Source organism: Oncorhynchus clarkii, chromosome 2, assembly GCF_045791955.1.
Source record: "Oncorhynchus clarkii lewisi isolate Uvic-CL-2024 chromosome 2, UVic_Ocla_1.0, whole genome shotgun sequence".
Taxonomy (NCBI): Eukaryota; Metazoa; Chordata; class Actinopteri; order Salmoniformes; family Salmonidae; genus Oncorhynchus; species Oncorhynchus clarkii.
In genome coordinates, this window is record NC_092148.1 from 20206393 (window position 1) to 20278231 (window position 71839).

The window sequence follows — 71839 nt, forward strand, 5'->3', positions numbered from 1 at the left end:
ACAGGCAGAGGTTCGTAACCAGGTCAGAGTCAGGCAGGTACAGGACGGCAGGCAGGCTCAGGGTCAGGGTGGGCAGAAGTTCATAATCAGGTCAGAGTCAGGCAGGCACAGGCTCGGGGTTAGTTCAGGCTGAATGGTCAGAACCGGGAAAAAATAGGAAACAGAACAGAAGATATGCTGGTAAGACCTGTCAAGAAACTGGCAATAGACAAACAGAGAACACAGGTATAAATACACAGGGGATAATTGGGCAGATGGGCGACACCTGGAGGGGGTGGAAACAAGCACAAAGACATGTGAGACAGATCAGGGTGTGACATTTTGTCTTTCAGGAACTGAAAGCATGTTACCTTTAAGACAGTATGTTCCTTGCCAAAGGCATTTGCTAACATCACAGAGATAACTAAGTGGAAGTTGTGTTGATCTTCTTGAAAATATAGGCCTATTGTTTTAAAGCATTACTTATTACATTAGCTAAAGTTTCAATTCATATTCAATGTATGACTTGTAATTCTATAATTTGTATTTTGTGTTTAATTTTGGTGTGCTTTTGTACTTGTCTAATGACATGTTTTTACAGGTGTTTCCCAGCAGTTTGTCATATGTTACGGTATTCTTATAAGGGGTGGCCACCCAATCTCTCAGAGACCCACAGAGTGGGCAGGATTCATGTTCAAGCCCTGTTCTACCACACCCGATTCAACTAATCAGCTTATTAGTATAAACATGTAGAACTGGGCTTGAACAAAGGCTTGCACAAGGGCTTGCACACCATGTGGCTCCTTAAGAGCAGGTTGGATCATCCCTGATTAGTTCATATGTCTAATGATTGTAAGTTTGGCTGTAAATAGTTTATTTTGTGATAACTCACTTTTATACAGGTATTTTAAAGTACTGTAAATTTTAATGTAAATATTCTGAACAAAAATATAAACGCAACATGCAGCAATTTCAACAATTTTACCGAGTTACAGTTCATAGAAGGAAATTAGTCAATTGAAATACATTCAGAAGGCCCTAATCTATGGATTTCACATGACTGGGCAGGGGTGCAGGCAGGCCAAGCCAATCAGACCCCCACAAAAGGGCTTTATTACAGACAGAAATACTCCTCAGTTTCATCATCTGTCCGGGTGGCTGGCCTCAGATCATCCCATGTGGAGGTCCTGGCCTGACGTGGTTACACGTGGTCTGCGGTTGTGAGGCCGGTTGGATGTAATTGACAAATTCTCTAAAATGACATTGGAGGCGGCTTATGGTAGAGAAATTAACATTAAATTCTCTGGCAACAGCTTGGTGGACATTCCTGCAGCCAGCATGCCAATTGAGTGAATGAGTAGTGGATGTTGTCAACCTTTTGTGGTTGACAAAGTCGTCCGCAGAGAGGGTGGAATGCCAGTAGCACCGCCCTCGATCGCATGTCGCTTCAGCGGGTTGTGCGGACAGACAGGTACATCACTGAGGCCAAGCTCCCTGCCATCCAGGCCCGGAAAATCGTCAATGACCCCAACCACCCAAACCCTTGTGTCACGTTGGTATAAAGGGATCGGGAGACAGGCGCAGGAATGCGTAATAGGGTTTTTTATTTACCCAAATTACAGTGTGCCATGTAAAGGCACAGGGACGAAGACCAAACATGTGGTTAGCACGCACTGCGCCCGGCCCGCCACAGGAGTCGCTGGTGCGCGATGAGACAAGGATGTCTGTCCTACCAGCCAAACCCTCCCTAGCCCGGACGACGCTAGGCCAATTGTGGGTCGCCCCACGGACCTCCCAGTCACGGCCGGCTTTGACAGAGCCTGGGCACGAACCCAGAGTCTCTGGTGGCACAGCTGGCACTGCAGTACGGCGTCCTTAACCATTGCGCCACCCGGGAGGCCCAGGCAGCCCAATTCTAATATTCTTTTCCACTAATTGGTCTTTTGACCAATCACATTAGAACTTTCACATCAGATGTTTTTCAGACCTGAAAAAAGCATCATAATTGGGCTGCCTGTCTAAACGCAGCCTTAGAGGGCCACAATAATAGCAATGACGACCTTAGGGGTGTAAACTCCTGAGGGATATTGACTTTTTACTGTGACACAATGTACAGGAAATTGTGTTCAGTGAAATATGAATGACAGAACATTGTGTGCAGTGCATTGTACAACAGGTGGGTCTAATCCTGAACGCATTCCAGCCAGTGTCTATTCCACAAGTTATCATCGGCTAAATCTATGACATTAAAATGCCCATTTACTCTGTTCCATCTGACTGCTTAATCCACCGTCTCATCAGCCCAGCCAGCAATGTATAAACTTGATCTCCACTATAAAAAGCATCTAGACATTATCTCACATTTCTTTAAGACTAACATTTAGTTTTCAACAGTGGAGATTTGTATAAACCTTGCTGTCTGCCTCTCTGACATTTACAACATTGTTTCAATATTCAAATTCAATCTCCAGCTGTCCTATAGTAATGAGGGTGTTGGGATGAGACAGACAGGCATGCAGCTTTTCACAGTCGAAATCATGAATCAGCATAATTTCTTTTGAAATATACAAAGAAATATCAATAGAAAACAGGTCAAACTAAACAAAGTGCTGCTGGTTTTCTGTCTGTCCATCTTCAGTTTGAAGAGATTGTGTTAGTTGTGTTGTTGGCTAGCTCCTCTGAACAACAGTGTCCTGACGAAAGAGCACAGTTTCTTTGCCAGGCGAAATCATGCATCATTAGCTTATCATTATGGATGTATCCAAATAAAAATCACTAGAAACAGCTTAAACAAACGCAAATGCAGCTACTTTGCTGTTTTAAAATATATATTTTTTTACATGACAGTAAATTAGCTGTAGTTGACTAGCTAGCGAGCAAGGGATAAGACCGTTGCCAGCCAGTACGGCAAAGGAACATTTAGAATGAAAGACTGGGTCGCGTCCATAGATACAGACCAAAAATACTGAATGACTAGGTCGCTCTCTGGCAACCAAACAGATAGAACGAACGACCATCCGGCTTGGGTAGCAACCCTAGATTTGGTCAGGACTATATATTGTGGAAGGATGAAATCGTATGAATAAATTGTTATTTGAATATGTTGGTAAACCGTTGTATAAAAGTGATAATGCCTGGGAATAATGCCGGTGTTGGGAGGACATATTGGCACGGTTTTCTGGCACTTGACGAGCAACACCCGCTTCTCGGGCATTACCCCTAAAATAATAATGGACCAAATAACAATAGGATAAAAGATTGAACAAAAAGTTGATTATTATAATGATATTATTATTATTTGTTATTACTACTATTATTAGTAGAAGCATTATAAAGAATGTTCTGTTAAATGCTTAACTGTTTTTACCATAATCATTTTCTAGTAATCATTACTCTTAATGCTGTTAACAATATTGTCAATGCTATAATATTAGTTGTGCTATTAAGGCTATTCACAATTGTATTTTTAAGTCTGCTTCCTAATAACATTTTACGAATTTCGACCATTTGTGTTATTGCTTACGATCTTCATTCATCTTCATTCATCTTAATATTCTATTTAGAAGGGAAATCGCCGAGGTAACAGCTTTATTCTTGCCAGGTCTGGCTTATTCTTGCTGGTGTCTCAGTAGTGGGGGTGTGTGCGTGTCGTCCGTGGCATTTCAATTGTTTCATTATGTTTATTGGTTGTTGTGTCACCTCGCCTTATCAGGGGAACACAACCTCTGTCACGTAGCATAGCCGTGCAGTTCTGCAGCATCCCAAATGATGGTGAGGTTCACGTACACAGTTTCCAGAAGGTAAGACTGACAAGTTAGGGGTGATAGACAAATGTTTTCTACTGCCTATTATCACTCAGACTCGCACCACTATCGACATGAAAACACACAATAAGAGTTGGAATGATAACCTCTGCGTGAACCAGTGTTAGACAGTTTTTTTTTTTAATCAATGGGCTTCATTGATTCAAATTGGGGTTGCGTTGTACACAGTTTCTTAATTCCCACAGCAGTATGCTATCTTGCCCAAGTTGACAGCGTAGCCTAGCTAACTAGATGATCATCTAGCCTACATTAGTGATGATAAGTTGATATAGCCTCCTACCCACCCCAGGAGTGGTTCTAACAAAGAAGTATCCCCATCAAAGGTCTGTGCACTGCCCTCAGCTGAACATTTTACTTCAGTTATCTTCTCCTCTTCAACTCAATGTTTGGTATCGTCAAGTGAGCTCTCAGCTCCTTTCCTAATGAAATGTGTCCCCTAAAAGTTATTTTGTAATCTAGGTTAGGAATAGATTTATAAACCCCTTAACCCTCCAACAAAGTAAAGCTATTTTTACTACTTGTTCTTTACAGTCAGGTAATAACAAAAGTAATTTATATGTTTCAACAATTCACATACAGTGGGGTCTGGAATTATTGGATCCCTTGTCACGTTCTGACCTTAGTTCCTTTGTTTTTGTCTTTGTTTTAGTATGGTCAGGGCGTGAGTTGGGGTGGGCAGTCTATGTTTGTTTTTCTATGTTGGTTTCTGTGTTCGGCCTAGTATGGTTCTCAATCAGAGGCAGCTGTCAATTGTTGTCCCTGATTGAGTATCATACTTAGGTAGCCTGGGTTTCACTTTTGGTTTGTGGGTGTTTGTTTCCGTGTGAGTGTTTGAGCCACACGGTACTGTTTCGTTTTGTTCACATCGTTTATTGTTTTGTTCCAGTGTTCAGTTTGTTTATTAAAAAGACATGAACACTTACCGCGCTGCACCTTGGTCCTCCTCTCTATCTCCAGACAACATACGTTACATCCCTTGATAAAGATGAGCAAAAAATACTGTATAAAACAAACAGTACAAATACTGAGCTATATTGTCTGCTTTTATACTAATAACTTTTCTCAGAGAAAGATGTAATAAAATAATTAATAATAAAAAATAAAATAAAAAGAGGGGTCAAAATGATTGGATCCCCTGTTTTCAATACTCCAGCACCCTCCCCTTGTGAGGATGATGACACTTTTTCTAAATTATTTTATGAGATTGGTGAACACATTGGGAGGGACCATTCCTCCATACATAATTTGCCAGATCCTTGATATCCTTCGTCTGCGCTTATGGACTGCCCTTTACAATTAAAACTACAGGTTTTCAATGGGGTTCAAGTCCGAAGACTGAGATGGTCATTGCACTATGTTGATTTTATGGACAATTAACCATTCCTTTGTGGATTTTGATTAGTGCTTGGGGTTATTGTCTTGCTGGAAGATTAACGTGGGTGATGAATTACCACATGAAAGTCCCCTGACTCAGATTGCTACTCATTCCACTGCGACAGAAACCCCACCCACTGAGCAGCCACAGAGGTCGGGTTAGAACCAGCCTGGTTCCAGGACCACACTCTTATAGCTGTCCCCACACCTTTCTTGGAGTGAAGGGTAAAAGTGAAGCAAATAGAAAAACGTCAAGATTCTGTTTGGAAAGTGATGACGATGTTGCTGGTTAGTTTCCATGAAAGCCGGTTGATGCATTCTGAGTGAACCTGCCTTCCCATTTCTTTGCGATGTATTGAGTTGGGGGGGTCTGAGTCTCACAACTCTCTCTCCCTAGATTTAAATAGGTGGACAGAGCTGTCTACCCTACCTAATAATTATTTTATATAATGGCGGAAACAGCGTCCATAGTAATCTCATGCAATTTGGCAATATAAATACATATTTTAAATGTATTTTAATTTGGTTGTATTGCATGTTTTAGTTTTAATGCTAGAATCCTTACTTGCTACCTACATTTTGGGACTTCAATTCAATTATACAGTATATTCATTGATTCCTAAATAATATAGCTTAGAAATGCCTCATGAGTTAAGTTCAATGGTCATACCCCATCAGAACTAAAAGATAAGCTTGTTTTACTCCAGTGTTCTTAAACAGTGTAAATGTAAACAAACACTAAATAGCCGCAAAACATGGTTAAAACTATAATTGTTATATAATGGATGTCCCTGCATCCAAAGATCTTGAATTTGAATGTGCTTGAATTTCTTGAGGCCCATCCCTCAGCTTTTTACCAAAACACTGTTTCAATAAAGTCCCAGCTTTAATGTGACTGACATACAAGTGACAGAAAGTCACTGACTGTGGGTTGGCTGTGGTTCAGATTAATGCTAACCACCGAGCGGTGCAAATTTAAAGGGCTACGTGTTGAACTGAACGGCAGTGGGACACTGACTGCATTAGTGGGAATATCACAAGCTGGTTGACCCCCTAACTCAAAATCATTGTTTTACATTATAACAATGTTACAGGGTTCTTCACACACACTTTGACCCTTTACTTTGACATTTCTGTGGAAAAATGGAAGTTAAGGTTCTAAAAACCCAATCAAAAGACCACTCTGTGTATGAGGGCACTGAGGTTCCCTCTCAGCATGTCCCCTGCAGAGAAGGGGGCCTGATGGGGGGTCACCTTGGGGTCATGATAGGGGCTGCACCAAATGATTGATGTATTATAATAATAATTCTATGTTGTATTAATAGAAGGGGAAGGGTTATAAGACCCCTCCCTCACTACATCTATAGGGTCCTAGAGTACAGATTAACAATATATATATATATATACACAGTGCCTTGCGAAAGTATTCGGCCCCCTTGAACTTTGCGACCTTTTGCCACATTTCAGGCTTCAAACATAAAGATATAAAACTGTATTTTTTTGTGAAGAATCAACAACAAGTGGGACACAATCATGAAGTGGAACGACATTTATTGGATATTTCAAACGTTTTTTAACAAATCAAAAACTGAAAAATTGGGCGTGCAAAATTATTCAGCCCCTTTACATTCAGTGCAGCAAACTCTCTCCAGAAGTTCAGTGAGGATCTCTGAATGATCCAATGTTGACCTAAATGACTAATGATGATAAATATAATCCACCTGTGTGTAATCAAGTCTCCGTATAAATGCACCTGCACTGTGATAGTCTCAGAGGTCCGTCAAAAGCGCAGAGAGCATCATGAAGAACAAGGAACACACCAGGCAGGTCCGAGATACTGCTGTGAAGAAGTTTAAAGCCGGATTTGGATACAACAAGATTTCCCAAGCTTTAAACATCCCAAGGAGCACTGTGCAAGCGATAATATTGAAATGGAAGGAGTATCAGACCACTGCAAATCTACCAAGACCTGGCCGTCCCTCTAAACTTTCAGCTCATACAAGGAGAAGACTGATCAGAGATGCAGCCAAGAGGCCCATGATCACTCTGGATGAACTGCAGAGATCTACAGCTGAGGTGGGAGACTCTGTCCATAGGACAACAATCAGTCGTATATTGCACAAATCTGGCCTTTATGGAAGAGTGGCAAGAAGAAAGCCATTTCTTAAAGATATCCATAAAAAGTGTTGTTTAAAGTTTGCCACAAGCCACCTGGGAGACACACCAAACATGTGGAAGAAGGTGCTCTGGTCAGATGAAACCAAAATTGAACTTTTTGGCAACAATGCAAAACGTTATGTTTGGCGTAAAAGCAACACAGCTCATCACCCTGAACACACCATCCCCACTGTCAAACATGGTGGTGGCAGCATCATGGTTTGGGCCTGCATTTCTTCAGCAGGGACAGGGAAGATGGTTAAAATTGATGGGAAGATGGATGGAGCCAAATACAGGACCATTCTGGAAGAAAACCTGATGGAGTCTGCAAAAGACCTGAGACTGGGACGGAGATTTGTCTTCCAACAAGACAATGATCCAAAACATAAAGCAAAATCTACAATGGAATGGTTCAAAAATAAACATATCCAGGTGTTAGAATGGCCAAGTCAAAGTCCAGACCTGAATCCAATCGAGAATCTGTGGAAAGAACTGAAAACTGCTGTTCACAAATGCTCTCCATCCAACCTCACTGAGCTCGAGCTGTTCTGCAAGGAGGAATGGGAAAAAACGTCAGTCTCTCGATGTGCAAAACTGATAGAGACATACCCCAAGCGACTTACAGCTGTAATCGCAGCAAAAGGTGGCGCTACAAAGTATTAACTTAAGGGGGCTGAATAATTTTGCACGCCCAATCTTTCAGTTTTTGATTTGTTAAAGTTTGAAATATCCAATAAATGTCGTTCCACTTCATGATTGTGTCCCACTTGTTGTTGATTCTTCACAAAAAAATACAGTTTTATATCTTTATGTTTGAAGCGTGAAATGTGGCAAAAGGTCGCAAAGTTCAAGGGGGCCGAATACTTTCGCAAGGCACTGTATATATATATGTATATATGCATTATAAGGTTTAATATTGTTCAACAGTTCTTTTCTAGTCTCTGCTTCTTATAAGAAACAGTCTGAGAGATGTGTGAGTTGTTGCAGTCAAAACAGGGTGTCTGTGAGAAAGCGCCTCAAGGCTAAAAGAGATTCATAGACACAGAACCCTGCAGGGGAGTAAAGAGATAAGAGACAAGTCAGACATACCACTATAAAGTAACTTGGGGAGTTTAAAATTACTGCTGAGCCCTTAGAAAACACTGGAACTATTGTCTCTCCTGCAAGTTTGTATAACTGTATATGCATGGGCTTGGTCTCATGAGTAGAAGGTGTTGACTTAGGCAGTTACATCACCAGGGGTTGACGCAAGCATATTAAAGCAACTTGGATCCTTTCCTATTTTGCAGAACCTACTCGGAAACATGCGTGCTATGTTTCCGTTGTCAACTTCTGTCAGCAATTGTATTAATAAATGTTTTTGATTGATTTACTGAAAGATATCGTCTGATTGCTGATTTCACCAATAAGAAAATGATTGACAAGGAACAAGGAAACTAACCCAACAGGCCCCTCTTTTTCCATTAATTCCCACAGCACGATGCTGTCTTGCCCCCTTCATGTATCAATGCTGCACTCTATACTGCAGGCTGCTGAAACAAAATAGAATTGTGTTTTTATGGCAGAACGACCCATAAAATACATAAAAAGGTCTGCAGATGTACTGATATAAAATGTGATAGTTTTGATAGGTGATGGTGATCTCATGCTGATGCTAAGACATCACATGGTCCCGTGTGGCTCAGTTGGAATTACAAAAAAATATGAAAATGTATGCACTGACTACCGTGTCTCCCAAATTGCTAAATTGTAAATGAAGACGCTAACCAAGTGTCACGTTCTGACCCTAGTTATTGTGTTAATTGTTTGTTTTAGTTGGTCAGGACGTGAGTTGGGTGGGCATTCTATGTTTTGTGTTTCTAGGTTGGTTTTCTGTGTTCGGCCTAGTATGGTTCTCAATCAGAGGCAGGTGTCGTTAGTTGTCTCTGATTGAGAATCATACTTAGGTAGCCTAGGTTTCACTGTTGTTTTGTGGGTGATTGTTTCCGTGTCTGTGCTTTTCACCACACGGTACTGTTTCGGTTTTGTAATTCACGTCATAATTTATTGTTTTTGTTCTAGTGTTCATTTTGTCTTCATTAAATACATTATGGACATTTACCACGCTGCATCTTGGTCCGATCCTTGCTACACCTTGGTGTAAGGAAAACCCTTACACCAAGTCCAAAGGGCAGTAAGGTTGATGTATTCTGATGGACACTGATGCAAGTCACTATAGTCCACTAAGAGTGAGGATTTTTAGAATAGGAGTTAGCTAACAAAGAGTATACAAATTATTTATATTGGGCCTCCCGAGTGGCGCAGCGGTCTAAGGCATTGCATCGCAGTGCTAGAGGCGTCAGACCTGGGTTGGGGAGTTGCAGTGATGAGACAAGATCGAAATTACACAAAAAAAACATTTTATAATAATAATACAAAAAAAAAAAAAAAAAATACTGGAACAAAATTGTTAACCAAACTATTTCAAAGATTTTACTGAGTTACAGTACATTTAAAGAAATCAGTCAATTGCAATACATTCATTAAACTCTAATCTATGGATTTCACATGGCTGGGATTACAGATATGCATCTGTTGCTCACAGATACCTTAAAAATGGGTCTCAAAAATGGGTCACTGTATTTTTGTTCACTCAGATTACCATCGATAAAATGCAATTGTGTTCGTTGTCCATAGTTTATGCCATACCATAACCCCACCGTCACCATGGGTCACCCTGTTCAGCTTCTTGATAATCTTGGCAATGGGGAAATGCTCACTAACAGGGATTTAAACAAATTTGTGCACAAGATTTGAATGAAATAAGCTTTTGTGCGTATGGAACATTTCTGGGATCATTTACTTCAGCTCATGAAACCAAGTGGACCAACCCATACATTTTTGTTCAGTGTATAAAAAAAGCTTTACATAAGGCCATGCACAGATAGAGAGAGCCCTTTGAGGTTCTGGAGCACCTGCACCCTTTCCCCTTCTATGAAAGCATGACATTTAGATTGGTGTCATTGCTTTAAACAAATACTTTTTTTGTCTCTTTTCTATCTTGTAACTTAAATGAGATGAATTGCCCAACAAACTAGATCAGTTCTCATGCACTAATTATTCTTGAAAAAATTCCCCTCTGAAAAAAGCCCTTCCGTCTTGAAAAAAGCCCTTCTGCAACCGCAAGCTTCCTTTTCGCATGCAGGAGCTTCCTTCGCACTTTCGCCGGGCAGTGAGTTTGAAATGAATGTGTTGTCTCGTCTCACTGTCAGGGACAGGGAAGGAGTCAACTACAGTTCGCCTCTTTCAGTATCAGAACAAATTCAAGTCGAGTAAAGACGAATTCGCTTGTTTTGACAGCGTAGCCTAGCTAACTAGCTGATTCATCTAGCCTACATTAGCGATGATTAGCTGATATAGCCTCCTACCCACCCCAGGAGGGGTTCTAGCAAAATAAGTATCCTCATCAAAGGTCTGTGCACTGCCCTTAGCTGAACCTATTATTTCAGTTATCTTCTCCTCTTCAACTCAATGTTTGGTATCGTCAACTGCGCTCTCAGCTCCTTTCTTACTGAAATGTGTCGCCTAAAAGTTATTTTGTAATCTAGGTTAGGAATAGATTTATACCCTCCAAAAAGTATGATTCTTTATTATTACTTATTATTTATCATTAATTTGGTCAGCTATGATTACAGTCATGTTAGGTAATAACAACAGTATAATGTATATGTTTCCACAATTCATATAGACATACAATTAAATTAAATTACAATCAAACATTGGTAAACATGTTGTTGGGGGAAAGTAAACTGTGGTTGCTTTCACATTTCAAAAAACTGTATGGCTAGTTCTAAATGGGAAAATGATGCGTACATCAGCCTACTCAAATGCGTACGTCAGCCTACTCAATTTCTTAGGAAGCCCCTTACCACTCTGAGCCTGAGAAGTGTAGAGTAGCTTTTTACCACATAGTGACTCTCTGCTGCATGCAACCTTACAGTATGTAGGTCAGAGGGAAAAGCTTCTCTGACATCTCAACATCATTCATTAACTCACTTGACTCTGAAACCTGAAAAATCGGCAGTGTATCAAGTACTTGTTCTCCCCACTGTATCTTCCTCACTAACTTTAAGCATCAGCTGTCAGAGCAGCTTACCGATCATTGCACCTGTACACAGCCCATCTGTAAATAGCCCACCCAACTACCTCATCCCCATATTGTTATTTTTTTTGTTGCTCCTTTGCATCCCAGTATCTCTACTTGCACATTCATCTTCTGCACATCTTTCACTCCAGTGTTTAACTGCTAAATTGTAATTACTTCGCCACTATGGCCTATTTATTGCCTTACCTCCCTAATCTTACTACATTTTCACACAGAATATATATTTTTGTATTGTGTTATTGACTGTACGTTTGTTTATCCCATGTGTAACTCTGTTGTTTGTGTAGCACTACTTTGCTTTATCTTGGCCAGGTCACAATTGTAAATGAGAACTTGTTCTCAACTGGCCTACCTGGTTAAATGAAGGTGTAATAAAAAAAAATACATTTAAAAAACCAGCCAGGCAAAGAAATACAGTATTACCAAGTTTATTTGCACAGCCATCTGAATCTACTCTACGTCATGGTCCTTTTGTGCCAACTCTCTTATTCAAGAACGGCTGAAAGTGGTTGGATCTCTCATTGAGAAATGTAGTGTATTGTCATTTGGGTGAGTTTAAGACAACATGGTCAGGAGAATGTGGCTGCTATTGCTGTGATTTTACTGCTGCTCTGTGGGGCCTCGGACACTAGCCGTGCAGTTCTACGTCACCCAAAATGAACTGGTTCAACTCAACAAGTTCTTCTCTTGTGCCTTATAGCAGGACAGGTGAGGGTGACTCCTCTCTATAATGGGCCCAGAGTTGTCTTGGTAAAATGTTCCACTGCTGCAGCAAACCAAGAAAGAGACACGTGAAACTACAGCTAAGCTATATTATGGCCTACTGAAGAAAAAGTACAAACTTTATCACTTGGCCCAAATGTTCAACTTTTTTAATACGCTCTAAATGGGTACTGATCCCAAAGCAAAAGGTTACACATGAAAATCAGAGAGAGAGTTATGCATGTTTAGCTGCTAATAAAATGCATTTGTTACTGCATGTTGTTTGTTTGACTTGACTGGAACCTCTGGCTGGTGAAGGAGCCTAGCGGTTAAAGTGTTGGGACAGTAACCGGAAGGTTGCTTGTTTGAATCCCAGAGCCGGCAAGGTGGAAAAATCTGCTGTTCTGCCCTTTAGCAAGGAAGTTAATCCCAACAACAACTGCTCCCCGGACACCGATGACATTCATTAAGGCGGGGTTGGGTTGAATGCAGAAGACAAATTTCAGTTGAATGCATTCAGTTGTGCAACTGACCAGATATCCCCTTTCCCTAATGTGTGGCTTGTGACAGAATGAAATAGTTAAACAGATAAATAAGGGAAATATCAGTTTCATGTTCTCATATAACTGAATGGTGCGGCAGGTAGTCTAGTGGTTAGAGTGTTGTACCAGTAACCGAAAGGTTGCTGGATTGAATCCTTGAGCTGACAAGGTAAAAATCTGTCATTCTGCCCCTGAGCAAGGCAGTTAACCCACTGTTCCCTGGTAGGCCATCATTGTAAATAAGAATTTGTTCTTAACTGACTTGCCTAGTTAAAAAAAAGGCTACAATGTAGTCATTGTCTATATTTGACAGTTGAACGGCTATGTGCTTCTAGGTGGATAGTACTTCTCTATTTAATTTCATCCTCATAAAATTGGTATTTGTGTGCATATATAGGAGGAAGAGACAACTCCCTATCAGAGGATGATAAATCCAGTAGTAAAGTTTTGTTTTACAGTAAGGCAGTTCCTCAACATCTGTGAGCGAACAGGTGGACGTCAGGAGTCCATCTTTAAAGAGGGCTGACACCTGCAGCTTTGCCTTTTACCAGTAAATGCTGTTTACTCTTTCAAAACCTTTTGAACGGTCAATATTCTCCTCACAGTTTTGTTTTCACATGGTAGCCTAGTAATCCTATTAGTTCTCTGACACCTCTTTAGAGTCTGTGACCTGTGTGTGAACCCTACTCTATCTCTCCCATCCCAAATCAACTGTTATTTGTCACGTACAGTTTACAGCAGGTAAGACTAACTGACGCAGGTTAGGGGTGATAGACAAATGTTTTCTACTGCCTATTATCACTCAGACATGCACCACTATTGACATGAAAACACACAATACGAGTTGGAATGATAACCTCTGTGTGAAACAGTACGTTTTTTTTTAAATCAATGGGTTTCATAGATTGGGGTTGCGCTATACAACGTTTCAGTGGTTCTTACATGTAATATCCCTAGGTCCAGTCAAAGTCTCTGTGAGAATGGTCTGATGAAGTGTCAAACTCTGTTTGTATTCTGGATGATAATTCCTCATCCTTCTACTCTGTTTTTGATAGAGGGCCTGCCACAGGGTCTACAGCAGTCTACCACAGCAAACCAAACTAAAGACATGCCATGGCCTTCTTCCCCATCCCCCATCTAAATATACACATTTTCGTTTAAATACTTATTGCCTGATTTGCATTTTGTACACGATCCCAAAGCGGCCATTCAATTAGTTGCAATTAATATTTAAATGCACTAAGGATGTCTTTAGCATGTCCAGGTCCATGTGAGATTTTCCCATGACTCATCTGGAACATGCTGAGGCAGAGAGCGGATTTGCATGAATTGGAGGAGAGTTGAAGCAACTAATAGATGCTTAACTGCCAAGTGAAAGTTGTCTAACAGGTACAGTACAAACTAATTATTAAGCAATTATCCTGGAAATCACACCCACTATACCAGATTGTTTTCTCAATCTGCATTCATTTTTTTATATACAGTAGGTACCAGTAGATCTTTAACTCACTGCTGTCTATTGCGCATGATTAATGTTTTTCACTCATGGAAAGTTGTCCATTTATATTTAACTTATTAAAATAAATTTCACATATTCATGTAACTGTCAACACCATCGACCCTCCATGTGTGTCTGTATAATCAGCCCCCACACAGTCTGATATGGATTTCTTCCATCTTACGGTTGGCTACTCTTGTGTAACCTCTTGGCCTCCTCTGTGACCCCTGGCTTTCTTTTAGACAGAGTTTCCAATTCGCTCCTTGCCCCTTCCTCTTGACACTAACTCTTGGAGATTTGAAGACTGTACAGGGTATGGATAGGTATACGCAATGTAGTGGAGGAGCTTCCACCTTACAGATCTGCACACCTTGAAGGGTAAGGGCCAAAGTGAAGTGGTAGGGAGTCAATTGGGACTGGCTGTGTTTCACACAATAGAGTGCAGATTACAATAAAACAAAAGTATCAAGAAAAGAGACAGATAGAGATAGACAGTGTCCGTCAGCCAGACCTTTATCTGTTCGGAAATTAGCATCTCTGAGACAGTGAATTAACACGGTCATTTTCTGAACCAGGTCCAGCCCAGAGAGGCATACTGTAGCAAGTCAAGATGTGTCACAGAGGCTATCTAACGCCATTATGAAATCCTCCATGCCAGGCAGCCTTGAACGACCTTAAGAAAGGGTTTTATGGTGAAAGGGGCTTATCTAAGGCAACGCTGGAGTATAAGATGGCTGAGATGGGGTGGACATGCTGTTAAAGCTCTGAGCCTGCAGACAATCCGCTCTCATCTTCACCACATCATCCTCTCTTCTTCACCTCCTTTTCCATCCCCTGAACCACCTTTCTACCCCGGCTACTATTCAGCATGGGAGCCAATTACAGCGTTGAAGAGTAAGTCACAATACTTACTTTGGATACCAAACCTGGACGCTTGATTTGGAGAAATACGGGTTTTGTAAAGACGAATCTTGCTCTTTCTTTGCTAGAGCAATGGGAGGGATTTTGATATTGCAGCTTTTGGGGGTTTTCTTGTTCGGGGGAATAGCTAGGCCTATGTCAGCTCTAGCCTCTTCTGCATGAGACTTCAGGTCTTGTCTGTGCAAGAATGCATGTGGGTGGTGAGCCACAAGTGAAGGCTATGCATGATCCGATAGTGGCATTCCAATGGTGTGTAGTCATGTATTTGGACCCTTAATGAACTTTTTCCTGTAAGTGTTATTTCTGAAAAGTAGCTGAAAGACTTGTTTTTCCATGCAGAAATTGGTTAACTTTAGACTTGTTTAAAGATTTCTGGCTTGTGGTTGTTAGATTAGATTGTGTTTCAATAATATTGTAGAATAGTGTGTGGGCTTTTGGTGAAACATGTATTACATAATATAAAGTACATAAACAATATATTGATGTAGGAAAAATAGGAAAAACCCTTGAATGAGTAGGTGTACCAATACCAAGCTTTTGACTGGTATTGTGATTGCCTCCTCAGGGTTGACCACTTCTACACCAAGGACAACAACACGAGACACCACAAGAATCCCCACTATCTGGTAGTGGAGAAAGACAAGCTGGCTGTGATTGACAAGTTATTCCTCGACCCAGCTGCCCCTGCCTCCAAAAACTGGGAGGTGAGTTCTGACTCAAGGATCTCTATCTCTCAAGGATCTCTATCTCTAATACAATGAGAGCAGTTTATCATCATAAAGAATGGATTAGAAAAATGATACAAGTATGAAATAATAGATTTAAGCAAGTTTGAAACTTTTTTTAATTTGACATTTATTTTTCCAGACTAGGTTTGTTGTGATGAAATATCTATCAACTATTGTCGCTGCAATGCACAGATGTGTTAGCCTGGGTACCAGTCTTCTTCTCCTAACATTCCACTCCTTGCCACTTCTCATAATGCTAAACATGTTTGGCATATGGCATGGAGTACAAGGAGTGGAAGGTTAGCAGACACAGACTAGAACCCAGGCTACTTGTTTGCCCACTGCTGTTAGTGCAATAATTACATACTTTGCACCTGGTGGACATACCATATTTGGGCATACTTCCCATAATTCAGTTAACTGAAAATGACATCCTGTTTTTCGAGAAATGAATCTGAACCACAAAACGGAGGTGGCCATTGACGTTACCATAAGCAGGGTTGCTATCAGCCAATGATATTTAGGGGGATGAAACTTGAATTATTTAAAAGAGAGCATTTGATGGTTGGGTACAGGTTATCAGTTCACACTCTTGCCTGTGCCTGTGGTACATACAGTATCATATACTAAGGCTAATGTTACATTATTAGTATAAATGAGTTGTGTTAGACAACAAGAGGAATATTAGTAGACATGAGACCAATGCAGGAGAACATCAAGGTGCTTTACTTTGCAAACAAATGTCTGGAGCCATATGTAGAGGTGGGTTGCTAACTATACTCAGATATTCATGAATTGTAATGTTTAGCGTGAGATAATGTACTAGTTTGTATGCCTTTTTTGTTGATTGAAGAGTCGTTTTTGGGTGGTCTGCAAAAATGGTAATTTCTTGGAAAGAAATGATTGTATTTAGTCTTTTATCACCCACCCTCCCTCACTAGTACTGATTGTGGGTGGTTTCATGTTTTATGTGTGTTTGCGTTTGAGTCAGTTAATCACTCAGCCTTATGTTTTACAATATCAGTGTGGTTAAGAAACTAACAGCAGAGAGAAAAAGAGAGTGTGTTTGAACAGAGTTGTGGTTTCATATCCAAATCATCTTCAAGTATCTGAAATTGATTGTGTATCTTAATAAAGTTTCTTTAAGATCATTTGAACATGAATGCGGAAAATTATAATATTGGGGACATAATCAATGTGTCATTTTGTAATTTGCATGAACTTTCCCCTTAAAGAGTTATTTCCCTGCAGATCATCACAGGGAAGGATGCAGTGAAGCGTCGACAGAGTGTGTGCAGCTCAGAGGAGGGTAACTGCTCTGAGGACGAGGAGCCTGAGGACTTACTTCCTGTTCTCCGAAACCACAGCCAGCTCCTTAATGACCACCACATCGAGAGTGTGAGTTACTGTTAACCTACACCAAAACGAAACACTGTAGCTAATACAGTCAATCCTGCCACGTTTACAGAAATGTTGAGGAAGGTGCTTTGTACTTATCAAATAAACCTAATGAAGTAAAGGAAAAGTAAAGCAATCATCTAGCAGCACTATATAAGCTACACAGCCAGCTCATGGGAAGAACATAATGCTTTGGTTTGTTTGATATGTACAAAGCTAAATATGGGACTTTTTTGGGGGTTCTTCAATTTATACTGAGTTCCAGGCAAATAAAGTGCACATACTCATCTCAACACTACACAGCTTTGACATGTGAATTTAATGGGACATTTTCTCATCATCAATCTCATCCTCTTTTTCTGAAACCCCAGCTAGCCAATCACATGCCAGCAAGGACACAGGGGTATCCATGGAACCTGGTCTACAGCACAGCCATTCATGGCACCAGCCTGAAGACTCTGTACAGGCAAATGGCCCACATCGACAGTCCTGTGCTTCTGGTCATCAAAGACATGGAAAAAAAGGTGGACATCTCAACAACGTACTGTTCTATATGATTGACATTTAACGTAATATTACATCCATGTACATTGTTATTACATTATGAATGGGTCATACGATCCCAGTAAAATGCTAATAGGTTTGTTTTCCTCTCTCTCAGGTGTTTGGTGCCTTCTCCTCCCATCCCTTCAGAGTGAGTGACTGTTGCTACGGAACAGGAGAGACTTTTGTCTACAGTTTCGACCCTGCATTCAAGGTAACACTGCATGCTGTTGTGTGCACGGCTTTGTCCAAAATGGCATCCTATTCACTATATAGTAACACTTCTACGTTTGACCAGAGCTTACCTTTGTACTATAGGGAATAGGGTATCATTTTAGATACAGCCCCTGTCGTTGTAGTTAATAGGCTGTGGTCAACATCACAGTATCTTTCCCCTGACTGTCGTGAGTTAGTCTGACACCTCTCTCTTCACACAGGCCTACAGGTGGAGTGGTGAGAACTCGTACTTCATCAGGGGCCATATGGACTCTCTACAGATTGGTGGAGGAGGGTAAGTGTTCAGAATTTTCTTTATCAGAAATACCTAAGCCTAAAATACCTAATACCTAAATACCTAATCTAAAAGTAAATCGAGTTAGCTTCCACAAACCCATTGATGTCTACAGATCAGATAGGCTAAACCGCATCCCTTGGCTCTGGTCTGATATATGTTTCTCTTGTTGACCTCTAGGGGGCTTTTTGGCCTGTGGCTGGATGCTGATCTGTACCACGGTGCCAGCTACTCCTGTCACACCTTCAACAACCAGCCCCTGTCCACCCAGCAAGACTTCACAGTGCAGGACCTGGAGGTCTGGACTGTCCAGTAAACAGAGCAAGACACTGAGAGACTCAGAAGCGGAAAAGAGAGAGAGAAAAAAGCCAGAGCCATGTCTATCTATGGTTTACAACATGGCTTTACTTGTGTTCAGTGAGGTTTAGCCTGTGCTCAAGCTGTTAGAGTACAGTGAGCTTAATTCATATATGAACGGACAAAGCCATTGATCATGTGACACTAGTCATTCCTATGTGAAAACTCAATAGTGCATTTGAAGCCAAGGAAGTCCGTTAAGATGGTGTCTCATGTGGGAGATTTACGTAGGCATAACATGCTTAGTTTGAGCTACTCCAGGATGTGACGCTGCAGGCTAGCTCAGTGCTGCCCCCTCTCATTGAGTTGTTCACGTTGAAGGCAGATTGGGGTAAGGCACGCTGCCATTAGCTACAAAAGTATGATAATGACTTCTTCTGTGTGCGATTTTAAAATAATCGGTTCCAGCACATACATATGGTATAATAGAAGCAATTATCAGTAGCATGATTTTTTTCTTTGTTATTATTTTATTTACACAAAGATTGCCATCTTCCCATTCACTATAATGGGTATCCTGTGTTCTGCAAATAATGCCTGCAGTACTGTGGTTGGCCTTGAATGAGAGGGGGCAGTCATTCTCCCCTGGGTTTGTCCTGTGTAAAACCTGGTCTCGTGACTTTTAGGCTGGTTTTAGCTGTGTTTTACCAGCGCGTAACCTATTATACCAGCATTAACTCAGGTTGTATCTGTGTTTCGCCTGGTTAACTGAGGACTGTAAAAACCTTTAGAAATACCTGGAAGTCCATTCACTTGTGGCCTCTAATGGTTTGTACTAAAGGTATGGGTTTAAATCCCATGTTAAATGTTTTCTTAAATTTGTAAAAGAGAATGAAAAAAAATGTCAAGAACAAAACAGGATATAAGATGTACGAATTGTTTTAATTTGGCATCTTCTTCACATTACTTTAATGTTCTTATTTTCAATGACGGCCTAGGAACAGTGTGTTAACTGCCTTGTTCAGGGGCAGAACGACAGATTTGTACCTTGTCAGCTCGGGGATTCCAACGTTCTAACCACTATTTAAAGAAATGTTATCTAGGGAAGTATTTTGTTTTGTTTGCTTTGTTCTGTTCTATTTGTATGTGTTGAGTTTGTAAGTATGTTTTTCTGTATGTGTGCTGTACAGTGCTGGCACTGTTAATGGCTCCTTGTTAAAATTCTGCATTTCCAGGTGACAAAAATGTGCTTTAAACCTGTGTGATTATGTGACTGATTGTTATAAGATCAATAAGCATCATTGCCTGAAATAGTAATACTAATATTAATCTCATCAACAACAATATAAAAGCAAGATTTATAATAACAAAAGGATATATGACATGTTAGATTAACCCAGTAGTTTGAAATATCATACTAGATGCCCAGTCATTTCTGTATGTTGAAATTAATCTAGCAATAGGTAGCCTAAGTCCACATCAGTCATTGTACAAGTATTGGTTTTGAAAGAAATCATAAAATGTCACAGCATTGATTTACATCTTGTTGTACTGTCAAAGAAAGGACGTTTGTTTAATGAAAACAACACCTGCAATCTCAAAAACGAGGTCTACATAGGATACAGCCTAATGTGCTTTCGCAAGAGCTAATGGGTATCCTAATAAAATACAAAATACCTCAATTGAGCACATCTTTATTACTGTAAATAGTAAGGAGAAGTTAGATCAACTAAATTATAGGCTATGACCAGTAAAATAAATCAAGTTAATCTGTATCGTTCTTTTCCTAGGTCTGGCTGCTGCAGAACACGAAAATGGCTTAAAAAATCCCATCTTTAAATCATTTAGGCAAAAACAATGCAATATAATTGATGCATTAACGTATACATGAAGATGTGGCAGAAAATAGAAAAGCATATCTCTTAATAAATGACTAAAATGTAAATATTTTATCTAGACTGATTCAGTGAGGGACGTGTTTCACTTCCGCCTTCAGGTGGTCATTAGTGCGTATTGCCAAGTTGGGTAAATGTTTGCTTTTCCCGTCGACTCACCAACGATAAACTAGCTAGCTAGGCTAACGTTACGTTAACTAACGTTGGCTAGCTATGTTAGCTGTCAGATAAACGGCGACAATGATGACCACTGACAGTTAATGACAGGTCATTTTAGCTAATCCGTTAACCCCTTTGTTCTATGATCATACTCCATAGCTATGTGGAAACAATAGACAGTATTGATCCCCAAAAAATAGTTTTTAGGCAGGTTAGCTTCCAAACTGAAAACAATGCTGATTGTGATGGACGCCCTAGTTGAACCAGCGGAAACAGTTGGAAACTGTAAATCACTCCGTAAAGAGCATGTGTCATTAGGTATGCAACTTTAAAGGTGTGTGTTAGAGGTCGACCGATTAGTCGGAATGGCCGATTAATTAGGGCCGATTTCAAGTTTTCATAACAATCGGAAATCGGTATTTTTGGACACTGATTTGGCTGAATAAAAAAAATATATATTTTTTAACACCTTTATTAAACGAGGCAAGTCAGTTAAGAACACATTCTTATTTTCAATGATGGCCTAGGAGCGGTGGGTTAACTGCCTTGTTCAGGGGCAGAACGACAGATTTTTACCTTGTCAGTTCTGGGATTCAATCTTGCAACTTTACGGTTAACTAGTCCAACGCTCTAACCACCTGATTACATTGCACTCCACGAGGAGCCTGCCTGTTACACGAATGCAGTAAGAAGCCAAGGTAAGTTGCTAGCTAGCATCAAACTTACCTTATAAAAAAACAATCAATCAATCATAAACACTAGTTAACTACACATGATTGATGATATTACTAGTTTATCTAGCGTGTCCTGCGTTGCATATAATCGATGCGGTGTGTATTCGCGAAAAAGGAAAGTCGTTGCTCCAATGTATACCTAACCATAAACATCAATGCCTTTCTTAAAATCAATACACAAGTATATTTTAAAACCTGCATATTTAGTTAATATTGCCTGCTAACATGACTCGTTGCGAACTGTGTGAAGACTATTTCTTCCTAACAAAGACAGCCAACTTCGCCAAACGGGGGATGATTTAACAAAAATGCACTTGCGAAAAAAACACAATCGTTGCACGACTGTACCTAACCATAAACATCAATGCCTTTCTTAAAATCAGTACACAGAAGTATATATTTTTAAACCTGCATATTTAGCTAAAAGAAATCCAGGTTAGCAGGCAATATTAATTAACCAGGTGAAATTGTCACTTCTCTTGCGTTCATTGCACCAGAGTCAGTGTATATGCAACAGTTTGGGCCACCTAATTTGCCAGAATTTTACGTAATTATGACATAACATTGAAGGTTGTGCAATAACAGGAATATTTAGACTTATGGATGCCACCCGTTTAGATAAAATACTTAACAGTTCCATACTTCACTGAAAGAAGTCTTGTTTTCAAAATGATAGTTTCCGGATTTGACCATATTAATGACCCAAGGCTCGTATTTCTGTGTTATTATGTTATAATTAAGTCTTTGATTTGATAGAGCAGTCTGACTGAGCGGTGGTAGGCAGCAGCAGGCTCGTAAGCATTCATTCAAACAGCACTTTCGTGCGTTTGCCAGCAGCTCTTCGCATTGCTTCAAGCATTGAGCTGATTATGACTTCAAGCCTATCAACTCCCGGGATTAGGCTGGTGTGAAATGGCTAGCTAGTTAGCGGGGTGCGTGCTAATAGCGTTTCAATCGGTGACGTCACTCGCTCTGAGACCTTGGAAGTAGTTGTTCCCCTTGCTCTGCAAAGGCCGTGGCTTTTATGGAGCGATGGGTAACGCTGCTTCGAGGGTGGCTGTTGTCGATGTGTTCCTGGTTCGAGCCCAGGTAGGGGTGAGTAGAGGGACGGACGCTATACTGTTATACTGGCAATACTAAAGTGCCTATAAGAACATCCAATAGTCAAAGTTATGAAATACATATCGTATATAAGAAAAATAGTCCTAGAATTTCTATAGTAACTACAACCTAAAACTTCTTACCTGGGAATATTGAAGACTCGTGTTAAAAGGAACCAACAGCTTTCATGTGTTCTCATGTTCTGAGCAAGGAACTTAAAAGTTAGCTTTTTTTTTTTACATGGCACTTTTACTTTATTCTCCAACACTTTGTTTTTGCATTATTTAAAACAAATTGAACATGTTTCATTATTTATGAGGCTAAATTGATTTTAGTTTTAACTTATAATAAATTAAAATAAGTGTTCATTCAGTATTGTTGTAATTGTCATTATTACAAATAAATGAAAAAATAAATTGTCCGATTACTCGGTTCCTCCAATAATCGGTATCGGCGTTAAAATCATAATCGGTCGACCTCTAGAGTGTGTGTGTGTTACGGCTGATTTCCTCCTCTTCATCTGAAGAGGAGGTGTAGCAGGGATCGGACCAAAATGCAGCGTGGTAAGTGTCCATAGTAGATTTGAATGAAAAACCGAAACAGTACAAAACAATAAACGAAACGTGAAAAACCGAAACAGTACCGTGTGGTGAAACAGACACGGAAACAATCACCCACCAAGTACCCACATAATATGGCTGCCTAAATATGGTTCCCAATCAGAGACAACGATAGACAGCTGCCTCTAATTGAGAACCAATCTAGGCAACCATAGACATACAATATACCTAGAAGGGAAACAGCCCCATAAACATACAAAAACCCCTAGACAAGACAAAAACACATACATCACCCATGTCACACCCTGACCTAACCAAAATAACAAGGAAAACAAAGAATACTAAGGTCAGGGTGTGACAGTGTGTGTGTGTTTTAACTGATTATCCTGCTTTGTCTGTGATCAGTAGAGAAGATGGTGGAGATGGGGATGGAGATCCTTCAGAAGAACAATGTCTTAGACCTCAGAGATGTTAGGTATGACCACAACATTCTCTCCAGTCAATGTCACATGATTCAAATGAAGGAGCGTTTTTCAATCTTCAGATGTTATTAGGGCTGTGACAATACCAGTATTGAGATATGTTTTCCATGGCAAAAAAAATTCAATACAAGCAAACTCTTTGGTTCTTTAAAAACCTGCTGTATGCAAAGTATTGTGTGATTTAGCCTGAAAAATGAACAAATGTGACTAGATGACAACATAATGATATCTTTCTAACATTAGGGCTGTTTTTCAAAATAAGTTAAATCCATGTTGTGTTTTTGTTTCTTTGCCACGATACTGACGAGTGTTGCAATACTGGTATCGTCCCGGCCATTTTATTAACAAGTGACTCCAATTGTATAGGCCAAATGTTTGCTATGCATGCATATTTGATTGGTTTGGCTTAATGCAATGACATACAACAGCAAATCACATTCAGTAGTCTGTAGAATTTAGCATTTTGAACATGCTGCTGTTGTCACAGCAGATCATGCAGAGACAAAAAGAAAAGAAACATTGCCTGCTTCTGTCTACAGGTTTGGCTTCCACTGGCCCCCATTCTGTTCTGTCTCTCACCTGCATCACCATGTGTTGGCACCTGCCAGTCAAATGGGCTTCATGTCCCGCCTCTTCTACAGACCCAACTCCTATTGGTTTGTCATGGTAAGTCTCTTTCAATTGGCCATTGTAGTACAGTAGCTGTCAGAATTTGTGTGATAAATGTTTCACTATTCCCCCCACATTGTCTGTTCTGTGCTAATATTATCCACCTATTGAGTTCAGTGTTCGTCTATACCACAGTCGGGATAGAACAACAATTTCCCTTGCCTTGCTGCCTTGACAGCACCTGGACACCAACACATCAACTCCACTCATTTAGACTTGTCGGAGTAGCTTGTTAGCATTGTGTTTGGGAAAGAGGGCTTTTTTTAAAACATATACATGTAGTTAGACAGTCTAGATTGGCAGATGATGAACAGCTCCATTGTTCCTGTTCTAGCAGCTCTTTTATTTCACTCTGGCTGTTGTGTTGTTGTCAAGAGCCAGTCAGCCAACACTAATCTCTCACTGCATTATCACTGCCAGCTTTCATGGTTGATTAACTCCATGTGGAGACTACTGTACTGGGGAAATCTGTTGGGATGAAGTAAGGTGACTAAAGCCCCAAATACACCGGACTAAGAAACCTGTTTTTACCTGTGTCTGCCTTTGGTGTGTATATGGGTCTTCCCAGGTTAAAGGATGGCCAGTATGTCAGGGACACTCACCCATATCAGTCTATTCCCATCAGGTTGGTTTGCAGGCTCTCACCTCATGCAAGAGCCTTTGTTTTTCTACCTTTAGATACACTACATGAGCTTGACAATGGACTGGAAATTCAGACATCAAAAAGCCATGAAGAAGCCATGAATTGTAATTGATTTATTATTGTACTATGTGTGTTTGTCTACTTCAGGCGGACCAGTTGATTCAGCAGCTGAACTCTTAAGGGAGAGACCAACTGAGTGGTGGGTTGCAGTCTGGGCTGGTCCAGTGAGAAACAGGGTTACCTTACTAGTAGTGAAGTGAGCACGTCAGGACTGGTCTGGTCTCCCTCCGTGGTTCTCTGTGTGAGAGTACTATACTCCCTAGCAGGTTACAGTGAGACTAGTGATGATGGTACAAATCAACTCAACTGAGGTTTTTAATTCTAGTATCAAGCTGAACAGCCAAATCAGAAATTAAGCTAAATATTTTTTCCTTCTAATTTTAAAGACTTTTGTGAAAATTACCAATAGTTACGCTTTATTTTTTACCACAGTATATGAAATAGTAATGACTGGAATGATTTTGGGGTCATTTTTCCCTTGGTAAAGAAAGATATCAAAAGTGATACAAATATACACTGCTCAAAAAAATTAAGGGAACACTAAAATAACACATCCTAGATCTGAATGAATGAAATATTCTTATTAAATACTTTTTTCTTTACATAGTTGAATGTGCTGACAACAAAATCACACAAAAATTATCAATGGAAATCAAATTTATCAACCCATGGAGGTCTGGATTTGGAGTCACACTCAAAATTAAAGTGGAAAACACACTACAGGCTGATCCAACTTTGATGTAATGTCCTTAAAACAAGTCAAAATTAGGCTCAGTAGTGTGTGTGGCCTCCACGTGCCTGTATGACCTACAACGCCTGGGCATGCTCCTGATCAGGTGGCGGATGGTCTCCTGAGGGATCTCCTCCCAGACCTGGACTAAAGCATCTGCCAACTTCTGGACAGTCTGTGGTGCAACGTGGCGTTGTGGTGGATGGAGCGAGACATGATGTCCCAGATGTGCTCAATTGGATTCAGGTCTGGGGAACGGGCGGGCCAGTCCATAGCATTAATGCCTTCCTCTTGCAGGAACTGCTGACACACTCCAGCCACATGAGGTCTAGCATTGTCTTGCATTAGGAGGAACCCAGGGCCAACCGCACCAGCATATGGTCTCACAAGGGGTCTGAGGATCTCATCTCGGTACCTAATGGCAGTCAGGCTACCTCTGGCGAGCACATGGAGGGCTGTGCGGCCCCCCAAAGAAATGCCACCCCACACCATGACTGACCCACCGCCAAACCGGTCATGCTGGAGGATGTTGCAGGCAGCAGAACGTTCTCCACGGCGTCTCCAGACTCTGTCACGTCTGTCACGTGCTCAGTGTGAACCTGCTTTCATCTGTGAAGAGCACAGGGCGCCAGTGGCGAATTTGCCAATCTTGGTGTTCTCTGGCAAATGCCAAACGTCCTGCACGGTGTTGGGCTGTAAGCACAACCCCCACCTGTGGACATTGGGCCCTCATACCACCCTCATGGAGTCTGTTTCTGACCGTTTGAGCAGACACATGCACATTTGTGGCCTGCTGGAGGTCATTTTGCAGGGCTCTGGCAGTGTTCCTCCTTGCACAAAGGCGGAGGTAGCGGTCCTGCTGCCTTGTTGTTGCCCTCCTACGGCCTCCTCCACGTCTCCTGATGTACTGGCCTGTATCCTGGTATCGCCTCCATGCTCTGGACACTACGCTGACAGACACAGCAAACCTTCTTGCCACAGCTCGCATTGATGTGCCATCCTGGATGAGCTGCACTACCTGAGCCACTTGTGTGGGTTGTAGACCCTCATGCTACCACTAGAGTGAAAGCACCGCCAGCATTCAAAAGTGACCAAAACATCAGCCAGGAAGCATAGGAACTGAGAAGTGGTCTGTGGTCCCCACCTGCAGAACCACTCCTTTATTGGGGGTGTCTTGCTAATTGCCTATAATTTCCACCTGTTGTCTATTCCATTTGCACAACAGCATGTGAAATTTATTGCCAATCAGTGTTGCTTCCTAAGTGGACAGTTTGATTTCACAGAAGTGTGATTGACTTGGAGTTACATTGTGTTGTTTAAGTGTTCCCTTTTATTTTTTTGAGCAGTGTACATGTGTGTGCATAGGCTCCAGTATTAATGTAAAGAACGATTAGTAACGTAAAGACATTCTTAAGTGATCATGACCAGGAGACCTGAGAATGGTAAGTGAATGGGATGTATTGGGACTGGGAAACATACTGTAAGTGTCATTGCAGGATACCTTCGATAAAGATGAGTAATGCATGTGCATTGTGCCACTGGCCGGCATCCCAAATGGCACCCTTTTCCCATCTGGGCTCAGAAGTAGTTCAATGAATAGTGTGCCATTCGCGATGCAGTCACTGTCAACAGGATCTTGTATTATGAGGTAAAATAACTGAAAGCAGAGAAACATAATGAGAAGTATGAGCTCTTTTAGGCCTCAGTCAAGTGGTCAGAAAAGCAACTGTTTTGCATGAATGGTAATCAATCATATATGATCAAAGAGTAAAATGGAAGTGTACGCTGGAGTGTGGTGGTTTAATATATTCACTGAATAATACCTACATTACTAATTCATCAAGATGCATAATAGGAGCTCAGTCGTCCATAAACAATTGTTTCTTGAGTCACACATTCATTTAACACAATACTCTACATTAACTGTGTTATTTTATTAGGAATGTTGGAGAGTGATTCTTAATTTTGTTATGCACTGCAGCCCGATGGAACACTCAACAAAGTAATTATTAAATGTATATATATTTGATCTTTACTTAACTAGGCAAGTCAGTTAAGAACAAATTCTTATTTACAATGACGGTCTAGGAACAGTGGGTTAATTGTATTGTTCAGGGGCAGAACGACAGATTTTTACCTTGTCAGCTCGGGGATTCGATCTAGCAACCTTTCGGTTATGTAATGTATGTTTAGTTGTATGCTGCTGCATGAAATTGAGAGCGTCATGTGTTTGTATTTATTGGTTGACGTGTTGCTGTAAAAAAATCTCAACATGTATTTATGTAAATGGTTGTTCATGGTTAGGTTAAATAAATGATGCATTGCTGCCTCCACTAGGGTATTACATTTCCTTCCTGGTCTCTCATTAATGGGAAACATCATTCAGTAACACTTAATGTAAAGTATGCAGTTATAAGGCTTTATGACTTGATATAAATGTTTATGACCCTTTTCTAATGCCTTATAAAAAGTATAAAGTGTTACCTATCATTCTAATGCAATTTATCATGAATTAACAGTCATTTTTGGTGATCTGTTGGAAGACTTTATTGAAAAACATCAGTGCTTTCCTTTGTAAACATGAACATGTGTGTGTGTGCGGAATAAAGTATATTAGTTGGTGACAAAATAATTATTTTTCAAATTAGTAAAGTGTTGGAGTATATTTCATCATATTGTGTTATGAGTGCAAGTAGCTGCAAAAGCATTCCTCAAACAACCCTTGTTAAATTGAACAATGTGAATTTAGTACAGTGTGAATTCCACAAATTCCAGTGGCCCAAAAAGTGATGTGCTATTTCTACTGAATGTAAATAAAATGGTGGTACATTTTGCTACATTGTCAACCATGTATGCAGTTTCATAGCCTCCTTCCAGCATTTCTAACATAAGCCTACAGTGTCAGTGTGTTGTATTTGTGCCCTAAAAAGTACACCTTTCCTCTGTGTCTAATTACAAAGGTTGCTAAGGAACATTGTAAACGCTATGTAGATTACAGTGTAGCGGTGTAACTGGGAATGCAACGCAAGGTCCATTCAGGCCAATAGGCTCAGGTTCATCCTACATATTGCATGTCACTGCTGCCACAGGTTGGTTCTCTTGGGGCCTGTCCAGAAACAACTACCCCTACTAGGTGCAGGTGTAAATCTGAAAGAATTGATAGGTGTTGTAGCTGCACCTTGCTACCTAATGTAATTTATCATATTGCTTAGACCTAGCCAATCCTTTCACAACTACTGTACATGAGTGCCTAAGGGCTAGGGGATGTTTCTGGACAGGGCCTTGGTTACTGACTTGTCCGTCAGCTGCATTAACCTGGTCACTGAAGCAGCATAGAGACGACCCTGTCATCTCATCCTGGTGACTGTAGCAGTGTGATGAGGACCCTGTCATCCTGCCCCTGCCACAGCATCTCCCCTTCAAAGCTGACCAGGCCTTGTTTTCTGGCCCTCAGCAGGATCCCCACCACCTTGTTGGAGATGTTCACATAGTGCTCAAACAGCTTCCCAAACTCCACCGTCACCACAGGTCTCTTCTCGCCGCCTCCGTCCCCACAGCTTTCCCCGATGTCCCTGATCACCTGGCAGAGCTCCTCCACCTCCCGGCTGATGTGGATGTGGGCATCCTGGCCCCTCTGCTCTGTCAAGGAGCCCTCCTGGGGCCTCCCGTAGCCATCCTGGTCCCGCTGGAGCCTCTGCTGCTGGGCAGTCACACTCACCATAGCCCCCCGGTCGTTACTGAAGGGGTTGTCTTTCTGGTACTCCTGGTGCTCGTTGGACCATCTCTGCCAGTTGTCCTTTAACCCTTTCACTGATGTCACACACACTGTCCTGTCATCGTTGTTCTCCATGGTGGTGTCTCAGATGTCTTGTACATATTAAGTGATCCGTCCACTTTTAGGCATAGTTCATTTTCTGTGGGTGTAATAAAAGTTTTAATGAACAACTGTTGAGAGCACAATTACATGTCTGTGTATGGTAGCCTAGGCCTATTTCTAATTTACGGAGACAAAGTACTCATCACAAATAGCCTATTTAAACACTTAATTACACCCTGAATAAAGTTATGATAACTTTATTATAACTAATATAGTTTATAATAACAGGTCATCATCCTACTAATGCTCTGATGAAGGTGAGAGTTCTTCCAGATCAGAGGTATCATACCCATAGGAGGCACATGGGCACGTGCCCCCTCAGATTTGTCCTGTAAAAAAAAAATATATATATATATACAGTACCAGTCAAAAGTTTGGATACACCGACTCATTTCACGGGTTTTCCTTACTTTAAAATGTTCTACATTGTAGAATAATAGTGAAGACATCAAAACTATGAAATAACACATGGAATGTAGTAACCCAAAAAAGTGTTAAACAAATCAAAATATGTTATATTTGAGATTCTTCAAAGTAGCCACCCTTTGCCTTGATGACAGCTTTGCACACACACTTCTCTCAACCAGCTTCATGAGGTCACCTGGAATGCATTTCATTTAACAGGTGTGACTTGCTAAAAGTTCATTTGTGGAATATCTTTCCTTCTTAATGTGTTTGAGCCAATCAGATGTGTTGTGACAAGGTAGGGGTGGTATACAGAAGATAGTTATATTTGGTAAAATACCAAGTCCATATTATGGTAAGAACAGCTCAAATAAGCAAAGAGAAACAACAATCTTTACTTTAAGACATGAAGGTCAGTCAACCCAGAACATTAGAAAGATTCTTCAAGTGCAGTCGTAAAAACCATTAAGAGCTATAATGAAACTGGCTCTCATGAGGACCGCCACAGGAAAGGAAGACCCAGAGTTACCTCTGCTGCAGAGGATAAATTCATTAGAGTTACCAGCCTCAGAAATTACAGCCTAAATAAATGCTTCACTGAGTTCAAGTAACAGACACATCTCAACATTAACTGCTCAGAGGAGTCTGTGTGAATAAGGCATTCATGGTCGAATTGCTGCAAAGAAACCACTACTAAAGGATACCAATAAGAAGAAGAGACTTGCTTGGGCCAGGAAACACGAGCAATGGACATTAGACTGGTGGAAATCTGTCCTTTGGTCTGATGAGTCCAAATTAGAGATTTTTGGTTCCAACCGCTGTGTCTGTGAGACGCAGAGTGTAGTTCCCACCGTCAAGCATGGAGGAGGAGGTGTGATGGTGGTTTGTCAGTGATTTATTTAGAATTCAAGTCACACTTAACCAGCATGGCTACCACAGCATTCTGCAGGGATACACCATTCCATCAGGTTTGCGCTTAGTGGGACTATCATTTGTTTTTCAACAGGACAATGACCCAACATACACTCCAGCCTGTGTAAGGGCTATTTGACCAAGAAGCAGAGTGATGGAGTGCTGCATCAGATGACCTGGCCTACACAATCACCCAACCTCAACCCAATTGAGATGGTTTGGGATGAGTTGGACAGCAGAGTGAAGGAAAAGCAGCCAACAAGTGCTCAACATATGTGGGAACTCCTTCAAGACTGTTGGAAAAGCATTACAGGTGAAGTTGGTTGAGAGAATGCCAAGAGTGTGCAGAGCTGTCATCAAGGCAAAGGGTGGCTACTTTGAAGAAACTCAAATATAAAATATATTTTGATTCGTTTAACCCTTTTTTGGTTACTACATGATTCCATATGTGTTATTTCATAGTTTTGATGTGTTCACTATTATTCTACAATGTAGAAAATAGCAAAAGAATTTGAAAACCCCTTTGAGTAGGCGTGTCCAATCTTTTGACTGGTACTGTACCTCTTAGTGAGAATTTCTCTTTTGCCAAGATAATCCATCCACCTGACAGGTGTGGCATATCAAGAAGCTGATAAAACAGCATAATCGTTACGCAGGGGCACCTTGTGCTGGGGACAATAAAAGGCCACTTTAAAATATTCAGTTCTGTCACAGAACAGAATGCCACAGATGTGTCAAGTTTTGAGGGAGCATGCAAATGCTGACTGCAGGAATGTCCACCAGAGCTGTTGCCGGATAATTTAATGTTAATTTCGCTACCATAAGCCACCTCCAACATTGTTTTAAAGAATTTGGCAGTACGTCCAACCGGCCTCACAACCGCAGACATGTAACCACGCAAGCCAAGGACCTGCACATCCGACTTCTTCACCTGCGGGATCGTCTGAGACCAGCCACCCAGACAGCTGATGAAACTGTGGATTTTCACAACTGATGAATTTCTGCACAAACTGTCAGAAACCGTCTCAGGGAAGCTCATCTGGGTTCTGGTCATCCTCACCAGGGACATGACTTGACCGCAGTTTGGCGTCGTAACCGACTTCAGTGGGCAAATGCTCACCTTCGAAGGCCACACTGGAGAAGTGTGCTCTTCATGGATGAATCCCGGTTTCAACTGTACATTTCAGATGGCAGACAGCGTGTATGGTGTTGTGGGGGCGAGCAGGTTGCTGATGTCAACATTTTGAGTGCCTCATGGTGGCGGTAGGGTTATGGTATGGGCAGGCATAAGCTATGGACAACAAACACAATTGCATTTTATTGGTGGCAATTTGAATGCACAGAGATACCGTGACGAGATCCTGAGGCCCATTGTGCCATTCATCCACCGCCATCACCTCATGTTTCAGCATGATAATGCACAGCTCTATGACGCAAGGATCTGTACACAATTTCTGGAAGCTGAAAATGTCCCAGTTCTTCCATGGCCTGCATACTCACCAGACATATCACCCACTGCACATGTTTGGGATGCTCTGGATTGATGTGTACGACAGCGTGTTCTAGTTCCCGCTAATATCCAGCAACTTCGCACAGCCATTGAAGAGGAGTGGGACAACATTCTACAGTCCACAATCTGCCTGATCAACTCTGTGCGAAGGAGTTGTGTTGCGCTGCATGAGGCAAATGGTGGTCATACCAGATACTGACTGGTTTTCTGATCCACGCCCCTACATTTATTATTAAGGTATCTGTGACTAGTAACTCAGTAAAATCTTTGTAATGGTTGCATGTTGAATATACTATTTTGCTGAGTATTATATATATATATATATATATATATATATTATAAACTTTTTTGTCAAATATTTTGTTGTTTCTCTGTAATACTACTAGCCACCTAGCAATTTTATGAAGTTGGGTTTAGCTAGTCCAGATAGGTTCCCAATCACCCAACCTCATAACTAGCTACCAATTTCAGGCTATCAATCAAGTTATGAGTAGCTAGCTTGTCTATCTATCTTAGCTGGCATGCCTGCTGGCAAGGTTGGTAGTCTATAGAAAAGCTAGCAATTACTAAATGTACTGAATAAGACTCACATTCCTTTAAATCTTTTACCTAGATTTTAGTAGACCTGTAGATATATATATTTAGTTTCTTAAAAAAAAAAAAACAGTCAGGAGGATACAGAGAGCTCTGGAGGTATGCTTAGATATGCAGTAAAATAAACATATATTTTTTACATAGAATTAAGCATAATGATTGTGGCTCTAGATTGCAGGAAAAAGCTGCTAAATTCGCCAACTTCTGGAAGGGGACCACTCACTGCCATCCTCACATACTTTGTGAACCCTCAAATGTTTAGGGTACATGATACCCTGTTCCAGATTGCGTTATAAATGAAAAATAATGAATTAATCTCGCACAAATTAATTTCACATTACAAGAAATATAGGAATGCAAAGTGAGCACACATCTGTAAACTGAAAGTGACATACATACGGTAAGGTGACAAGTGTCACTGCTACAATGTCAAAGTCGATCTATTGCTTATTCTGAGATTTTCTTCTTCTGTCCGTGTCGACCCGTTATGAATAGCTGACATTGGTCCTGATATTTGATTATTGGTACCTTAACACTTCTTGTCACGAACACTGACGTAGCCTGTGGAACGTGTGTCTGTTAGCAACATTGTATCCATGCTATGGAACTTTACATTGGAACAGTGAAAAACACTGATAGGCATCCAAAGTAGCCAATGACAATGTGGTGATGATGCAGGCGGCTAAATTTTGATCCAATCGTTGAGGAGGTGTCACGTGCCCTGTCAGTGAGCGGTGTTCTGAAGTAAAGCGGTTACCCCTGGGATATGTTTAGTTGGTGGATCATTAGCTCCCTCTACAGTAAAATGATGCACCCTCATTTATGAAGCAGTTATGTGGCAGCTATACAGAATAATAAGCACACAATGATTTAGACGTTAATGACAAAACAAAAACATACACATCTTAATTTTGCTTTGACAAAATACATGCATTTAATGCACAATCATTGCTGGTAAAGTGGTATTTATTTTGAAACAGACAGGAACCACTATTCGCGGGGACGCAGTTTTAAGCCGGGTGTATTTTGCGTAAGAACTCGAACATGGCGATCCACTGTAGCAGAATATGCCTGCAATATTTGATACATCTGGCCCACGACAATGTTGACTTCAGGCTACCGGTATGCATATAAATGTCGTACCTCTCTGTCAAACTGTAAATGTTGTGTTATTTATTTCTATCTCTAAAGATGTTGGTGTCTCATTACGGAATTTCTCATATACATTAGCTTGCTACGATAGTAACGTTACTATCTACAAGCTGTCATGTTTGAATTCTTCAGAAATGTTCTGATTTTATTTATTGTCCATCGTAACATTACAGGAGATTAGGTCGCTGCTGTCCCTCAGGGGCAAACCGTTTGATCCAGGTGAAAACTTCAAAGAAAAGGTAAAATACGTTAGTTTCTATATGTATTATTAGCCTGATAGCTTTACCAATGAAGGGAGGAGTTGACCATTATCAGCTGTCCATGCATAGGCTTCTCAAATCCTCAAATCTTCTGTAATTCTTCTCCCCAGTCTCCATTCTGGCTCCTGAATGGCTTGTCAGAGGAAGATGTCAACAGCATCATGGCCAGAACTGTTTGTGCAAAGTAAGTGAGACAAATCAACAATGGAGTTGCAATGAAAAGAGCTAGAGGGGTACTGCAGCATTGCTCATCAGCCCTTCTCTTCTGAGATGATTCTCAACTTGAATGTCACAGTAAATTGTAATGACCTTTTTGTGGTTATTTGTTTATCACCTAGGTCTGCATTTGAGCTGTGGGGTCATGGCAGAACGCACAGTGAACTCAGGAACTCGCTCTTGAAATATCCAACAGAGAACATGGTTTGTGAGAAATGGCATTACATCTAAATAGAGGGCAAACTAATCATGTGGAGTATCTAATGTGTGTAACTTTACTCCTCCCAACAGTCACCCTTCCTACAGAAAGACTCAACATACAAAATCAATGTCTACACTTTCAACAAGACTCTAGAGTTCGAAGATAGAATTAAGAAGATAGATGTGAGTATGATACACTTGACTTGCTCCCAGTAATTTGTATTTAAGATTGATCCCAGAAAAGTCAACTTACTCTACCTTTTTTACTGCCCTATTGTGTTAAAGGCAGGCACTGATAAGCAGTATGCACCTGGACAAGTTACCCTGTGGTCTTCCTCCCCAAGGCAATGGAATATCTCTCATTTGAGGGAAGGGTCAATCTACGGAACCCTAAACACATCTTCTGTCTGTTGGAGGACTATGGAACTGACCCTAACGACATCCCAGACGAGCCCCTCTACATCTACTTTGGGAGATGGGTGAGTCAGTGTGCTGTGTGCTCCTTCATTTCTGTGTCAGTATACAAATGAGTAATTACTATAACTCATGAACGTTATTTACCACAGTGGTTGTTAACCTTATTTGGTTACCAATCACATTTTGGTCTGCCTGAAGTATTCCCTCTTGTGAAACTTATCATGAGGCCTATGTCCTTATGAGTCTTCCCAAGTCCCCCGTGTATAAGCCAGGTACCAGGTTGAGCACTGATTCATTTAATGATAAAGGTAAGCCTATATTTGATCTTGTCTTATCAACTGTATGTTCCTTAGATTGCAGATGGCCAGCGTGAGTTGATTCGCTCTCACAGTGTGAAGAACAGGCACTTCATAGGTAACACCAGTATGGACGCTGGGTTGTCTTTTATCATGGCCAACCACGCCAGGGTCAAGGCTCACGACCTGGTCTACGACCCCTTCGTTGGGACTGGTAAGAGATAAGTTAGTTTTGGTCTTTGAACTGACACTTGCAGAAATACACTGCATTTAGCTGAACCCAAGGCTAGTCTGTGCTTATTGGATTTTTTTTTCTCTTTCTCTCTCAGGTAGCCTCCTGGTTGCATGCTCTCATTTTGGTGCATATGTCTGTGGAACGGATATTGATTACAACACCATCCATGGGATAGGTAATATCCTAGAAATGGCCTTGTTTACGTTCTCTTATTTTGGAACCCAGAGCTAAATATCTTGTTCTTTGGCAAGTTTGTTAATCCATTTATATGATGAACATTATGTTGTTTATGCTCTTTCTATCATCTTTTAAAATAGTTATTTTTTTTCTGTGCTCATTTTCACGCTCAAATCCAATTGCATTGTCCTATAGGCCTAACACTTGATACTGGTATCCCCCCGGTCCTAGTTGTAATCATATCACGTATCTCTATTTTTTTCCATGGCAGAATAAGAAATAGATCAAACTCTACTGGTCCTTTTACACCTGCTGTGTGTAAAATATTGTGTGCTATAGCTTGGAAAATAAATAAATGTGAATCTCGATGACATATTTTCAACATGTTTCCTTGCCACAAAACTAACGATTATCGTGATACTGCTATCATCCCGGCCCTAATTGCAACCAAGTGCATTGCTGTATAATAGTATTTTGGTTTGTTTTTCAGGAAAAGCGAGTCGTAAGAACCAGAAGTGGAGGGGTCCAGATGAGAACATCAGAGCCAACCTGCGTCAGTACGGCTCAGAGAAGCTGTATGTGGACGTCCTTGTGTCTGACGCCTCCAAGCCTATCTGGAGGGACGGAGTGCTCTTTGACGCCATCATCACTGACCGTACGTTCTTATCCTAGAGCTCTGTGTGTTCTCTTCCCATGTAGGGTCCTCCATCCTGTAATGTCTCCTGTACAGCCATGCACGAGTAAAACGTCTTATTCTGTTGAAGTCCACAGTCTTTGTGATTTGTTCAGATTTAAATCTGTTCAATCTCTTGTCTTTCATTTTTGTGTTTGTTTAATTCTCAGCCCCCTATGGGATTCGGGAGTCAACCAGGAGAACAGGCTCTCAGAAGGACAGTGTAAACAGTGTGAAGCCATCTGAAGACTAGTACGTCTTCATCTTCCTCTTGAGTCTCAGTGTTGTTTATAGTGCTTTGTATATTTGCTCAGTTTTGAAAAAGACGGCCTGTAAAACTTGCAAGCAAGCAATAGATACACTATAGAGATATAAAGTCCTCTCAGATTATGTTAAATCAGTGTGTAAACAGTGAAGATGCGTTTATCTTTCATCCAGCGTTGGAGACAGCCATGTCCCCGTTTCCATGGCCTACCACCTGAGTGACATATTCACTGACCTGTTAAACTTCTCAGCTCAACACCTGGTCATCGGAGGGCGGCTAGTCTACTGGCTACCAATCTACAGGCCAGAGTGAGTAATGTTGTGTTTGTTTATTTGTCAGGGACCTTTCACAACAACACCAGTATTGCACCAGAGTTATCTACATATAGGTACATGGTTAATATCCATCTGTGGTCCCTGGATACAGCACTTCCTGTTAAAGCTCTATAGTCTGAATTGGTCAAATATTCACATCTGGTGTTGTTGAATCTACTGTATCGTCATGGTGTTACATGGGTTTGAGCTCACAGATGTATTGTCTACACAGTCTCCCTCTTCTCTATGTGTAAACCAAATAGCACTGTCATCAACTGTTGTGATGTCGAATAGATACAAACAGCATTTGATAAGACCTTATTGCACACAGGGTCAATCTCACCAGTCAGCAGTTTTTCCTGCTGATACATGCTGTTATCTTTTCCCCTTTACCCTGTTAGACCACTAGAGGGCCACAGTCACACTGGTGATTTAGCCTACACCCTGATGAAGTGGTGCTACTGTACTAGATCTGCTTAACAAAGCATTCTAGTTTAGATGAGGGCTTTTCTCTCTGCACCTTTTCCCCTCATAAGCATCATATTCTCTGTCAGGACCAGGTGTTTATTCCCATCAGCACATCTCATTCTCTGTCCCAGGCCTGGGGTTAGTGGTGTTCTGGTCGGTGTGCAGGTGTCCTGAGGTATATTGGGTGTATTGTTCCATACAGCTGGTTTACTGTGTGGACCACAGACAGGATACAGGCCCCTGGGACTTCTGGCCACTGATTACAGGGCAGGGTCTGAGTATCAGGAAGATGAGACCAGACCATACACCACAGCCCTGTGATGTTTTCTATTACACCTCCCGCTCACCCCCAGCAGTTCCCCCTGACTGTCTGTGACACACACACTGGAGTTCCCCACACTGACTGGCTGAGACAGGGAAAGGAGAGAGGGCTATAGCCTTTAGCACTGGTGGTTGAGAGAGCGAGAGAGAGTCTGTGCAACTGTGTGCCTCAGTCTGACTGACTGTGCCTGTGCTCTGCTCTTCTCCTCACTCTGGGTGTGTAACTACTTAGCAGTTCCTGACCCTGTCTCATTCAGTGCAGAGTGCCAAAATAAACCCATGAAGCCAGACATGCTGACACTGACCAAACACAGCCTGTCTCCAGGTCCTGATCTGTGGGCTCCACACTGGGGATTGGGAGGCTGTCGGGGGGTTATTGGGTTTCTGTCACCCTGCTATGGTGACGGGAAGGAGGGAGAAAGGCCGGGTTGCACCCAGGCTGGGTTGGGCTGGAGGTCCTCACAGTATCAGTCAGGAGTCATGACCTCCAGAATGTCAGGACTGGGTCAGAACAAAAATACCCCTGTGTTGGGCCTGCTCTGACCCTTCCACTCATCTCCACATTTACTGAGCAAAGAAGAAGGCGGGTCTTAGAGAAAGAAAATATATGGAGAGAAAAGGGAAAGTTTATGAACAAGAGACTTAGGGGATGCTAATAAGACAAGACATGTGGGTTTTTGGTAGAGGTGGGAATTCAGTTGAGAGAATGTTATTGCACAAAGTTGGTTAGTAACACTGTAGAAACATTAATAGTAGATGTCTTAGCTGGTTAGATTTAGGTAGTCCTAAGTCTGTCCTGAGAGAGCGCGATATACTACACCACTAGATGTCGCCATTCACCAATGACTGTTACTGCGGTGGACCTTTGAGATAGAACAGGGTGACTAAATGGTTGAAGGGGACAGGACTGTGGAGCAACATGCTTGTTTGTAAACACTGGAGTCACAAAGGGGGGTTGCAGTGCAGCTGCTGTAGGAAAAAACGATTTGCTGTGTTGTGTTACTGTTGTGTTGTTTTGGGCTGGGGTCGGACGCAGGCCAATACGAGGTCCCCTAACACTGGTCACAGGCCTAGGCAATGAGGTCCCCCAAGCCGGCCAATTAAAACATTTCTGCCGTCGTCATGAGGAGCACCACCTTGCCCTGTGCCTCAGCTGCCTTTCAGTGTTTCAATTAACTCTGTGGTTTCTCAAGCTCATTAGTCTTTCTCTTGCGCTCTCTCTCTCTCTCTCTCTCTCTCTCTCTCTCTCTCTCTCTCTCTCTCTCTCTCTCTCTCTCTCTCTCTCTCTCTCTCTCTCTCTCTCTCCCCTGTGATACTGTGTTTAAATTTGAACTAGTTCAAGACTTTTCCAGCCGCGGTGTGGTCTGTTGCCATTTCCTCTCTGCTGCAGCCCCTTGGCAGGAACCAGACCCATTATCTCAGAGGCTAAAGCATAGAGATAAAGATGAGTCCTCTATATCTGTGCTATTATAGCGTCTGTGACAGCATGGGCAGCGCCATTGAGGCTACAACCCATAGGAATCCCCACCGAGTTGACTACTTTAAAATGGCTGAAGCGTGGTTGAAGCCCTCAATGGCGCTGCCAATGCTAAGATGGCCTTTTGGTCACTAGATGTGTCTATCATTCTCTATGGGTTAAAGTCATAAGCCAGACGGCGCTAATGAAGCAGAGTGCAAAGCTAACAGGAAGCTCATGGGATTTGAACTCCCGTGGTTGGTTTAAGGGGTTATCGACTTCCTTTTGTCTACAACACTCCTGCTGCTGCCTTACTGAGAGACAGATCCTTGTGCTTAATGCCGGTGTCTATCTGACCTACAGTATACCATCAGGGCTCTACAGTGCAACCATTTTAATCGCATATGCGCCTAAATATTTTGCTGTGTGACCTGACATTTTTTTATTTGGAGCACCATAGCACCAAAAAATGTAAAGATAATTGTTGCAAGGATTACTTCACTGTGCGGCAGCCCCTGAGTGGCATGGAGAATACACTGAGTGCAGATTCATGCCCGTCACCCTTGCACTATTGCTACAAAGAAAACGGCTTGTTACATCAAATATATTTCATTGTGCTCCTAAATTTTTCAACTTAGGCGCAAACATGCTCCTTAGAGCCTTGACCAGGAAATAAAGACTATTGGGCTTAAATGGTCTCTAACTTGACCCCCAGTCTGCATATCACATGGGGTTGGTGGCACGTGGTAATGGCTGGAGCGGAATTATTTGAATCGTATCAAACATGCGGTTTATATTGACTCTGTGCTGGTGCCCCTTGTGTATAACCTCGCTATTGTTAGTTTACTGCTGCTCTTTAATTATTTGCTACATTTATTTCTTATTTAAGGGTTTGTAAGTAAGCATTTCACTGTAAGGTCTATATACCTGTTGTATTTGTCACATGTGACAAATACATTTTGATTTGATGTATTTGATGCCATTCCATTCGCTCTGTTCCAGGCATTATTATGAGCCGTTCTCCCCTCAGCAGCCTCCTGTGCTGCTTACTTAGCATCTGCACAGAGGTTTCAAGTCTGTATTTGTCTGAGGATGGAAAAAGCTGTATTGAAAGGCCCCATCCCATCTTTAAATGAAACAGCCAATGTGGAAGGTCCAGCTACCCAGTAATAAGAGGTGATTGGCAGGTAGAATTAACACCCGTTTTGGTTGCGGTGCTCCCTGAAGCACGCGCGCGCACACACACCACAACATATTAGAGGCCTGTATTCCACAGTGGCCATAGCAACCCAGGAGACAAACAGTAAGGTGAAAATATGGCCCAGTGTGGTGCTGGTAGGAGAAAGTGCTACGTATGCAAACAAACACTCTCTCGTAATCTACATGTATTCATAATAATGGCTACACTGCAGTCGTTCATTTCGTTAGTTGCTTACTGTTAGAATTACAGCTCCTGATCCTAATCTCTCAGAAGCAGCTATTCTCTAAACACTAGCGAGAATCTCACAATATTAGGAACCACCTGTGTCCTTGGTTCTGCCGTTTGATGTCAATACTATTCATAATAATAATAATGTGATTAATAGATGTGCCTATAAAATACAGGCCTCTCGTGTGTGTGTGTGTGTGTGTCAGCACTGACCAAAGCGAGGCATTGTGGACGTTTTAGAGATTCGTCACTCCACTCCATCCTATAAATTGAACAGAGTCATAATTCTGATCAGATGGGCTTCACTTACTTCCTTCGCCCTGTCTAGTGCATAAAAATGAACTAAACAAAACATTTGCTGTGTTACGTTCTAGCACCCATAAAGGGTTAACTAAGGTATAGTGTATTGTGTTAGTTAACCCTTTATGGGCGGTAGACTAAGGTATAGTGCAATGTGTTAGTCTACCACCCATAAAGGGTTAACTAAGGTGTATAGTGCATTGCCTTAGTACTTATTTATAAAATGAATAAAGTCCCCTTGATATGGAGTTTCCTCTGGTTCTCATAAACTTGTTTTGCATTTTCATTCCCGCACCACTCACACCCAGCAGCATCCACTCGTCACACACAAAATAAGAATTCACTTCAATAAAACGTTGCTCTGCTGATTAACATCAGTAAGCTGACCAGACTATCATATCATATGGAGCAGTACGTCCTTACTCTACTGAGGCTTTGCTTCCAGTTGCTTTCTCTGAGCAGGCCCTGATATCCTGATGTCAAGGGCATATCTTATCTTTAACCCAAACACCAGATGTGCTCTGGAAGGAGATGCTACAAGCAATTTAGGTCAGAGGCATTGGGCTGTGATGTGCTCTTTTAATTCGTTTTTTTTAAAGCTACTTTTGCTGCTTGCTTGAGTGATTTGAGATGTCAGGGAGTTCCATGCTATCATGGCTACATACAGTATATTATTACTGTGTTGTCTTGAATTCCTTTTGGTTTTAGGGACTATGAAGAGACCTTTTATTTGCATGCCTTGTGAAATATGAATGTCTGTCAGCGCTGTATGTTAGTTGATTGAATAGACAGTTTGTCTGCGTCACTTTTATTTATTTTTTCCAATCTCCTCAGCAAACAGGGGGCGTCGGATCTCCAGGAGACATTGACACAACCTCCAGACCTTCCCGGAATGTCCTAAGGACTCATTTTAGTTTGAGCCAGGAAAGATCAACATGCGTTTTGTTGACATTGGAACATTGCTGGGCAGCTGTAGGTTTATTATGTATTTATTTTTAGCACCTGAACACATTACCAGGCAGTAGTCAGAGTAAAACCTTAGACTGTAGGACTTGTTTGGTCAGTTGTGTGGTTAAGAATGCTGAGCTTCTCCTTATCAAAGACAGGCCTTCTCTCTATCTTGACAACAATTGAATTAATATGCCTTGACAATGTCTATCTGGCCTACATTATACCATGCAATAAAAGGTAGGTGGGCTAGTCTACGGCACCTCAGCCTATAGGGCTTAAATAGCCTCGAACCTGACCCACAATCTGCCTGCCTATGGGACATCTGCACAGAGGTTTCAACTCTGTATTTGTCTGAGAAGATGGAAAAAGCTGTATTGAAAGGCCACACCCATCTTTAAATGAAACTGCCCATGTGGAAGGACCAGCTACCCAGTAATAAGATGCGATTGGCAGGTAGAATGAACGCCTCGCTTTGGTCACGGTGCTGACAAACACACACACACTAGAGGCCTGTAATCTACAGGCACTTGCATTCAGTAGCATCTATTAATCGCATTATTATTATTATGAATAGTATTGACGTCAAGCGGGAGAACCAAGGACACAGGTGGTTCCTAATTTAGTGAGATTCTCGCTAGTGTTTACAGAACAACTGGTTCTGAGAGGTTAGGATGAGGAGCTGCAGTTGTAGCAGTAAGCAACTCTATCAAAATGGATGACTGTAGTGGAGCCATTTGAAAATGTTGCATGGATTGCTAAGGCAAAATAATATGAAAGTGTGTATCCTTATTTTTAATTGATGTAGTTCTGTACTTGTCGATTTAATGTTATGCATTATGTCAATTTATGTAGTTCTGTCCTTCAGCTTTAATGGTCTATTAATATGATGTTTCATGGACCCCATGAAGAGTAGCTACAGCTTTGACCCTAGCTAATGGGGATCCTAATAAATACAGTACCTTGCCCTGGACAGCTTTAGTTGTGGTGCTTTGCCGACATGCGCGCGAACACACACACACACACACACACACACACACACAGCGCTCCTGACAAGAATACGTTTTCCCGATATCTTAAATCTAATCTAGTTCACCTTTTTCACAGTGGCTTTTGTCCACTTCAGTCAGATCATGACATGGTCAGTAAAGGCCTGGAGCTGAGAGAGAACTGGCCTAGAGTTGGGAGCGGGAAAGAGGATAGAGAAAGTGAGCGAGAGGGAGGGAGGAGAGAGCTGATCTGGGTTGAGTTCAATGGAGAGAGAGCTGACCTGGCCTGGGTGTAGTGTCATTTTGAGGGCATTACATGGAGGTTAAGGCTGGTCTACTCTGCAGGTGAGTGTATGGTGAGATGCAGATATTGTAGTTTGAAGGATGATTTGGACCCACCAACCCTTTAGATGTATTAGTTCATGCTTTACAGTACAGGACCAGCTGTTTAAAAATGTACTCAACCATAATGATTCACCAGTAGAGTGTGTGTGTGTTTGTAGGTACTGTGAAGAGATGGTGCCCCTGAATGCCTGTCTCAGACTGGTCAGTAACTGTGAACAGACCCTTTCCAGCCACACCTCCAGACGTCTCATCACCATGGAGAAGATCAAGGAACCAGAGGTGGGTGTCTGTCGGTCCTTCCATCTGTATGTGTCCGTCCGTCTGTCTGGTGTGTGTGTGTATATATATGCTTTTGTACTTGTCTACCCTGTGTGTGACTGCTGTTACGAGCGGGTGTATGCGTTTGAGTGGAACATCACTCATTTCGAAAAGGTCGATGGATCCGTTTGTGAATATGATTGCAACATTATATAATTGTAGGTTTTCATGTTGCTGTGGTGTGCTTACTATGAATTACATGCATGTATCTACAAAGTAAAGTATCCGTGCGTGCCTCTGAATATGTTTGTGCCGTGTTTGTAGGTACAAGTATGCACATATGTGTACTATAAGTGTTGTCGGTCTGTGTTCTTTAAACATACACACGCGCAATACAACACAGTTAAAGGGGATGTCGATGGTGCTTCCCTCGAGGTCTGCCATAAACCTCAGCATCTGGCTATGATTGGCTTTTTTTATATACAGCACATAAATGACTTAATCACACATTTTATGGAAAATAATCCATCTTTGGATTTGACAACCTCTTCACTTCAAAACACAATTATACCCATAAAGGCAAGCCCTGTCTGAATCAACGCACACACACACACACACACACACACACACACACACACACACTGGCATCTGTCTCTAACTCCCAGTGCCCCAAACCTGGAACATATATCTCATAGCATGCTACTATACATAGATAAATAGTTCTTCATAAAGTATTCATACCCCTCGACTTATTCCACATTTTGTTGTGTTACAGCCTGATTTCAAAATGGATTAAATCGATTTTTTTCCCCTCTCAATCGTCTACAGAAATATCTCATTTACATACAGTCCCAGTCAAACGTTTGAACACAGCGACTCATTCTAGGGTTTTTCATGTAGTAACCAAAAAAGTGTTAAATAAATATATGTATTTTATTTTTGAGATTCTTCAAAGTAGCCTTTGCCTTTTGCCTTGACGACAGCTTTGCACACTCTTGGCATTCTCTCAACCAGCTTCATGAGGTAGTCACCTGGAATGCCTTGTTAAAAGTTCATTTGTGGAATTTATTTCCTTAATGCGTTTGAGCCAATCAGTTGTGTTGTGACAAGGTAGGGGTGGTAAACAGAAGATAGCCCTATTTGGTAAAAGACCAAGTCCATATTATCGCAAGAACAGCTCAAAGAGAAATGAGAGTCCATCATTACTTTAAGACATGAAGGTCAGTCAACCCGGAACATTTGAAGAACTTTGAAAGTTTCTTCAAGTGCAGTCGCAAAAACCATCAAGCTCTATGATGAAACTGGTGAGGACCGCCACAGGAAAGGAAGACCCAGAGTTACCTCTGCTGCAGAGGATAAGTTCATTAGTTACCAGCCTCAGAAATGGCAGCCCAAATAAATGCTTCACTGGGTTCAAGTAACAGACACATCTTAACATCAACTGTTCAGAGACTGCGTGAATCAGGCATTCATGGTTGAATTGCTGCGTACTAAAGTACACTAACAAGAAGAAGATACTTGCTTGGGCCAAGAAACATGAGTGATGGACATTAGACCGGTGGAAATCTGTCTTGGTCTGGTGAGTCCAAATTAGAAATGTTTGGTTCCAACCACTGTGTCTTTGTGAGATGCTGAGTAGGTGAACAGATCATCTCTGCAAGTGTGGTTCCCACCGTGAAGCATGGAGGTGTGATGGTTTGGGTGTGCTTTGCTGGTGACACTGTCAGTGATTTATTTAGAATTCAAGGCACACTTAACCAGCATGGCTACCACAGCATTCTGCAGTGATATGCCATCTCATCTGATTTGGGCTTAGTCCCACTATCATTTGTTTTTCAACAGGACAATGACCCAACACACCTCCAGGCTGTGTAAGGGCTATTTGACCAATAAAGAGAGTGATGGAGAGCTGCATCAGATGACCTTGCCTCCACAATCACCTGACCTCAACCCAATCGAGATGGTTTGGGATGAGTTGGACCGAAGAGTGAAGGAAAAGCAGCCAACAAGTGCTCAGCATATGTGGTAACACCTTCAAGACTGTTGGAAAAGGATTCCAGGTAAAGCTGGTTGAGAGAGTGCCAAAATTGTGCAAAGCAGTCAAGGCAAAGGGTGGCTACTTTGAAGAATCTCAAATATAAAATATATTTTGATTTGTTTAACACTGTTTTGCTTACTATTATTATTATTATTATTATTATTATTATTATTATTCTACAATGTAGAAAATAGTACAAATAAAGAAAAACCCTTGAATGAATAGGTGTGTCCACCCCTTTGCTAAGACACTCCAAACTGAGCTCAGGTGCATCCAATTTCCTTTGATCATCCTTGATGTCACTATAACTTGATTGGAGTTCACCTGTGGCCAATTCAATTGTTTGGACATGATTTAGAAAGAAACACCTCTTTTATATAAGGTGGCAGTTGACGGTGCATGTCAGAGCAAAAACTATACTATAAAGTCCAAGGAACTGTTCGTAGATCTATATACCTGGGGAAGTATACAACTATTTCTAGAGCGTTGAAAGTTTCCAAGAGCACAGTGGTCTCCATCATTGGAAAATTGAATAAATATGGAACTATCCAGACTCTACCTAGAGCTGGCCGTCTGACCAAACTGAGCAACCGGGCAAGAAGGACCTTGGTCAGGGAGGTGACGAAGAACCCGAATACCACTCTGACCGAACTACAGAGTTCCTTGGCTAAGATGGGAGAACATGCCAAAGGTGCTTCTACAAAGTATTGACTCAGGGGTGTGAATACTTTTGCAAATTAGATATTTATGTATTTCATTTTCATTACATTTGCTAAATTAAAAAAAATAAACATTTATGGGGTATTGTGCATATGATGGGTCAGCAAAATCAGGCTGTAATACAACAAAATGTGGAATAAGTCAAGGGGTGTGAGTACTTCCTGAAGGCACTGTATACAGTGCCATCAAATTATTGACACCCTTGATAAAGATGAGCAATAATGACTGTAAAATAAATAATTCAAATACTGCGCCTCTAAAACTACACACTACATTTTTTACTATTACTTTATATTGTGCACAAAATAATCTGAAACAACCTAAAGTAAGTGAAAATGCATACAAGTTTGTAGAGTATTTTAACTATTTATTTTATACAGTCATTGTTTTTTTTAATCAAGGGTGTCGATTTGGGACCCCACTGTTTATCACATTTCCATAGTCTCCTCCTGGCAGGCTGTATCCATCAATGCTGCTCAACCCTGTCTTCAAAGGCTTCTGCTTTAGAGGCTGTAATGGTAAGAATCAAATCAAGACGGGCTTTCCTGACTGGGCCGTGAACTTGGCCCGTCTCCCCGTTTTCCATATGTTGTGATGTGATCTTAGGCCAAAGTTCAGTCTCAAACTGAAATGACTATCCAATCAGAGGTAAGGATTTGCAAAAGCTGGAGAATGTAGGCTACCGTTCATAATGAGATCACGTACACAGTTTAGCAGATGTTATAGCGGGTGCAGAGAAATGGTTATGTTACCAGCTCCTTACAATTCAGTACAATGTCAAGCAAGTACACACATAATTCAACTGCAGCTACATGCTGATCAGGCTGATAGAGACTCATCCATGCTTTTATTTCAAGCAGGCTTGACTACTGTAATGCTATTCTGTCGGGTCTACCCAAGAAAGCCATTGGTCAACTGCAAAACATGCAGAATGCTGCAGCACGGGTACTGCCCAAGACCAGATGAAGAGCGCACATTACACCGGTTTTAAAGTCTCTGCGCTGGCTGCCTGTGAGTTTTAAAATAAATGCTAAGATTCTTCTATTGGTTCTTAAATCAATGAATGATTGTGCACCCAAAATCATGTCAGACATGCTTTTTAGTTATGTGTCCCTCAGGTCCTCTGGCGCTGGCCTTTTAACTGTCCCAAAGCTTAGGACGAAGACTATGCCCCCAGCCTCTGGAATAGCCTGCCAGAAAATCTGAGGGGTTTTTGTTATTCCTTTGTTTCCTATCCTCGGATTTTTGGTCATTTATAAAAATAATACAACTGAAATATTACATTTTAGAAAAGTATTCAGACCCTTTACTCAGTAGTTTGTTTAAGCGCCATTGGCAGCGATTACAGCCTCGAGTCTTCTTGGGTATGATGCTACAAGCTTGGCACACCTGTATTTGGGGAGTTTCTCCCATTCTTCTCTGCAGATCCTTTGATCAGGTTTATGTCCGGGGTCTGGCTGGGCCACTCAAGGACATTCAGAGACTTCTCCAGAAGCCACTCCTGCATTGTCTTGGCTTTGTGCTTAGGGTCGTTGCCCTGTTGAAAGGTTAACCTTCGCTCCAATCTGAGGTCCTGAGCAGGTTTTCAGCAAGGATCTGTCTGTACTTTGCTCTGTTCATCTGTGTCTCAATCCTGACTTGTTTCCCAGTCCCTGCGGCTGAAAAAAATCCCCACAGCATGATGCTGCCACCACCACCATGCTTTACCGTAGAGATGGTGGCAGGTTTGGCATTCAGGCCAAAGAGTTAAATCTTGGTTTCATCAGATCAGAGAATCTTGTTTCTCATGGTCTGAGAGTCCTTTAGGTGGCTTTTGGCAAACTCCAAGCAGGCTGTCATGTGCCTTTTACTGAGAAGTGTCTTCCATCTGGCCACCACTACTATAAATGCCTGATTGGTGGAGTGCTGCAGAGATGGATGTCCTTCTGGAATATTCCCCCATCTCCACAGAGGAACTTCAGAGCTCTGTCAGAGTGACCATTGGGTTCTTTGTCAGAGTGACCATTGGGTTCTTTGTCACCTCCCTGACCATGGCCCTTCTCACTTGATTGCTCAGTTTGGCAGTGCGGCCAGCTTGAGGAAGAGTCTTGGTGGTTCCAAACTTCTTCCATTTAAGAATGATGGAGGCCACTGTGTTCTTTGGGGACTTTCAATGCTGCAGAAATGTTTTGGTACCCTTCCCCAGATCTGTGCCTCGACACAATCCTGTTACGGACAATTCCTTCAACCTCATGGCTTGGTTTTTGCTCTGACGTGCACTGTCAACTGTGGGACCTTATATAGATGTGTGCCTTTCCAAATCAAGGATGGTCAATGGATGCACCTGAGCTTAATTTCGAGTCTCATAGCAAAGGGTCTGAACACTTATGTGTATAAGGTATTTCTGCAAATTAGCGTTTTTAAACCCTGTTTTTGCTTTGCCATAATGGGCTATTGTGTTGTGCTGAGGACATAAAAAAAAATATATATATATATTTTAGAACAAGGCTGTAACGTAACAATGTGTAAAAATTCAAGGCGTCTGAATAATTTCCGAAGGCACTGTACGTTTACACCGGAACAGTTTACACCGGAACAGTTTACACCGGAACAGTTTACACAAGATGTGCTAAAAATGATATGCACAGCAGTAAATATATTAGTGAGCTGTCAATAATCCAGTATTTAAATAAATATGTTGTGTGTATAAATAGAGTAACTAAATACAAAGTACAGTAGTATAATTATTAGAATGAGCTATGACGGTAATAGAGTATTTAAATACTCAGTGGGAAATGTGAAGTGTCCAGTGGTTCAATGTCTCTATGACATGGGACAGCAGCGCTGGGTGTGTGTGAGAGTTTGCAGTGTCAGTTTGTGTGAATTGATCTGCTTCCATTGAGAAGTGATGGTTGTCTTTTTAACTCCTACCATGGAGCACTTTGAAGTTAGTTGCTGTGCTTTCCTATTCTGTGTTGAATGGTTTGGTGTATGGTCGTGTTGGGAAATGAACTCTAGGCCTATCAAGGACTACCAGGTAGAAAAGAACCTGGAAAACTTTGACCCTCTGGTTATTGAATAGCCCTGCTATATGGCACCTTAGGAAGTGTTAGGAGCTTCATATCTGGGATTGCTCTTGGATGTGGTGGCGACTGAGGGTAACCATCTCTAGGTCCAGGACAGGTTGCCTGGCAGTGGTAACCAGGGCCAACAGAGAGAGGTGGCGTTGACGAATGGCAGGCCAGCTGGGGAGTCATCTCTTCTAGCACTCTGCATCCCCGGCACCTCGTTACTCCTCATTCCTCCCACTCCATCCAACTGTCCGTCCGCCCCGACACTTTCTTGCCCGCTGGCCTTCCAAACACTGCCTAACAACCTGGCTAAAGCTCCAACCAGGAAAATATGAGGAACATAACACTCTGCTAACATTTATTATTGTTACACTGAGCTTGTGATGGCAAGGAGAGGAATACAAGGTGAGAATTTTATCCTGTGGTTGTTTGGTTAGTTTAATGGGATACCTGGCAGAGGTCTGATATCATCTGGTTTCTTTCTTCCTTCACCTGTGTTCAAAGGCATTTTTATGACGCTACATTTGTTTACTGAACCGTGGTTGTAGGTCAATTGGTTCCACTTTGTGAAGGCAAACCCTCACACTTTTCTCGCAATTTTAAGAGGTATAATTGTACCAAGAACTTTCTGTCCTTGGTATATGGGGCTGAATTGTCTTTTCTCTCTGTAGGAGACAGATGCGCTGGCCCACCTGTCAGACCCTCACTTTAGCCCGTACCAAGGCCACAACGCCTTCAGGGAAAAGTACTTCAGCGGCATCAGCAAGAGGACATTGACAGGAAAGGAGGAGACCAACAAGATGGCCGCCAACGGTGGGGAGTGATGTAAGGATCACAGGATGGCCCAATTCCAAATGGACCCCTAAGCCAGTATGCAATTGTGCAGAGGATTTGAAAGGTGCAATCAATATGGTAATAACTCCACCTTGCTGTTTGATAGGCTAGATGGAAGTTTCACCATATTGCATATACAAATCGAATTCTCACAGATCTGCACAAGTGCATTAGCTGAAGGTTCTAGGGCTCCATTTAGGATTGGGCCGATACCTGCCTATGGTTTACAATGGACTCCATGGGGACATAGGGCTCCCTGTTTTAAATCTAATTTTCTATTCAAATATGTTTTTTTATTGTTTGATGTTTATTGCCCTTTGTGTAATAATGAATGTGAATTGTGAACGAATAAACACCATTTTAAAATGTATTTATTTATTGGAGGCAGGAGATTTAAGGGCTCTCAATTTTCTATATCTTTCTGTGTTATGTTTTGTTTTATCCCAGCAAGCACATTATCAGATTTGATTCAAGAGGGCCCTAAGTGTCCAGAGAACTGTTAAAGGGCTTTACTTTCAGGCAGCTGTATCCATGTACCAGAGGGCATTTGGATAACAGTTTGACAGTATCCCTGCAAGATTCCAGACGAGACAAGGGACAAACTTGTTCCTCACAAGTCTTACCTCAAGCTTTTATATCCGGACATTTAAAGAAACTAACGGTTCCTTATTGTAAAGACACATAATAAGTTTCTGAAGTGCCAGCCATGGTTCGTTTGTTGTTTTGCCATCATTGGCAGAATCTGGGATATGCTCAACGGTGTGTTCTTTTAGTGAAGGTGTTGTTTATCTAACGTTGGCTCTGAGAAGTGATGCCATCATCTTGGCCACCCTGCATGGTCCAAGCCTGGGGGGGGGGGGGGGGGTGAAGTGATGTCTGTGTGACTGAAGGAAATACTTTTGTGGAGGGGGCTGTCTATACAGGATGCCATTTGGGACGCAGCCTGTATCATACCAGTCTACCTTTGACAATATGGCTAGAGTGAGAAGCAACCTAACTGTCTGTAGTTTCTGACAGAAATGTAGACTGCACCGCTGAATCAGGGAGGAATAACTTTTTAGATTAGGTTAATTTTACCTAGCCGCAGCGATCAGGCTGGTTCCACCTGGTTTAATGTGTTACCTGCTAATTTGTCAAATCTGATTGACCTCTTTCAGTGGGTTAAGCAACCATCATAACATAATACACTTATTACATGGTTTTTATGGTCATGAAAAGTCCATTTCAAAATGGTGTTTCCCAGGCCTGGAAACGTCATGGAAATGTATTTAATAATTTGTTAATTTAATTTATTTAGGCACAGTTTTTACATATTTGATCAATCAAATAAAACAATCTGCATATCAGCCAGGATTGGAATGACACTTGAGAGTGCCTGTGTTTGTTCAATCAAACCGAATGTGAATCAAAATAATAATTTGTGAATCGCGAACAGTAATTTTAGGAAAAAAGATTAGATGTAGCTTTTCTTTTGGATTATCTGGCTTCAAAACTTGTTTTGTAGATACTTCCAGTTGATTTGGGCATCCATCGTATGGGACATTGCAACTGAATAGATGGTAGTCAGCAGGGGCGGACTGGGAGCATTATTAGTCAGATAATTTATAATAAAAAATATTAAAAAACTAGTTAGGCAGGCCCACTGGGCTAAAAATGGACCAGCCCTTCTGGCAGATGGCTAGTCTGCCACTGCTAGTCAGCCTGCAAAGTAAACACTTCTAAGGTAGCTAAGATAAATAAACGTCCCTTTTTTAGGACCCTGTCTTTCAAAGATAATTTGTAAAAATCCAAATAACTTCAGAGATCTTCATTGTAAAGGGTTTAAACATTGTTTTCCATGCTTGTTCAATGAGCCAAGTACAATTAATGAACATGCACCTGTGGAACGGTCGTTAAGACACTAACAGCTTACAGACAGTAGGCAATTAAGGTCACAGTTATGAAAACTTCGGACACTAAAAGAGGCCTTTCTACTGACTGGAAAAACACCAAATGAAAGATGCCCAGGGTCCCTGATCATCTGCGTCAATGTGCCTTAGGCATGCTGCAAGGAGGCATTAGGACTGCAGATGTGGCCAGGGCAATAAATGACAATGTCCGTACTGTGAGACGCTTAAGACAGAACGGACAGCTGATCGTTCTCGCAGTGGCAGACCACGTGTGGGTGTGCAGGGCCTTGATAAACTGCCTCTGATGTGTTTGAACAGGGCTTGATCAAATGCCTGCACATCCAGTATTATTCAGTTGCCTACCTGGTATTTTACTTTGGGGGTTAAGTGCCTTGCACAACTACAGGAGATTGTAAATGGGATCAGAGAGCAGCCTCCCGGTGTTAATACCACATTACACTAACTTTTTTATACATTATGTACATAGAAACACTGCTAATGGTTGGTCATGGAAAAGTCATGAAATTCCATCTATCAAAATGTGTATGAACCACAGGAGGCTGCTGAGGTGAAGACGGCTTATAATAATGACCGGAACGGACAAAATGGAAAGGTATCAAACATGGAACCCATGTGTTTGATGTATTTGATGCCATTCCACGGATTCCGCTCCAGCCATTAACACGAGCCTGTCCTCCCCAATTAAGGTGCCTCCTGGGTATGAACCCTGTTACTACTATACCATAAATCAATCAGGGATCTTGTTTTGAGCAGGGGCTGGGTTGGCACCTTCCTGTAATAAAGATGGAATACTACTACCCTGTCTGTTGGTGAACTGTGACCTTTGAACTGAGACAGATGAATAAACCCATGACCTGAGAGGCTGAGCTCTCTCAGTGCTGGTGGTAAGGTGGAGGCCAAGTGTCTAGGGCTTGTTAGGGGGGTAGGGGATAGGTTTTGTTTCTGGACAGGGCCTGTCAGCGTGTTGGGTTGAAATAACATTACTCTGGAGCCCTGAGTGGTATTTTGAGGGCATCATCAGTCTACTAACCAACCTCTAGTCCAGTAGGAAACCTGTTGTTAATCTGTTTCCAAGGTGACAGGGTTATGCTTGTTTATTCTATCTTTTTTTAATGATGTGTTGATTTGCACTAATGGTGGTAGAATCCATATAAAAAGCCCAGTTTTAAAACATTCACTTGATACATCATTACATTCTAGTGTTTACACAGCAGAAGTACAACAGGAAATTCACTCCAGGGAATGAGAGATTTCATTGGTTCTGAGTATGATGCCTGTCAACCCAGTAAAAGACACACACATTTACTAGAGATATGAACCCAATGCGATATGATTTCTAATCCCCGAGCCGATTAAATGCCATCTGTATTGAAGTCACTTGGAGTTTTAATGAGACACTTGAAGACTTAGGAAAACTCCTCAGATTGAAGTGTTTCTTTATCCTCTGTAAGGAAAGTAAGTGATAATAAACTGCAGTCAGTGAACTCCTTTCCTGTGTTTTAAAATGAGGTGTGTTGTTTAAATAGGGTGCACACGAACAAGCCTTTAAACTGATAAAGGGCAAAAACAATGACAGCAACAGGTCTCTATTTAACAGCAGGGCTATTTTGGATGGAAGGAGGAAGGTGATGAGCACTTATTTATGTGATACAGATGGTGGCAAAAAATACAGCCCTGGTTGGTGGGTTGGTTGGGTGGTTGGTATACCCAGACTAAAGAGGACATGTTTAGATGAGTGAGGCACTCTCAGTCAGGCAGCCCAGGCCCAGACCAAATAACAGGGTGCCCCCACCTTTTACCCCACTGCAGTTAGTCAGCAGCTTTCTGTGTTTTCCGACCACAGTTTACATGTGGCTGGGTCATTTTTCATCTCCAAAGCTTGCGTAGTGACCATTTATATACTTTACTCCTCAGCCTGTTTATCAACGGGGTTCAGCTGCGCCCATAATTTCCCCCAATTTCCCCAGAGGAAAAATGGCAAAAACATGATCACACGATCACCAGTTGCATCGTTTGTGGTGCATATCGTTTAGATTACCCAACATGCCTTGGCTCATCAGGGGAAACTCTACCCTACCACACGACACACAGACCTCCCATCTTCCCTCTATCCCCCCAAACTCCCCCTCACCCCCTCATCACGTGTAAACAAACAATTCCTATGAAGAAACAGAAGAGCTTTTCAGGCTTGTTATTTTTACTGGTCTTTCTATGGAGTGTTGCCACCACGTAGTGAGAAAAAGTTTACTCAGAAACTTCCAGTGTGTGGCTGGAGACTATAATTAGGAGGGGGTTCCTTCTTTCTTCGGACATGTGGTGTACACGCATACTCTCGCTCTCACTCTCTCTCGCTCTCTCTCTAATGCTGTCCAGACACAAGTAGATACAGGGTTGTTCCACCTCAAAAAGCACAAGAAAGAGGATTTTGACACCCACCATCTCAGATTGTTCTGAAATCGTTTCTGTTAGAAAGATTAGCATTCCTGAAACGTTCTTTTGTTGAAATATAATTTTAAATTAAGCTGATTGATTGCACCCAAATTTGCCATTTTAATTTATAGGGTTCATATAATATTCAATAAATATAGTACCTAACACCCGATTTGGACCAGACTTTTTTCTAACAATGAGTTAGACATGAGGAATCCAAGGGAATGGTCAAAAGCCCCCCATGGACCTCCCCAGAACCCACGGATCCCCCAGAATCCACACCAATCTGACCCCAACCATTCACCCTGCTTTCACCCTGCCTTTCAAAGCTAATTCGTAAAAATTTAAATAACTTCACATATCTTCATTGTAAAGGGTTTAATCACTGTTTCCCATGCTTGTTCAATGAACCATAAACAATGAATGAACATGCACCTCTGGAACGGTCATTTAGACACTAACAGCTTACAGACGGTAGGCAATTAAGGTCACAGTTATGAAAACTTAAGACACTAAAGAGGCCTTTCAACTGACTGAAAAACACCAAAAGAAAGATGCCCAGGGTCCCTGCTCATCTGAGTGAACGTGCCTTAGGCATGCTGCAAGGAGGCATGAGGACTGCAGATGTGGCCATGGCAATAAATTGCAATGTCCGTACTGAGACGCCTAAGACAGCGCTACAGGGAGACAGAACAGACAGCTGATTATCCTCGCAGTGGCAGATCACGTGTAACAACACCTGCACAGGATTGGTACATCCAAACATCACACCTGCGGGACAGGTACAGGATGGCAACAACAACTGCCCGAGTTACACCAGGAACGCACAATCCCTCCATCAGTACTCAGACTGTCCGCAATAGGCTGAGAGAGGCTGGACTGGGGGCTTGTTGGCCTGTTGTAAGGCAAGTCCTCACCAGACATCACCGGCAACAACGGCGTGGGGGCCACAAACCCCACCGTCGCTGGACCAGACAGGACTGGCAAAAAGTGCTCTTCACTGACGAGTCGCAGTTTTGTCTCACCAGGGGTGATGGTCGGATTCGCGTTTCTCTACGAAGAAATGAGCATTACACAGAGGCCTGTACTCTGGAGCGGGATCGATTTGGAGGAGGAGAGTCCGTCATGGTCTGGGGCGGTGTGTCATAGCATCATCAGACTGAGCTTGTTGTCATTGCAGGCAATCTCAACGCTGTGCGTTACAGGGAAGACATCCTCTTCCCTCATGTGGTACACTTCCTGCAGGCTCATCCTGACATGACCCTCCAGAATGACAATGCCACCAGCCATACTGCCCGATAGGCACAGCGGTCTAAGGCACTGCATCTCAGTGCAAGAGGCATCACTGCAGTCCCTGGTTCGAATCCAGGCTGCATCACATCTGGCCGTGATTGGGAGTCCCATAGTGTGGCACACAATTGTCCCAGCGTTGTCCGGGTTTGGCCAGTGTAGGCCGTCATTGTAAATAAGAATTTGTTCTTAACTGACCTGCCTAGTTAAATAGAGGTTAAAAAACATCACCAAATTCATTGAGAATACATTACATAGGATGAAGAAACAGTCCTCTGAGCTGCAGCTCCATCCTACCTGTCAAACAGAGAACTGATGCTGTATCCTCATTGTTGGGGTGGGATTGACGTGGGGTGTGGGGAGTCCATGGAGGGTTTTTGACCACTTCTTTGTATTCTTACTCATTGTTAGGAAAAAGTTTGGTCCAAATCTGATGCAATGTTTTAATTAGGGTGAACTATCCCTATTAAAATAGGGGGGAACAATACTATGAGCTGCAGCTCCATAGTACTTGTAATTCTTTCATATTAAATTAATCCTATAAACTACAATTGACAATTTGGGTGCAATCAATTAGTTTACATTCACAGACATCAAATTATATTTAAACAAAATTAAGTTTCTGGAATGCTTATCTTATGTTTCTAACAACTTAAAATATTTCAGAACAATCTGAGATTGTGAGTGTCATGGCTTGTGGAAATGACATGGAACGACCCTACAGTGGATTTAGTTGTTTCCTTTCTCTTAGACCAGAAGGGAATTTTGTGTATTCACTCTTCTTGCATAAAATCATCTTTGTTGTGCACATTGTCTATTGGGAATAGGTGATTGTGTTGGTTGTGGTGATTCATACCCTGTATGTATGAATTTCTGGTCTCATACCCTGTGAGACCAGAAAGTCCATGTCCATGCCATTATATCAGTCAAGGCATCTCCTCTGCATCCCGAGCTCCTGGAGGTCTGACTGCTAGCCTGGGGGAGGGGTTGGAAACTAGCCGCCCCTCCAGGCCCGCTGTTCCAGAACAGTGCTTACTCCTGATTACTTTCTCCAGCGTGTGAAAGTGCTCTCCAAACTGCTGAGTCAGTCGAGCTAACCAGACTGCGATTAGCATCATTTGCCAGCAAGCAAGAGGAGGAGGAGGTAGAAAATAAGGAGGAGTGTCACCCCCCCCCCCCCCCCCCCCCAGAGATTTAGGGAGTCCAGGTCTAGGGAGAAGAAGACATTCATCATGGTGATGTCTCTTACCCAGTCAGATAGATTGTTCCACATCTGTTTGTTGTTGACTGATGACGTGTGTTGGGGGAGAGAGAGAGGTGTTTTATGTTGTAACACAAGGCATCAAGCACTCACATACACACACACAGTAATTGTTGTCCGTGTGTATGTATTTGCATTGCGGATGTTGGAATGCGAATGAATGTGGGTTTGATTGAGCATATGTGGCGCAGGTGCAGTGCACCTGTCCCTAGCCAGAGGAGTTAGCCAGGCACACACACCTGCAGGTTCCCCACCCACCCACCTCTACCTTCTGCCCCCAGGTCACCCCAATGCCCCCTCCACGCCACCTCGACCTGCCTCCCCTCCTCTACCTTCCTCTCCTCTGGCAGTCAGCTGTGGAGCCACAAATCACTGCAGGAGACCGTGGCTTGTTTTTATACAGCTGTGTGAAACTAAAGCCACTGTAGGCTACTGCCTCAACATCAAGGACAGGCTACAGCTCTCAAACTCTCTGTCTAACCTTTAAAAAAGTAAACAAGTAAAAGAGTGTCTATTCTTTTAAAAATGAACCACTAGGTGGCAGCCTTGAGTAAAGGATACACCAACCAACATGTCCTGCTGTATCGTGCCTCGCCCTGGATGGTGGATAGTCTACATGAGTTGCTTTTGAAAAAAGGCAGATGACCATTGAACACACGCCATGCTGTTGAAGATACACGCCTGGACGTGGAGCAGGTCAGTGACCTGGAAGTACAAGAGGGCACTGACCGTCCTGTCACCAAACTCACACCCCACACTGCCACACACCCCTCTTCCCTCAGTGCCTTTTATTCTTATTAAGGCCCAGGGTGCATCCCAAACGGCACCCTATTTCCCTTATAGTGTACTAAATAATCAGTTTGTTCACCTGGTTCAACCTCAATAATATGTAATTACACAACTATTAAAAAGTGAGTCACTGCCATTATACAACTGTGGCCCCTGCATATGGAAAATTAAACTGTGGAAAGAGCCTTCAATGGCCCCTTTTCTCACCCTAGTAAAGACTGCATTCATGACTGTTTGTTCATTTGCATGTGTTGTGTTAATAGGGTCATCACTTTATTTGACAGGTTTCTACAGAGAAAGTGTAATATACAGAGCAACTGGGAGAAGAACCAGAGTGAAGTGGAGGGAGGGTGAGCTCAGCTAAGGAGGGGGTTGGAGAGAGAAAGAGAAAATGGAGAGAGATGAGGATAGAGGGGAGAGAGTGATGTAGAAAGAGAGAGATTATGAGAGAAGGTGAGAGATGTTGAGAGAGAAAGAGATGGGAGAGAGGAAAAAGTGGGTAAATTTTCAGTTTGCTCCATGCTTCTCAGTTCCTGGTTCGTTAACAAGGCAAACCTCCGCCGGGCTCACAATGACCCAGCCCTTGTATAATGACTCTGAGGTGCCAAGTGGGCAACCAGGACGGCGGTGACACCATCCATAACACATTTCCTTTTCCAGTCCGTCAGGGGACTCAAGACGAGAAGTGCTAATTCTTTTTAACAAAGCAAATTGGAATGTATACTATAGTCGTATTTTAGTCAGGGCTTCTTGTGTGTGGAATAAGTAGATATTTTCTTCAAATCAGAAAGCCTCTTCAGTCCTTATACTTTATATCAAGATGGCAATGCACTGTGTTTGTTCAAATAGTTGGCGTGTGAGTTTGGTATGCAACAGTTGCAAGACTGACTCGGTTAAATGGTTTCGAAATAGATTTCATAACAGATATTGTGAGTATTATAGTCTTAAACCTTCTCTTTGTTTTGTGAAAATAGGGCCTATAGTGGAAGGATCCTCTTTGAAACAATAGAATCAATAGAATCTCTTAGAATATAATCTATTAGAATAAAGTGGAATCAATTAATTCGATAGAATCAAATGAATCTACTAGAGTTCAGGTAACGGTACTTAAATTGCTCCTAACTTCAACTCCTGTCTGAACCATATATACCTCCATCCCTGCCTACACGGTGTTTGCAGCCCTCACACTCATCTCACTCTGAGGACATATTACATCTTTCAGGATGAGATGTTCTGCCTCTTGTCTCTCCAGGAACTGGAGTGTTGCCTGTGAGGGTCGTTGGGTTTGAATTTCGGCGATGCGCCTGAGTGCTCGTGGGGAGGGTGTGATTGGGGTGTGGGGGTGTGTGTGTGGAGAGGTGAATTGGGGGGGTGGCTCTCACAGCTGCCTTGATCACTGGAATGTGTTATCCATGGGGGTCTACGTTAGCAGGGGCCAGGAAATATGCATGGTGCTGAAATGTTGTTTTCTCTGCCTGCCTGGGACCTTGGAGACAGTCACCCCTATTGGGGCGGATAGAGGAATCTGTGCCGGCTGATTGGTGTTGGGTGTTGAGGAGCTATAGGTACAGGTACAGGTAGGCCCAGGCTGCAGGCACACCTGTCTGCTGGTGTACAGGTGAGCCTGCTGGATGCCTCACTCCCTCAGCCCGCTCACCTGCACGCTATGCCTGCTCCTCAACTCAGGTACAGCCTTATCCCAGGCTGGTCCAACTGTAACACTGGCTGCCAACGACTGGATGGAGCTCAGCTCATACCCAATGAACCCAACAAAGACAGCTGTGTCATTTACTCTTGTAATCCATGGTGTATGTTAGATCAAACCTCCATTGAACTGATGAGGGGCTATGTACTGTACATATGCACATTGCCTGGACATGATGGTGATTGTGAACATGATGAAAAGTAACAAGGGCTTTTAGTATCAAACATCATGTAGCTGTACGTGTCACGTAGTACGTAATAAAGATGGTCGGACCAAGGCGCAGCGTACTTCGAGTTCCATATATTTTAATGAAAGTGAAACTTAAACTAATACAAAACAAAATAAAGAATAAACTAACCGTGATGACAATGTAGTGCGAACAGGCAACTAAATATAAACAATATCCCATAACCCACAGGTGGAAAAAATGCAACTTAAGTATGATCCCCAATTAGAGACAACGATTACCAGCTGCCTCTAATTGGGAATCATACACAAACACCAACATAGAAAAACAAACCTAGAACCCCACATAGAAATAACAAACTAGACTAAACACCCCTAGTCACGCCCTGACCTACTCTACCATAGAAAATACAGGCTTTCTATGGTCAGGACGTGACAGTACGAGCCAGAAAATAAAACAAACTTACTGCTATGTGCTCTGAGGTTTACTGTACTGTAGCTTTTAACTGAACTTGTTGCGAGTTAAGTTGCTGAATCTGTGGAATATGAGTGGTTCTGAACCACAGGCCTTCAGTGCAGCTTCTCTATGGAGAAAAGGTGCAGCCTTTGGAAAAGGAGGGAATCTTTCTCTCTTCCAGCCCCTCTCCATCCATTCACTTACTTTATCTGGAATTCGATCTCTAATAAACATATTTGGATGGGGCTGATCGGGAAAACCACAGTGCTGTATTTTCCTCTCTAGAGACAGAAGGAAAAGTAGCTACTTCAGGCACTGTAAATGGCTTGTGTAAAATCAAGTGTTATGGGCAGGTTAACAAGTTTAGGGTTACAACTGATTTCAAGCTACTGCCAGAAATTCTGTTTATTTTTGCTCTTTTCAGTTTTACTGTTATTTAACAATGTTGCCATGCTACCCCTTTTTGTTATAAAAGGATAAACCACAAAGAAGCAGCGAGGCCTAGCCTGCAGTGCTGCTGGAGGTTGTCAGGTCTGGGTCTGGGTGGTTGGAAATGGGTTGTACACTGGATGTGAACAGTAGCTACCCTCCTGGTACAAATTCACCGTGCTTAAAGACAGCTTTCATCTGGGCTGTGTGTGCATATTGGTTATGTGTATGGGGGTTGATTGGGTTAAATTTGTAAATGTGTGTGGGTTGTTTTAGGCAAATTGTTTGTTGGCATGTGTGTTTGTGCTTGCGTGCATGTGTATGTGTGTGTGTGCGTGCATGCGTTTGTGTTTTATGAGATTGAGAGAGATTAACATATCTTTGCGGTTATGTGTCAAAGTGGGGTTTTCCAAAACATGTGCTTGATACTTTTTTCTTGCGCACACCGAAATGTGCTTCTCTTTTCTCTCTTGATGACTATCTAGTTTCACCTCTGAAGGTAATATAGTGAATCAGCACAGACAGTGATACATCAAAAACCATTGTAGTTCAGGTGGTACCTGTTGGTTGGATCGTCCATTCAGGAGAAATCCTATAAAAAGGTGTTTGATCAGAATAAACATTTATAGTAACTACAACGTATTTACTCTGCAGACTTCAGTAATACTGGCCTGCCTTGAATTAGGTATTTCATTCAAACCTGAGACCATGTGAACCCAAGCTTCAAAAAAACAAACCTACAATACAGTACATTGTGTAGTAGAGGTGATTTGGAAACACGCTCTCATGACGTAGCCCTGTCTGAGACTTAGAACCCCAAACGTGTCCCTTAGACACATGGCCGACTCTCCCAAGTAACAATACGAGACCTTGGGACTATACAGTTCTATCTGCACAAAGCATAGTTCTGAGATATTGAGCATCAAAGTTTTCACATCCCAGGTTGTGATGAATTCTTCTTTCATAACCCAGGGTCCTCACCTTAAAAGGTACCTAAAGTTGAGTATCAAAATCCTAAGACTTTTGCAAATCAGTTTTTTTGGGGGGTGCAATATCGGATAGAAATGTCAATCTGGGTTCAGCCATAAGGCCATATGGCACGGAATGTAATTTAAGTAGAAAAGTACAGACATACAATAATGAAATAAAGAGAATACCCTTTCTTCTTTCTAATCACATCATCAAATATATTAATTCATGTTCATCACACATGTGTTAAAGTGGTAGTTCCCTAAAATGGCAAATACACTTCAGTGCATTCGGAAAGTATTCAGACAGCCTTGACTTTTTCCACATTTTGTACTTTACAGCCTTATTCAAAAATGGATAAAAAATATATATAATCCTCATCAATCTACACACAATACCCCACAATGGCAAAGCAAAAACAGGGTTTTAGAAAGGTTTTCAAATGTATTCAAAATAAAAAACAGAAATACCTTATTGATATAAATATTCAGACCCTTTGCAATGAGACTCAAAATAGAACTCAGGTGCATCCTGTCCATTGATTATCCTTGAGATGTTTCTACAACTTGATTGAAGTCCACCTGTGGTAAATTAAATTGATTGGACAGGATTTGGAAAGGCACACACCTATTTGGCCTGAAACGTCACGTCTGGAGGAAACATGGCACCATCATGTTTTTCAGCAGCAAGGACTGGGAAACTAGTCAGGATAGAGGGAAAGATGAGCGGAGCAAAGTACAGAGAGATCCTTGATGAAAAACTGCTCCAGAGTGCTCAGGACCTCAGACTAGGGCGATGGTTTACCTTCCAAGAGGACAACGATCCTAAGCACGCAGCCAAGACAACGCAGGAGTGGCTTCGGGACAAGTCTCTGAATGTCCTTAAATGGCCCAGCCAGAGACCAGTCTTGAACCTGATCTAACATCTTTGGAGAGATCTGAAAATAGCTGTGCAGCGTAGCTTTCCATTCAACCTGAGAGAACTTGAGAGAACCTGAAGAGAAGAATGGGAGAATCTCCCCAAATACAGGTGTGCCAAGCTTGTAGCATCATACCCAAGAAGACTCGAGGCCGTAATCGATGCCAAAAGGTGCTGCAACAAAGTACTGAATAAAAAGTGCAAAAAAATGTTTCCACCAGTTTTAGATTTTTTACATTATGGGATATTATGTGTAGATTGATGATGACAAAAACTATTTTTAATCCATTTGAGAATAAGGCTGTAATGTTACAGAATTTGGAAAAAGTCAAGGGGTCTAAATACTGTACTTTCCGAATGCACCTTATATCCTATGGAGAACTAGCATCATTGCTAAAGCTTAGCTCTGGATAAGTAAACTGATATATTTTCCTGGTCTCTGACACCAAAAGTCAGTAAAATACTTGCTATTAATCAATAGAATGAGGTAAGTTTGTAATGTTTGAAATACCCTCTTCCATGTAGATTTCCGTATTGATATAGAACAAGACAAAAAACAGCAATTCCTCTCCTAAGGGACTAAAACATGCTCTAAGGAACCTGTATTTATTCGTTTTACCATAAAGAGCTTACGTTATGGCCATTCTTCTGAAAAAGTGGTGAAAAAAATGTCATGAATTGAAAAAGAAGACCAGAACCTATGATATGAATAATCACGGACTTGGGAATATAAAGTTCTAACTGCAAAATGTATAGTTTTGAGATAATGAGTATGTTTCATGTCCCAGATCTCAGAACTGCTTTGTGATGTCTTCCTCTTTCATGACTCTAAGTAGATCACCTTACATACAATTATTTGTGATTGACAACCCAGCATTGTGTGATTGGATTGCAGATAGAACCTTATAGCACCAAGTTCAAAGGTGTTGTGCAGATAGATGTTTCTTTTTTTTCATCGTTCTGAAATATCTCACATGTAAAGGACCAACTAAAGGGTAACTCTATTGTCCCGATTCCAAATGAGAAAGTTACATCTTTCTTACACACACCTTTCCTACTCACTTCTCAGTAGTTGGTATTCAGACTTAACAGGCTTTGCAGGCATGGTTCCCTTGCGTTCGCTGCATAAATGTAATTCAATCTTTGAAAACATTTCCTCTTGCGCACCAACAGATTTTCTTGTGGAGTTTTCATTCAATAGAGTTTCGAGTACATTTATCTTAAGCCATCCCTTTAAATACGGTGTACCTTTTAGGTATAATTTTGTTGACAGGCTCACTAGAATATATGGAGAGAACAGGTTCAGAATATTAGGGATCAATGAAAGAAAGCCATCTAAATATATGCATATTCGTCTCTTTCAGCACCAATTGGTAGATATCATTTTTTTATTATTTAGGGTAAGAAAAGTATTTATGAATCATAAAAGAACAGGTTTGGAGAGCCTTTACGCACAAAAGAAAGATATTCAGTTCTTCAACCCATGATAATATTGGCAGGTTAGTGTACATATATTTATAATATGTATAATAGTAGGCTATACTCTTGTCTATGTCACGTGTGCTCCCTCTTCAGCCTCTAGGTCACCAGGCTGCTCGTTATGACACACACATCAGACTCACCTGGACTCCATCACCTACCTGATTACCTTCCCTATATATGTCACTCCCTTTGGTTCTTTCCCCAGGTGTTATTGTTTCTGTTCCAGTGTTTAGTCTGTATGGTGTTTGTGGTTCTTGGTTTATTTTGCATTTATTTATTAAAACACTCACTCCCTGAACTTGCTTCCTGACTCTCAGTGCACATCGTTACAGTCTATTGCCTGCACTAACCTTGGAACTGTGTGATGACACAGTCAAGGATTGCACCATGCATCGGGTTCAAACTCTTAGGCTTGGTCTGTGCTCCACTCCATAACAATTTAATTAGCCTACATGTCTTTTTAAATATTATCAACTGTTACTGATTATCCTCAGCAACAACCACATGGCCGTGATGGCGTTTACAGAGGAAGCAAATGAAGGTAAACAAAACAATGTAATTAAATGGAATGAAAATGTAGACTGTACCAACTGAAGGGAACTAACAGTAAATTGGCAGTTGAATATGTGTGGTTATTAGGCCTACTGATGGTTGATACTGATAGTGGCTAATATTTAACATGATAGACATAGGAGACAGAGAAAGTCGGGGTAGCCTATAATTAAGACTTTCGAGAGTGCCCATCCCTGCAAGTTAAAAGGCCGTACAATTTAAATTCTGCATAAATGCACAGCATTTCATAAACTTTACTGTGGAAAAAAGTGACTGGTTTCACATTTGTCTCCAGCGATTATAAGGTAAAATAGATATAAAACAAGTAGAATTTATATTTAGGCTACAATTCCCTTATCCAAACAGATTACACATTTATCTAGCTCTTATCTAGCTCTTGTCTATTTGTAAATTACAGTGCATGGAGAATGGTGTTATTTCTATCAGAAAAAAGAAAGTAGGCCTAGATGTTTTTCCACTTGGAACCTGTAGGTTCGCTAGACGTTATTCTAGGTTTCCCTGCGCATAAAGTAGGTGGAATTATTAGGGAATTAAGTCAAAGTCATAATATGCCACACTTTAATTTATTCGAGCTCCACCCAAAACAAACAGCAGGTGAATAGCACAATATTTTCATGCTTAAGGTCAAGGAAAAATGCATAAAAACTTAATTACGTTCCATTTACGCACGCTTAACTCGGGTCAGAATCGGGGCCTTAGTGAATATATCATTTTTTACCAAAATTTCAGATAGAACTTTATAGTCCCAAAGCCTAGCATATTTATCCACCCAGGCTTCCTAAACCTACAAGTGTGTTTATCTCTCTCTCACTCCCTATACAGTCTGGTGTTTACAGCTCTGTTGTGTGAAGCGCTTCCCTGCGGCTCCATGCTCTCCACACACTATGCGATTTGTCATGGATCACAGGCCTGAGCCAGAGCTATAGAACCAGTGCCAGGAACTCAGTGAGAAATCAAGAGAGACAAAGGTTATCCAGGATCAGATAAGGAAACAGTTTAGTAGAGATAAGGAAATAGATAGCTATAGATGTATAGTGTTGGTAGGGTTGGGATACCTCTACCGCTGCTGCTCAGTTGTTATGATAGTGCCCATATTCAACTGATCTCATGTGCAGTAGCAATATGTTAGGCATAATGAGTATCGAGGCCAAAACTGCAAGGGGTAGATGAACGATCTCTGGAAAACAAATCTGAAACACTAATATTTATTCAAAAATGTCTCATTTGGAAGCAAGGAAGGAAAGAGAAAACAGAGCTTGTTAAAAAATGTTCAGGGTGCTTTGAAATAGTGTATTTTATCCACTCTTCAGATGATGTTATAGAAAGCCTGATCCGTTTCACATCAGTTGGAGGTGAATTTGGTGAGGTATTAAAGGAGAAATGTCCTGATTTAAGGAGTGTTGATCTGCCTTTATTAGACACTTAGCACCTCATCAGCCGACCTTCAGAAGGGTGTAGTTAAAACATGGAGTTTGGAGTTGCTCCAGCCACGGCGGGTGGGTGTTTTTTCTGCTGGTGGCATAGCTACCATCCTGACACAGGACCACAGGCAGCAGCCATGCAGTCATCCTCACCTAGTTGTTTGTAAGCCTGATACATCCTTGGGGTGGGTCTACTGTACTGTACTGGTGTACTGGTGTGGGTCTGCTAGTGTGTGTGTGTGTTTTACTGTAGCACACAAACTCCTCCCCAGTGGTGTCCAGTGGTGAAATACAGTGTGTGCTTCCAACAGTCATTTATCACAAATAACTTATTTCCAAAAAAGAACGGTTTGTGTAATGAAAGTTGAAAAAACTAAACGTAGATAAACGAGTTCAACCTGTAATAAAAAACAGACATTCCAAGCAGTATGAGGAGGCGGAGAGGCTGTTTCATTCGCTGCCAGGGTTCCCCTGAGGTGGGGGAGCTGGTTGGTGGGGAAACTTTACATTGTAAGGAATTAATTAAGGCTTGGATGCAGCAAGGCAGTTAAACGCTCCTAATTGTTATGGGGCCCTATCAAAACCAATGACCCCCCCCCCCCCCCATCACCCCAACACTCCACTCCGCATCAGTTTGTAACAGTTGAACCCCCCTCCCCATATTCACATTCTCTGAATGTATGTAGATTTTTACATTGGAAAGCGGGCTAACACTGTCTTCTGGTGTGTAGATGACCCGAGTTCAAACCCAGTCAGTCACATGAGAACATTGAGAGTGGAGGGACATAGATATCTAGATATGACACATTTTTCACCCTGACTGCTACCCAACACTGACCTTCTGTATACCAGCTCCACCTTAATTGAATTAACAATAAAATATGGCTATTAAAACAACCATTGAACCATATTGGCTCATGGAAAAGTTTTCAATAATCTGGTCTTTTTCGCAACACCTTTGTAGCAGAACAACTGATCTGACACATATGGGTCCATGAAGTCTGTCTGATTTACCGTCCAGCTAACTGACACTAATGGAATGGAATTAATCGGTCCTGTTATTTATTGAGCATTATGCATTTTACAGTTGCAGGTTTACTCTCTTCTCATTTTCTCATCTCTCTCTGGCAGCCTCTTTTCTCTGTATCTGCATGAGTTGATGTAACGCTTGCTAGCTGCGTCCTCCTCCAAGCTCCACTCTGAGTCTAAACTTCAGAGCCTGGCTTGCCTCATTGTCTGGGGAAAAAATAAAAACGATACATTAAAATGTTTGGAAATTATCCTTTTAAATGTCAAAGGAATCAAAGTAAAAAGTGAGATTTTTTTATTTTTATTAAAGCTTTATTTAACTAGGCAAGTCAAATTGATGCATACAGTATGTGTGAAGTTTTAAATGGACACTGGGATTTTGGCAATGAGGCCCATTATCTTCCAGAGTCAGATTAACACTTGGATACCATTTCTATGTCTCTTGCTAACTAGCGCTAACGCAATTGCTAACTAGAGTTAGCGCAATGACTGTAAGTCTGTGGGTAGCAGATACCCTTAGACTTCCAGTCATTGCGCTAATGCTAGTTAGCATTGACTGACGAACATACCTCTAACTTCCTTTATACTGGACACAGATACATTTTAGTAGGGCTGGGCGGTATACCGTATTTTATGAAATACCAGTATTGGTGCAGGGACCGGTTTACTTTACCTTCTATACCGGTATTTAAATGTTTGTTTTGTTAAATGTGATACGCAATGTGTAATGTCAATTTTTATAGTTTACTTCGCTACTTGAGTCATCTCTCTCAGCTCTTTCTCTCTGTGCCACTTTCCACACAGACCTAGCCACGCCCCCTGTCACTCAAGGAGCGCATTTGATGAGGCTTGTGTTCAATCTTCATGGTCAATGCAGCACATGCAACAATGTTGATGACAACAATGCTGTTTTCACTTTGCTTCTTAATATAAATCCACTAGTGTTCTATAATAAGACTATTAGTTTGTGTTTCTTACATCAGCAAACAGCTAGTTTGTCTTCTGTTAGCAAGTTACACTAAATCTTGTGAGATGCTAATTGTTAGCCGTACTGAGTAAGAGCAAACATAGCTAGCTAATACAGCCTGATAATACCAGTGATGGTGTAGACCTACGTAAATCAGCATGTTGTTTGTGCAACTAAGTCAAAGAGGAATATGCAAAGCAAGAATATGAGCTACATGAAGTAGCTAAGAGAAAACATGCAACGTAGCCAAAGTTTATAGGGTACCCTAGGAAACACCTATCAACACTTTAGTTCCTACCCTGTCACAATAACTCCTCCCTGGCATTTTAATTCTTTGTCATCTCAAACAACACTGTATTCAAAGTGCCCACTATTATATTCTTTTTTTATTTATTTATTTTTTACCCCTTTTTCTCCCCAATTTCGTGGTATCCAATTGTTGTATTCTTGTCTCATTGCTACAACTCCCGTACGGGCTCGGAAGAGACGAAGGCTGAATGTCATGCGTCCTCCGATACACAACCCAACCAGCCGTACTGCTTCTTAACACAGCACACATCCAACCCGGAAATCAGCAGCACCAATGTGTCAGAGGCCTTGGCTAGCGCGTGTCAACCTTGGCTAGCGCGCACTGCGCCCGGCCCGCCACAGGAGTCGCTGGTGCGCGATGAGACAAGGAGATCCCTACTGACCAATCCCTCCCTAACCCGGACGACGCTAGGCCAATTGTGCGTCGCCCCACGGACCTCCCGGTCGCGGCCGGTTACGACAGAGCCTGGGCACGAACCCAGGGACTCTGATGGCACAGCTGGCGCTGCAGTACAGCGCCCTTAACCACTGCGCCACCCGGGAGGCCCCACTATTATATTCTAACTATAGAATTAGAATAGTCATTCTATTTCCATGTTTCCAACAGTTTTGCTCTAATTCGCAAGTCAAATCGCAATTGCAACATTTGGTTAAAAATTGTCCTAGATTATTTGGCCATATCATGCAGCCCTCCGTGGCAGTGTGGAAATGATCCCAATTGAGAAGTGGTGTAAAGTACTTTAGTTAAAAATACTTTCAAGTACTACTTAAGTAAAAATACTTTCAAGTATTACTTCAGTAAAAAAATCTTTCAAGTACTACTTAAGTAAAAATACTTTCAAGTACTAATCAGTAAAAATACTTTCAAGTACTACTTCAGTAAAAATACTTTCAAGTAAAACTTCAGTTCTTTTTGTATCAGTACTTTACTATTTTCATTTTTGACAACTTTTCATGTTACTTTTCTACATTTCTACATTCTATATTCTTTTGGAACGTTTGTGAGTTTAATGTTTACTGTAAATTGTTTATTTTGGTTTCTTATCTATTTTGCTTAACATATGTTTTCCATGCCAATAAAGCCCTTAAACTGAATTGAGAGTAGAGCAAGAGAGGGATAGAGTGAGTGTGAGAGAGAGAAAGAGAGAGCGAGAGCTGGAATATCTCATACAGTGCGCACACACACACACACACACACACACACACACACACACACACACACACACACACACACACACACACACACACACACACACACACACACACACACACACACACACACACACACACACACACACACACACACACACACATTGAGATGATATCACTCCTTTGGTTTAGGAGAAGAAAAGGCTTCTGTTCTGTGGATGTTAAAGTAAGGATGGAAAATCAAGAAAACTACATAAACTCACATCCCTCCGAACAGTAACACAACACACTGAAGAAACACCATCAATACCACTGCCCTGGAAAAGCCAAGGCGGTTTTGGATCTGGGGCGACAGTACTGTACGTCTAGGTCTCAGAAAGGCAGATGTATTTCAACGATGTATTCAGAAGGAGCGGTAATACCAGTTTGTCTGTAGTTTACAGAAGTTTGCATTTCTCCATTTCATTCATATCCCGGTTTGATATTGTCAGTTTGATTGACCAGCCAGCCCATAACTCTGAGGTTCATATCTTTGACATTGTAATATTAGCAGAGTGAGGGTTCACTGCAACTTACATCTCACATATTTTACAAGTTGAAGAATGTTGGATGTGTCTTTTTGAGACAGATAATCAGTTACAGTAGATTAATCACCATAACTTTGGTACATTTCCGGAAGTTTTGCAACCCTAATTCAGACCATTATTTTTGGAAAAACATTGTATCCACTTCCATTCCCAGAGGGCATGCCAACCTTTACACAGCAAGAGAAGTCAGGGAATGAGCACAAAGACCCAATCTTAATTATCAACGAGAAGCTACTGACAGGCGAGACAGAGAAGAGAGCTGACTATTAGTGTTTACTGGTCACATCACCAACCAACTAGCAGACCAACCAACAGAACAACCAACCACAATGACTTTACGATGACCACACACTCATGATCACTAAGGGCCGGTTTCCTGGGCACAGATTAAGCCTAGTCTTGGACTAAAAATCAAAAATGTTGTCCAGGACTAGAGTTAATCTGTGTCAGGGAAACCAGCCCTAAATCGAATATGGCTTTGGTTCACATCTAAAATTATATTTAATATCAGAGGGGAGAGGTTATTTTAACGTATTGCATCTTTAAACACTGGCCCGGTGGTCAGTGAATTACGAGAATACCATAACGGGGCTCAGTAAACCCACATGATGAATCACACAATCACTTTCTCATTAAAGATATGGCTCAGTTTATCTGCTCGCTCAACTATGCAGTTTACTCCTCCCGCCCCTCCTCACGTGTCACATTAACATCATCTACACCACATTTTTGCTCCAATCAGGTTGGGGCTTTGTCCAAAATGGCACCCTAATCTATATGCGTCCTATGGGCCCTGGTAAAAAGTAGTGCACTAAATAGGGAATAGGTTACCATTTGGGATGCAGCCTGGATATTTTATAAGCACCGTAAGTAGGCTGTTGTTTGTAGTGTGTTAACTCATCCCGTCCCAACAGGGAGGGACATCAATAATGCTTGACATTAAATAGCTCCCAGTTTTATAGTTTAATAGAAATTTCCATCCCAGTGATAAATCTAATGTTTTGGAACCCATTCATATCAATGCCTTCATACATTTTTTTGCATTGACGATATTACAGATTGACGACATTTCAGGGAAGAATCTGGACTGGAAGGCTTCATAATTTATCTGTAAGCTCACTACTAGTCTGAGCCATGAAAGCTGCTAACATTAACAACAACATCAACATGCATCTCTATTATGTAATAAAGTATGTATTAATCATCTATGACCATGTAGAAGTAACCGATAGACAATAGGGACCATAGCCTTGCAACATGCTCTGTTTTCCCCCACCAGAGCTGGAACCATAGCTTTTTAATATGCCCTGTTTTCCCCCACCAGAGCTGGAACCATAGATTTTTAATGTGCCCTGTTTTCCCAACCAGAGCTGAAACCATAGCTTTTTAATATGCCCTGTTTTCCCCCACCAGAGCTGGAAGCATAGCTTTTTAATATGCCTTGTTTTCCCCCACCAGAGCTGGAACCATAGCTTTTTAATATGCCCTATTTTCCCCCACCAGAGCTGGAACCATAGCTTTTTAATATGCCTTGTTTTCCCCCACCAGAGCTGGAACCATAGCTTTTTAATATGCCCTGTTTTCCCCCACCAGAGCTGGAACCATAGCTTTTTAATGTGCCCTGTTTTCCCCCACCAGAGCTGGAACCATAGCTTTTTAATATGCCC

At 41.7% G+C, this 71839-nt stretch overlaps 4 protein-coding genes across 6 annotated transcripts; 3 read left to right on the plus strand and 1 right to left on the minus strand.

Annotated features, from left to right (window-relative positions):
* The first annotated feature begins 16440 nt into the window (after positions 1-16440).
* Positions 16441-19969, plus strand: LOC139380207 (nuclear receptor coactivator 7-like). The gene is made up of 6 exons (XM_071122686.1): positions 16441-16631; positions 17121-17267; positions 17639-17791; positions 17929-18024; positions 18248-18321; positions 18502-19969. Exons 1-6 carry the CDS (start codon positions 16563-16565, stop codon positions 18635-18637), a joined length of 675 nt encoding a protein of 224 aa, XP_070978787.1. The 5' UTR covers positions 16441-16562; the 3' UTR covers positions 18638-19969.
* Positions 19970-20905: 936 nt separating this feature from the next.
* LOC139376893 (adenosine 5'-monophosphoramidase HINT3-like) lies at positions 20906-25041 on the plus strand. Its single transcript, XM_071119886.1, has 4 exons — positions 20906-20990; positions 23473-23542; positions 24089-24215; positions 25009-25041. The coding sequence occupies exons 1-4, from the start codon at positions 20906-20908 to the stop codon at positions 25039-25041; spliced, it is 315 nt and encodes a 104-aa protein (XP_070975987.1).
* A 3132-nt stretch (positions 25042-28173) lies between these two features.
* On the minus strand, positions 28174-33583 carry LOC139380210 (actin-binding Rho-activating protein-like). 3 transcript variants are annotated; one of them, XM_071122716.1, is made up of 2 exons: positions 33478-33583; positions 28174-29565 (listed from the first exon to the last, which is right to left on the minus strand). In XM_071122716.1, exon 2 carries the CDS (start codon positions 29499-29501, stop codon positions 29004-29006), a length of 498 nt encoding a protein of 165 aa, XP_070978817.1. In that variant the 5' UTR covers positions 29502-29565; positions 33478-33583; the 3' UTR covers positions 28174-29003. The 3 variants fall into 3 exon arrangements, with proteins under 3 accessions (XP_070978817.1, XP_070978809.1, XP_070978802.1); XM_071122708.1 differs by having other exon boundaries at positions 33345-33583; XM_071122701.1 differs by having other exon boundaries at positions 28184-29565; positions 33349-33552.
* Positions 33584-33723: 140 nt separating this feature from the next.
* Positions 33724-50677, plus strand: LOC139423858 (tRNA (guanine(10)-N(2))-methyltransferase homolog). Its single transcript, XM_071175501.1, has 13 exons — positions 33724-34071; positions 34275-34340; positions 34472-34545; positions 34700-34781; positions 34869-34961; positions 35123-35257; positions 35549-35705; positions 35821-35901; positions 36394-36558; positions 36747-36828; positions 37015-37149; positions 43570-43690; positions 50149-50677. Exons 1-13 carry the CDS (start codon positions 33994-33996, stop codon positions 50299-50301), a joined length of 1422 nt encoding a protein of 473 aa, XP_071031602.1. The 5' UTR covers positions 33724-33993; the 3' UTR covers positions 50302-50677.
* Positions 50678-71839: the final 21162 nt, after the last annotated feature.

Excerpts from the sequence above, each read along its gene's own strand:
- LOC139380207 (XM_071122686.1), top strand. The coding sequence starts at position 16,563 with ATGAGACCAATGCAGGAGAACATCAAGGTGCTTTACTTTGCAAACAAA. Across the intron at positions 16,632-17,120 it reads GTCTGGAGCCATATGTAGAG|ATCATCACAGGGAAGGATGC; the intron begins GTGGGTTGCTAA and ends ATTTCCCTGCAG. Across the intron at positions 18,322-18,501 it reads CTACAGATTGGTGGAGGAGG|GGGGCTTTTTGGCCTGTGGC; the intron begins GTAAGTGTTCAG and ends GTTGACCTCTAG.
- LOC139380210 (XM_071122716.1), bottom strand. The coding sequence starts at position 29,501 with ATGGAGAACAACGATGACAGGACAGTGTGTGTGACATCAGTGAAAGGG.
- LOC139423858 (XM_071175501.1), top strand. The coding sequence starts at position 33,994 with ATGGCGATCCACTGTAGCAGAATATGCCTGCAATATTTGATACATCTG. Across the intron at positions 34,546-34,699 it reads GCCAGAACTGTTTGTGCAAA|GTCTGCATTTGAGCTGTGGG; the intron begins GTAAGTGAGACA and ends TTTATCACCTAG. Across the intron at positions 35,706-35,820 it reads CGACCCCTTCGTTGGGACTG|GTAGCCTCCTGGTTGCATGC; the intron begins GTAAGAGATAAG and ends TTTCTCTCTCAG.
- LOC139376893 (XM_071119886.1), top strand. The coding sequence starts at position 20,906 with ATGCTGATTGTGATGGACGCCCTAGTTGAACCAGCGGAAACAGTTGGA. Across the intron at positions 20,991-23,472 it reads TAAAGAGCATGTGTCATTAG|TAGAGAAGATGGTGGAGATG; the intron begins GTATGCAACTTT and ends GTCTGTGATCAG. Across the intron at positions 24,216-25,008 it reads ACTCCTATTGGTTTGTCATG|GCGGACCAGTTGATTCAGCA; the intron begins GTAAGTCTCTTT and ends TGTCTACTTCAG.